Here is a 72,089-nt window from a genome sequence, read left to right on the forward strand (position 1 = left end):
AGTACTTAGCTAGCATGACTTAAGCTATGCACTTTATGCGATCATCTTGTCTTATGTATGCATCATTCATCATTTGGACGTACTTGAGAGAGTAGTCTAAAGATAAAATCTAGGCTTGAGGGAGTCGGATTAGATAGAATGAGCAAGAGTAGAAGCTTAGAAATAAGTTCTATCTGTTGTTTCCCATACACATCGCATGCGTCCTAGAAATAGGAAATGTGGCATTTTGCATTGAGAAATGTAGTACTAATATTTGTGAATAGCATGATCGCATAACTTGTACACAAGCTTGAGAAACGTTAGCTAAATCCCTTCTCAACCCCTTCATCGCATACTTGTTATAATTCTACGCTTGCATCACTCCGCGTTCAACTCCATCGCATAGGAAAGTCTAAATTAAAACACCATCTATTTCTTTTTCACCACCGCAATAGAATCATAGAGTCTGTCGCATATCTATTTAGTAGTCCCTGTGTTTGACCCTGGACTTACCAGAAACCTAAGAAGACTTATACTTGGGCTTTGTTAGGAAAACTTGTATGATCATCGCACACACACATCATCGCATACACACCATCGCATGATAAATCAACGCATCAGTGGATCTCGTGGCTAAAGAGTTTAGTCAGCTATTCATGTACCATTGGAACTTCGAGCCACAGGTCCATAAGGTCCCTAGGTAGCTTGGATAAAGTCGAGAATCAGTTTTTGGGTCAGTTTGAAATGTTCAAATTGACAAAAAGAAGTTCGATTATATATGATATAATTGAACTGGTTAATTATATATTATATAATTGACTAAATGTATGAGATACATTATTTTGGAGGAAATTAGATATAAATATGATTTACATCAAGTAAAGGAGAAATTACTGTACTAGATATATGGTATCAAACTATAGGTTAAGAATATAATATGATTATATTCATTTATTAATTAATTGGTTGGTTATGTGATAATTGACCGAAAATTTCTCTTGAATCGTGCGTTAGTAGGAAGATTAATTTCGGTTATTGTAACTGAAGTATAAAATGAAAATTTTTCAAAGAGTTCGTAAAAATCACTCAAGGTGTGGAAACGTAACAATCGCTTAGCTGAGAGCTTATACGATAGTGCCTTATCGCCTAAGCGATTGCACACCAGCATACTAAACGATCGCACACATTCTCTAAACGATCGCTCAGTTTCTCTAAACGATCGCTTAACGCGTCGAGTTTTCTAAATGATTGCTTACTAATTACTAGACGATCGTTTAGTAAAACCCACATGATCGTGTACCTTTCTCTAAGTGACAAGCACTTGCTATACGATAGCTCTCTCCCACTTACTTGTCGTTCTACACGATCGTACCTTTCTTCCTTCCTCTACCAATTCCATCAAAGTCCACTCTTTGGATTCTCACTTCGAGAATACCAAGGGCTCTAAGTGGTGGTGTCGTCCCCGGTTGCTGCTTGTTCGTGTGCTGTCATTCGTGTAGACGATCGTGATGCTGGTAGCCGACTGTTTGCTGGGCGATAAAGACTGTAGAGGGTTTGCTTCCATTGGATTGAGTTCGAAGTGAAGACAGTCTTCAATTGGTACGTTTACTCAATCTGTTGTTTTTATTTGTCAAAGCATGCCTATAATTAGTGTTGAAATGCATACTTGTTTGTTAGAATGTGTGTATGGTAATTCAGTCACAATAAAATAGGAAAGATCTGAACGTACTCATGGATGCTCTTGTGTAAGAGTTTCTTCAATTGGTATCAGAGCCAGGTTATGATATTCCAATTTCATTGATGCAACGAATTGCATATACATTCACGGTGGGTGGATATCTGCTCTCTGTTTAAATGTTAAATTGTTTGTGGATGTGTAGATTAATGGAGTTTTCTGGGATGTATCCTCGGTTTGATTTAATTCTTTTGCATTTTTGGTTAATTGTAAAGGCCCCTGCGTGTTGAGCATAATTAATTGTAATCAAGTTTGTAATTCAAAGTCAGTTTGAGTCTTGAGTCATTTGTGAAAAAGTTCGGAGCAATGGTTGTTGTTTTCGAGGAAGAACACGATCAAGGGTTGATCAGGTCGTGTAGGCAACGAAGTAAGCGATCACTGAGTATCGGATGCTCGGGTATCATTTAACGTGCGCGCACATTAGACGATCGTTTAGCTCAACAAGCTTCATTACTTAGTAACTGACTATACGATCGCAGAGTAACACACACGGTAAATCATTTACCTTTCACCATGTTAAGTGATCGCTTAGACGATCAGGCCTCACAGCCTCGTTGTCGTCTAAGCGATCGTTTAGCTTTTACGCTATTGTCTAGTGTGCACTAAGTGATCGTTTTCCTGTAGCGTTTACTAAACGATGGAGTTCTCCTAGCGGTTCAAGACCCGGTTCACCTGTGAACCGGTTTGCTCGATGGAAAATGTAATAGATAGAGTTATCTCATTCCGATTTTTTGTAAAGGTTCATCCCGATCCATTAATCCTTGGTTTTTTACATGAGATGTATGGTTATTTATATGTCATATGGTATGCACATATAGTAAATCCCACCTTAGGTTATGCATTGGTCATGCACAATCTCTTTATTGTAAATGTTATAATTTAGAGAAGCATGATTTAATTATGTAAGAGCATGATCATGCAACATATAATATAAGAGTTATATTTATGCATGCATAAAAAGCATTGACATGCATCATCTTTATATTATAATTGTTATAGTATAAGGGTGTATGGAAAGCATGTTTGCTTGGTTATTACGTGTATATAAAAGTTATGTATAGTAATGATCGGACATTGCATGAAGCATGACACATAGGTTACTTTATAAACGTTATAAACACCTAGTTGTGTGCAATGTAATTTTAGTTGTTTCTTTTTAAAGGTTAAAGAGAAATTAGAACTAAAAGCAGTAAGAAAGATATGCATGCTCACTTAGGTTTAATTCATGGTTTTAAAATGTTTAAAACTTGGATAACATAGACCTAAGATCACGGTTCTAATATGATTAGCAACCATTAGACTTTAATCTTTTAATCAGTTTAATAGGATTAAATTGACTAATAAAAGGTTAAAGTGTAGCAAATCTATCTATAAAGGACCTTTTTTGTCACACCCCCTCCCAGACTACCCTCTTAATCTGGAAGAGGATATGACAGTGGTAGTTACTAGCCTTACTGCCAGCACTCACCACCTTAGCCTTCTAACCTAAATACCAACCTGTTAAACATTAATAATGTACGCACACAACATGCCTCCTTAAGGTTCTACATAAGATTATATAAACACATGCAAACAGCCATGACGTAACGTCTACGGGAAAAATATTTACAGTTGGGCCCAAACATCACTAACAAAGCCCTAGTCCCTCTCAAAATATGTGTACATAAACAGACCATCAACCTAAGTTCTTTTTAACAAGCCGGGCCTTTCAGTGGCAAGCAGCAGCAAGATCAACCTTGAGGAATCTGACCGCTACCTGGAAAAGAAAAACATAGAAAATCTGTGAGCTAGTAGCCCAGTGAGTGACTATAGAATCACATTACACCATGCATTATATTACTATAAACAAGTAAATATACCGATGAGCATCTCAAGCAACTTCCTCTAAACATAAACATTGATAACCATTCTTAGACATTATTAAACATCATTATTCCTTAGTTGAGAACGAGCCTACATCGCTCTAGCTCCCAACGTCTGTTACCGTCCAAGAGACGCATACTTCGGCCTCCCTTTGGTGGTATATGGCTTAGGAGACCCATACTTCAGCCTCTCATTCAGAACTATCTACGTGCATGTGGAGTTTTCTAAGTACCGTCAATACCTTAGGTACTATTACCCAGATACCTTCTCCGTGTCCTTCAGTACCGGGTTATTTCCTAGCATGAAATTAAGTTTCATTGCATGCCATTTACACAAGGACTCATTCTATCATAGCCTTCCTCCATATCGCATGCTTCAACATTAGAAACTTAACTTTTGTAATGAATTACAACATACCTTGGCCTGTGTTAAAACATATACAAGCCGGAGAAGATATGCTATGCTATTCATTAACCATTTGTTGCTTGAGGTAGTATAAATTCATCATCAACATCACCGTAACTTACATGGTCTTATATGCATAAGTATTGAAAGCATTAAGTTTATTTAGTCACTCACAGCTCGTTGGGGCTCTTAACAGTTTATACGCCTCTCCTAGCTCTTCTTGGCCTGAAAGGACATAATTCCTGGTTAAATTCCTTAGAATTCTCAGCAAAATACCTCAGATAGTTCGTTTACTAATGAAACTTTCACCAAAAAAATCAGCATTATTAGCGAGATAACCATTATGAGCGAGTTCATCCTCATAAGCGAGATCAAGCATTTCATTAGCAAGACTTCAACCTAGCAAGACTTACCACCTCTAGCTAGATTTGCTTCCTTACCAACGAGATTCAGCCCAAAGTTCCAGCAAGATTTCTTTCTTGAGCGAGATTTAGCACAAAAATCAGCGAGATTATTATCCTGAGCGAGATCCTCATCCTCCTTATCTCGCTCTAGCTCTCTATGGTGAGCTGTTTGCTTGATCTTCCCAAGAAGCTGCCTGCTTACACACAAATTTTCTGTTTCAATTTCAAAAATTCATAACTCAAAATCCATAACTCTTTTCAAGAAATTCCTTCCACAAACTTGTTTAGAATTGAGTTAACTTTCTTACCTAATATCAGCCGAAAATTCTTTGTATTTTGGCCTGAAGATTTCAATCTTCACCTCAGGCCCTGATTAAACCGAGAATCTGCCCCTTCTACAAATTCTTCACTTTTTGTTCTTCTTCTCTTGAAATCTTTCTCCGGCAAGATAACCTCGAAAACTAGATCCTGCCAGCTTTTAAATGGCACCGATTTCACTTAATTTGCTCATGCCATTTGCCGAAACCAAGCTTCTGAAGTTCCACTTCCTTTTAATCTTCCTACCGCCTCCCAAGTTCAAAGATTAAACTTCCACATCACCCCGCACTTAGTGCTTCCAGCCAAAACCAATTAGTGAGCTCCCTCATTTAATGTGTTTTTCCTTCCCTTCCTCCATACCTTCTGTGAATAAACATGAATTTCCACTTATCAAATATTTAATATAATATTCCTTTGGCTAAACTTGCTTATCTAGGAAACTTAAAGTTTGGGGTTTATATTTTATCTAAGGCAGGTTCTGTCTAAGCTGGGGTATTTAAGTTGATGGAAACGTAACACCCCTACCTGGGAACTTACCTGAAAGGGTGAATTATATAGATTTGATGCATGCATGCAAGTTAAGGACAGTCCATTATAGTGTTTAAATGTGACTACTTGAACTTGTTCATAATTCATAGACAAAAGTTGTTTATGAGCGGTTTTAAAAAGATGACTTAGACTAAAATTAATAGTCGGATTATCTAGGTTAATGAACCCCTAGGTAGAACATTCAGTGGGAAGTACTTGAGGCTTATGATGCTTCACTTAAACCTTTCATGTTTTTCCTATATAGTCCACACTGTGAGATCTATCCTCGGCCTCGTGGCACCTTTGGCGTGTCCCCCTAAAGGATAATGTTTAGGTAGGTCAATATCAAGGTGGATGGAGAAAGTGTTCATAGTAAGTGGGAGCGGGAAGTGCGACAACATATTTGAATAAAGTTTCTACGCATCGCCTCGAGGCACCCTGGGAGTGTCCCCCTATAGGATGGAAGTTTTGTGCGTTTCTTTATTTAATCTCCTGTAAGAGGATCAGGTTACTTAGTCTCTTTTCCTAAAACTACTAAAATGTAGTTGTGGCTGATGGATGGTGGGAATGGGTCCATGAAGTCTATTTTTCATACATCAAATAACTCAATTTCTAAGATAACACTTAATGGCATCTCATTTCTTCCAGAAATATTTATGATGTGTTGGCAATTGTCGCGTCTCATTACATATTCCCTGGCATCTTTCAAAAGCATTGGCCAATAATACCCACTTTGAAGTACCTTGGTTGATGTACATTGACCCCCAAGATGCCCACCGAATAGTGACTCATGATATTGATATAAGATGTCTTGATATGAAGTCTCGGGTACACATTGTCTGAAAATATGGTTAATGCCATGCTGGTAAAGGTAAGGCTCTGGTATCCAAATAATAGAATTTGCATTCGTATACCAGCTTCTTCTTTTATTGCAATGTGTATTCTTCTGGGAATTGCTTCATACTAGATAAATGATAATATTAGCGTATTAAGGCAAAATTTCATCAATCTTCAATATCGCCTCATCAGGGGAACAGACGTTGGCCTCTGGTTGTAATCGATCGCGTTCAGTGTTCTCAAGTCGCGATAGATGATCTGCTACCTTGTTCTCTGATCCCTTTTGATCAAAAATTTCTGTATCGAATTTTTGCAACAGTAGCACTATCTAATCAACTGTGGCTTCACATCCTTTTTAGTCATTAGATACTTGATCACCGAGTGATCTGTATGGATAATAACTTTTGATCCCAACAAATAAGGTCTGAACTTCTCAACTGCAAACACTACTGCAAGTAACTCTTTCTCAGTTGTTGTATAGTTCATCTATGCACTATCAAGAGTTTTGTTTGCATATACGATCGGCTGAAGAATTATGTCTTTGCGCTATGTTAGGGCTATCCCCTTCGCATAGTCACTTGCTTTAGTATCTCAAATGCTCTCAAACAATCATGATCGAATTCAAAAGGCCTATTGATTTCCAACATGTTCAAACACTGCAACAAATATCGCATACAATAGCATTAAAAATTGTTATCATAGACTTTCCATAGCGTTTTCAAAATGCTGTCGTAATCCATGTTATTGAAAGTCCTTGACTTTTCATAGCATTTTTGTAATGCTATACAAAATGCTATAAAAAGTCAATTATTTATAGTGTAATTTTAATGTTATGGAAGCTTTTCATAGCATTAGTAAAAAACGCTACAGAAGGCCTTTTATAGCTTTTTATAACAGTAAAATAACGCGATAAAAGACTTTCAATAGCATTCTTAATAGTGGTAAAAAAAAAGCTATGAAAGACTTCTAATAGCGTTTTTAGACAAGTTGTCGTAACCAATGTTATTGAAAGTCCCGACTTTCCATAGCATTTTTTCAATGCTATAAAAAAAGCTATAAAAGTTTCATTTTCAATTGCATAATTTTAATGTTATGAAAATATTTTTATAGCATTACAAGAATGTTATGATTCACTTTTAATAGAATTTTTTAGTATTAAAGAAATACTATGATTGACTTTTAATAGTAATAAAAAAAATGCTATAGAAACATATATCACTTTTAACCTCGTCATGATAACCAATTTTAATGTGATTGTATATCGTTTATATAATATTTTAGATGAGTAATAAATTGTTATTAATGTAATTGTAAAATCAACTTCAATTATATAAACATTTAATGTAACCGAGTGGATTTACATGGAAATAAAATTTCAAAATTCTAAACATATACATTGCTAGTAATTTGCTACTTCAATTACAAGAGTACTCCAATAGACATAAATAAGCACATTTTCTTATGGGGTCATAATGGTTTTCAAATTACATTTTGGGAAATAAAGTAGCAAAGTGACCTGGGCTTTCTAGTTTCCTGAAGATACATATATATCCAAGTTTTCACTTTTTTACATGGATTGCATCCTCTAGTCTTCACATTTAACTTCAAATCAATCTCTTGTTGCAAATATATAAATATTTATGGCCATCAAATTCACCTCAAACTCATTTATCAAATGTTATTGTTAACACAAGAAACTAATAATCAAGGCAAATTGATACAATGATAAATTGATACAATGATAAGTAATTAAGGAAATCATATATTTTGTCTTTTTAATGGCCTAAATACCCTTTCAATTGTGGATATCCACCATCAACAAGATAATATTTACCTGCAAAATGAAAGGTAGAAGTTTAACGTAATATTAAAATTTTCTAAGCAAACCTAAGTTAAGAACAGAATTTAATATTCTTTTTCCCTCAAAGTCACTTTGTTGGAGCAACTCAAAATCTTTATTTTGGATGACCAAAGTGGAACTTGCTACCCACCAACACTTCAATTCCACAAGTTTCCCTTCAAGATTAAAAGCAAGAAACCACCAAAACACTTCCAAATCCATAAATCCTTTTTCAATCCTTACCTTTTAGCCAATTTAGAATGATGTCCCCTACAAAACTATATAATAAGTAATCATAGTAATATTGGGGAAACTAACTCAAACAGTGAAGACACAAAACTAACAACTGACCGTAATAATTGAATCAAGCTCGATCAACAAAATAGCTGATGAATTATTTCACGTGGCTGCTAGACTAAAAGACACCAATTGTAGAAAAGAAGGTCAAATATGAGTAGAAGCACACGTACATTGAGAAACAAAAAATCTTCTTTTGTTGTTTGTACTTTAATTTCTGGAGGTTAGTTTCTGAAACCATATATAGAGCATTCCATAAGTATATTTCAAGCCGCATACAAACCACATAAGTACATTCCTCATTCAAGCATTTCAACAAACACATAAAGTGGACCAATGGAACCACACATTAAGAACAAAACCCCATATCAAGATCAACCATTTCACTATAGACAAACACGCAACAACTTCACATAGACATTTTATCAAACAGATTCTAGGCAATAATTACAAATGGGTTCAGTAATTAAAGCATATAAAATTAACATAAACAGAGTAATCAATCACCCTATAATAAACATTGCACAAATTAGGAAAAAACAAAAGTATTTAAAGAACAAAAAAAAAATGTTCTCATTTACACATAAATCAAGATTCCAAACAAAATTCAATCCAATTCTTTCATAAATAACCAGATCATTTCAACAAATCACTAAATAGACCATAAAAAAAAACAAAAACTCCAAGACTAATCCAACAATATTATACAAATAAATACCTGCAAAGGTTAGAGGAGCAATCATGGAAAGAATAGAGGCGACTGAAGTTGCTAGAATGGTATTGAAAACCATAATTGACTTGCCCTGTTAGTCACAAATAGAAAATCAGATCTTCACATTCTAGTTAGAAAATAATTTACGTTCATAAATTTTCTCACAAGCGTTCTAAAGTTAATATCATAATAAAGAAAGAAGATGAAGAAGACATGGCTTTGTATTAAAAATAATGAAGACAATGAAGAGAGGTGGATAAAGCATCACTGTACGCATGATTTGACTCTAATAACACATTAGCTAATATAGCAAATTGATCACAGTCAAGTCTCATTGAACCAAAAAGGACGACCAAGAGGTAGGGTCAGAAGCTTTTCATCCAACGTCCTTCTTAGACATTTAAAAATTTCTAAGAGACTTATTTTCGAATCAATTATAAAGATATACCTATTAAATAGGTAAAAGTTTACTATATTACCGAGCATTAAAAACAATAACCTAGTTTGACAACTAATGACTTTATAAAATTTCAAAAGTTATGCAAAGAAGGGAGAGGAACTCGTTCACGAATCTGCAAATTGCCACAATGGCTCTTAATCAGTTCGATTCATAAATTAAGACAACTGCATACGCTTCATCAAAGTATCATAAACATGTATAAAGTAATAATAATAATGTAATGAATGGAAATGCCCATGATAATTATGCCCAACACTCTGTCTTTTTTTGTACCACCTTACATTCATAGCATCTTTATTTTGAGAATTTGACTTGCTTTAATGTCTTTTAAAAAAAATAATCAAGAGATATATACACTCGGGTTTACGTACTAATGGAGATCTTTATACTGGAGCTCTTTTTCTATTATTTCTTTCTGCCATATCTTTAATAGCGGGTTGGTTACACCTACAATCGAAATGGAAACCGAGCGTTTCGTGGTTTAAAAATGCCGAATCTCGTCTCATGTCAAGACTATTCGGAGTCAGTTCCTTGGCTTGGACAGAAAAAGCTTTTTTCTGGAGATGGACAGAAAAAAGTAAGTAAGCGGGGTTACTTCTTTCTTCCTTCATGCTGTCCCCATTAGTTGATATGCGGGATTGGAGGTTGTCTACCAGTCTTACTCAGTTGTATTCGTTTTGTCCTAATCAAAAGGATCGACTTCTCTGGGGTGTGACAACTCCTTCTCATGAATAAACTATCCGCTTAAAATAGTCGAGCGTGATAGGCTTGCAAAGCATAGGCTACGCAGCCTTGTTCACGGGAAAAGCATAAGATCCTTGATCGTCTCATTCTATAATGGTGTGGTAACAAGAGAAAAGAGATTGCTTTCAGCTTGCCTATTTCTATTTTACCTTGTTTTTTTTTTAATTGTTGGATTTTGGACCGATTGTTAGATTGAAAGTCTTAGGCAAAAAAGCATTCGGGCAACTTCCATAATGAGCGGTGAAAAATGAGCTTAGTTACACTTAGTTCATGTTGGTCCCGACCTAGCTAGGTTCAATCCGTCCCCTTCCAGACAGGCTCTTCACTCTCCCCAGACGTAAGTGGAACCGATCTACACAGCAAGACTACTAGTTTTCATATCCAGAGGAAGGGACATATCCAAAGCTTTTTATCCGTAAACAAATGAACTTGAAGAATATAAATGAAACAATAAATCACAAAACAGAGAACTCCAAAGAAAAAATTTAAACATAACTCAAAATCTATATAGTCCACTAAAAAAAAATTAACAAAAAAAAGGGTAGGCATAGAATAGAGTTGCAAAAAGAAGTTACCTCATGTTCCTATAGACGTATATTGCTCAACCTACAACCTTGATTATTATGCAACGCTTCTTTTGTATCTTTTCCTTCTATTTTTCCTTCTGCTTCTCATTCACCAATGAATCAAGAAAAAAATGAAAAATATATATATGGAAAGAGGGAAGAATGGCTAGGTACTTAATTAAATGACATTAATGTTTTAAAATGTTTCATAAAAAACTTTTCTTCTTTTCTTTAGAAATATACAAAGTGAGAGAATAAATGAAAGAAAAGGAGAGGAAAGAAACAACTAACTTGCTCTGTTTTGAATTTTAGAATTTGCTGTCAGAGAGAAAAATAGGGCTTCTTCTAGACACCACAATTGGATGTCTCCTCCAAACACTATAAGAGAAGTCCTTTCTTCATACTCCCATCTTTTTTTAACCAAAAAATTTCCTATCCCACAAGCTTGTCTCATCAATATCATGACCATCTTCCTCAACAGCACTCCTAAATCCAATTAGGGTCATCTGTAGCTAAAAACTCAAGCAAAACAGAGATACAAAAACCTCCTCCTCATTTAAATTCATTGTGTCCATCGCGAAGTTAGGGCTTGCAAATTCCCTATTGGAACCTATTGCACATCATAACCTACTCTGTCCTAAGACCTCCCAAATTTCTACATATATAATAATTTGCAAAAAGATATTAAGAAACACAATCATGAGTTGCGATCAATAAAATGAAATTTCAAAGGGTTGCGGGAGGGGGAAAACCAGAACAAGAAAGAAACCAAAAAATCTAAAACCCAAAAGAAGGTATGTTAGTTTAGATTGGTGAAAAAATTATCCAAATATTTAGCCATCAAACCATACTCAAATTGGAAGAGCAAACGAAAGTCGAGTAGAAATGGAAAGAGAAAAAAATTACGACACCCAACCAGCAAAACGACATAATAAAAGCAACCCTTGTTTGGTTACCGGTAAAAAAAACAAAAGAAAAGAAGAAAGAAAGAACAAAAATGAATAATTCTCAGAAATTGAAAGATCATCCCAGCACAAAAATACTCAAATGTCAATAAATTTTCCCTAACCTATTATATTTCCATTTCTCCAAAAGACAATAATGAATTTGAATATCATTAATCTTCACCAGAAAATGATAGATGAGCAACAAAAAACAATGAAATGGTCACACTAACTAGCTAGTTTGTAGAAAAAAAAAAAGTTATAGGTATATTAAGGCAATAGTGTACGACTAACCTTCAATCCAATCTTGGGGGAATCAAAGAGAAAGAGAATGTAATACTATTGATTGAGAAATTAAAAGAAAGAGAATGTTGCCTCACTCAAAGTCATTGGCATTACAACCTACCAATCAAAGATATTAAAGAAATTTCTCCTAAACAATCATCTCCTAAAAACTATATTTTCAAGTGTTCCATGATCAAACAAAAGAACGTTGCAAATTTAAAAACTAGAAGTAAGCAAAGTGATCTCAGATAGACAGAATAAAGAAACCAATAGTGCAAAACTTACATACATTTAATAGCGCAAAATTAACTATCACATTTAGACACTTCTTTCAAATATAACTCCTTATATTAACACGAACCAAAAGGGAAGGGTCAAAGTATAGCAAAGGTCAAACCTTATTTGCCTTCAATCTCTCCCCAAAGGTCAAAAGTCTGAACAAAGGACAATTAGGAAAATGAATGACGCAAATTAAAAAGGAAGAGTTCTAGAAAAAGAAAAGAGAAAATAATGACCATCTTCCGGACTTTTAATATTAATATTGTTGTTTTCAAAACTTATTAGAGAAATATTGTTGTTTTGAAACTTATGAGAAATATTGGTATTTTGGGAGTTCGAGGCTAGAGGTCGAACATTGAGAACTTGACTAATGTGGAGATCGAACGTTGAGAACTCGACGAACAAAGAAAAACTTGGAAATAATACATAGGCCGAAACTTCAACCCTCGACAAGGGAAATCTCGTGAATCTCGCTTAGGTTGTCGAAGGTTGAAGTTTCGACACACATCCACCCTCAAGATTGCAGGTTTATTACTTTTCTTTTTCCCTCATAAAGGAAATAAAGTAATGAGATGGTATACTTCTAACAACCTATGCATTTTTTATCATTTCGAATTAGATGGAGGCTTTGGGATTGACGTGAGGGGGTGGGGATGGCTATATTTCTAGGAGCGAACTCTAGGCGAATATGAAGCGCATGGATACAAGTTATACCTTGGAATGAAAGACAATTCCGAATTAGCTTTGTCTACGAACAAAATTTTGTATATTAGGTTGTCGAAGGTTGCACACATGTCAAAACTTCAAAGCGATTAAGGAGATAACGGTTGAAGCAGATTAAGGAGAGAGCAAGATTCAAAGCGAGATAGTAGGAGAGAGCGAGATGTTGAACGAGATTTTAAGAGAGAGCGAGATTCAAAGTGAGATTTTAGGAGAGAGCGAGATTCAAAGCGAGAATGTTGGAGAGCGAGATTTAGTTTATATTGACTAATCTGACTAACATTGAACTTGGTAAAATGAAATGGTTGAATAATTGAAAAATGAGATTATTCAGGAATATACATTGAATACTAAGATTACACATTGAGTTTCTGGTAGTAGATCCGTAATCAAAAAAGTGTTTGTGATGTTCCAGAAAAAATGAAAGCTAGTAATCATTAATGGGAAAATAACAACAATAACAGAGAGAGCGAGATATTGAGAGAGAGCGAGATCTTAGGAGAGAGCGAGAGTGAGAAAGCAATATCTTAGGAGAGAGCGAGAGTCTTCACTTTATTTGAACTTTCCATAGAAATATATATAAAAAAAGAGAAAAAAAAAGCTAATAATCATTAGACTATAATTGAATATATTAGATTATCATACTATAATTGAATAATCATTAGACAGTAAATTGAATATATTAGATTATTATACTATAATTGAATAATCATTAGACAACAAATTGAATATATTAGATTATTATACTATAATTGAATAATCATTAGACAACTATAATTGAATAATCATTAGACAACAAATTGAATATATTAGATTATTATACTATAATTGAATAATCATTAGACAATTGAATATATTAGATTATTATACTATAATTGAATAATCATTAGACAATAAATAATATATTAGATTATTATAATGTAAAACTTTATTGACTACAAAAAAAAATTGAATATACAGTAGATTATTATAAAAAAAATGAATATACAATAAATTATAATAAAAAAATTGAATATACAATAAAATGAATATATAATAAAAAAAATTATTTATTATTCAATCCCTAACTATCTGGAGCCCGTCTTAGTAACGAAGGACACTTCCTTCGATTATGTCCTAACTGGTTACAAAATCCACATCGTTGTCGAGTGGCTGGTTCTGTCCAATCCATCTTGTTGTGATAACGTGAACTTTTTGGTCTACCAGGTCTTTTCAACAACGATGGATCAGGATGTAAGACGATCATATTAGGGTGTGTGATCCAGTAATCTTTATATGGTACAGGTTGAAATTGAGGAGAGTAACATTCAACATACGTTGACAATTTGTAGTAGTCCTCAATAAAATCTTTGTAGTTCATGTTAAAATGTGAGCAAATGGCCATAAAATACGAGCATGGAATGCCGAATGCTTGCCACTTGTTACATGAACAGTACCACTCGGTATGATGGCTTGTTCGAGATCACTAAGTATGAAACACCTGAGAGAAATTGTAACACACGAAGAGGTGTGTTTAATTTTAGATCGACATGCTGGTATAATTGCAGTAGTGAACAACCCAGCAAATGGTTGGACGAGACCGAAATATCACCATCGTTTCTACTTACGACATATCGTCAGCAACTTTAATAAAATTTATAAATTTAATTCATTGAAAAATTATGTTTATCGTGTCGGGTGTCAGTTTCAAATTCAAAAGTTCAACAAAGCAATTGAAGATATCAAAGGAATAAATTGGAGCTGTCTAAGTTTTTTTTACAATATTAATTTAGAGCAATGGACTCAATCACATGATGGAGAATTCAGATATGGGTGGATGACGAAAAATCTATTAGAGTGCATAAAGGGAGTCCTCAAAGGAGCTCGAATGTTGCCTATAAATGCTCTTGCTCAGATAACATTCTTCAAATGCGTGAACTATTTCGAGAAAAGAAGAGCAGAAATAAGGGATGCATTGAAGCGTCAAGATAAATACACCTGGTAAATATTATTTTTTATATATATAATTTATTAATAGTTTATTTCAAACATATTTTATAATATTAAGTGGAGTAAAAATCCAGGTACGCACATGACAAAATAAATGAATGGGCTGCACGATCTAGTAAACATGAAGTACAATCATACGATCGGTATGAAGATGTGTTTCATGTGAAGATCGGTCGTCATAGTCTCAATGCCAAAGGAGGAAACGTTCAAATATTGAGGCTAAACAGGTCTGAGCGGTACTGTTCATGTAACAAGTGGCAAGCATTCGGCATTCCATACACGCATTTTATGGCCGTTTGCTCACATTTTAACATGAACTACGAAGATTTTATTGAGGACTATTACAAATTGTCAACGTATGTTGAATGTTACTCTCCTCAATTTCAACCTGTACCATATAAAGATTACTGGATCACACACCCTAATATGATCGTCTTACATCCTGATCCATCGTTGTTGAAAAGACCTGGTAGACCAAAAAGTTCACGTTATCACAACAAGATGGATTGGATAGAACCAGTCACTCGACAACGATGTGGATTTTGTAACCAGTTAGGACATAATCGAAGAAAGTGTCCTTCATTACTAAGACGGGCTCCAAATAGTTAGGGATTGAATAATAAATAATTTTTTTATTATATATCCATTTTATTGTATATTCAATTTTTTTATTATAATTTATTGTATATTCAATTTTTTTATAATAATCTATTTGTATATATATATATATATATTTTTTTTGTAATCAATAAAGTTTTACATTATTCTTTACCCTCACACTTGTAGTCAACAAGTATAGATACATGTTTGATCTGCTTCAATCTAAACAGGTACATTACACTGAACCTAATTGATTATTTTATTCACATTTTTATTGTATTTGTCTTTAATATTCTCTAATATAATATTTTGTGTTTCAGGTTATTTGGGAGCCGTACAAAATTATTGTGCATACTTTGCCTAATTTTTGTACGAATGGTCAAAACATATGGCGGACGATGAGTCATCTCATATGTTTTCACATTGGTGAGTGACATCTTCCTGACAGAGTGATGAGACAATTTGGTTTTCAGCAGGATGTCCCATCACCTTGTAATAAACCCGTACGGCATGATATTGGCCTAAGGATTGGAGATTGGTCCGAAAAAGTTGCTTATTTGTTAGTGCGATGACACTATCGTGCAAGGTTTATTGCAGTGGGGTTTCTCTTGAACAGTTTGACACAAATGTCACTCCAGAATATATTCATTAGTATAATAATATCACAAGGTGCTACGTCACTCGTCTGGAAGCAACTGTGGATCATCTGGTAAATGAATGAATATTATCTAATTTTTTAATTTAAATTTATTTTAAATATTGTCTAATTGTTTTATAATTCACAGAGATCGAACAACAGTAGACTCCGTGAGGTTGCGAATGATCCGAACCAAGTTCTGCTATATGTAGTGATAACCAAAGCTATATGGAGAAAATTCATTATATGTACGATATACCTATTGTTCCTCCACCAGCTCCTAGACGTAAAAGACTTGTTCGAGAAGAGGATGAGTTTGATGAGGTTGCACATAATGTGGAAGAGTTGCCCCCTATGATGCAGACGCAGAGTCAAACTGATTATGTTAGTCCGATGATGATGATGTCAACATTTGGTTCAGGACATTATGACTCAGAGGCTGGTCCTTCGTCTTTATATGTGCATGGACATGGTCGGGGTCGTGGAGAGCATAATGAATATTTATATTATGAAGCGCTTGCAGAGGTACCAGAGCAACATCAAGAAGAACCCAAGCAACCTCAAGTTCGAAGTCGACGACAACAACCATCTCAAAATCGACGACGTTTGCCTTGTGGGACATATTTATTTTTATGATTATTTTTATATAAATGAGATATTTAACTTACATTTTTTTTATTTTTATGAGTTATTATTTTTTTTAATTTATTCTTTTTAGAGTTTAAATAAAATAATAAAATATTTTTAGAAATTGTTTTTATAAAATGGAAAACTAAAAAAAAAAAAAGAAAGAATTAGAAAGAAGAAGGTGGAATGTGTAATAATTAAAAAGAAAAAAAGAAAAAAGAAAATTTGTACAGTATTCTCGCTCTCTATCAAAATCTCGCGCGCACTCAAAATCTCGCTCTCTCTCATAATCTCGCTCTCGAATTTGATTGGGAAGTTCAGTGGCAAAAAGAAGAAGATTCATTAGCTCGTTATTTAGTCAGACTTGCTGATGACAGAATCCGTAAAAATTATTCAACAAAGCTTTGGAAGGAATTCCAAGGGGACCTTATGAAAATTTAGAAATACGATCTTTTGATAGAGGAAGGTCTCCGGAATGATAATTAAATAGACTCAGTAATAATGTTAGGAAGGGCAAGGTCGAGGGTTCAAAGTTTGACGTACAAATGAAAGGAAGGTCGATGGTTCAAAATTCGACCTATCTAGGTCGAATTTTCAACCCTTGACTTATTTAAAAAAAATAATATTTTTACAAATAGTTTGAAAACAACAATATTTTCCTAAATAGTTTCTAAAAGGATAATATCCTTTTAATTTTCCCACCATCTTCCTCCATCCTTTTTTAACCAAAAAAAAAAAAAAAACACTCTCTTACTACAAGCTTGTCTTATCCATATTATGAACATCTTCCTCTACAATACTTCTAAATCCAATCAGGTCATCTTAACTGAAAATTCAAGTAAAATAGAAATACAAAAGCCCAATCCCCTCGTTTAAATCACTATCCATCATGAAGTTAGGGCTTGCAGATTTTCCATTGCAAACATTGCAAATCATAATTTCCTATTGCAACCATTGTACATCATAATTATCTATGACAACCAGATATATGCTTCAATACATTATGGAAACACCAAAAGAAAAACTACTTTAAGTCTCAATAAATTTTTAGGTCTAGTGAAGGTTGGTTTCGAACTATGCATTGGTAGTATAAAATCCTAAAAAATAGAGAAGAAAACAAACAACTGAAAAAAGATGGGACATTAAAGACAAATTGATAAAGAAGAGTAATGGACGCACTAGATTGCTCTTCCAAAAAAAAAAAAAGATTAATGTGGATTAAGTATGGTAATAGATAAATGACGGGGAGATAAAAATTGTTCTATTAGAAAACATGAACAAATCTTAATACAAGCAAGAAAATTACCAGGAAAGTGGTTCGCCATGGAATCACAACACTACACACACAAAAATCTTAATACAAGCAAGAAAATTACAAGAAAAGTGGTTCGCCATAGAATCACAACACCACACACACGCATACACATGCACACACGCTTGCGCGCACGCACACACACATACGCACGCACGCAGCAACACCCCCACACCCACACCCACTCACACACACGCGCCCGCACGCACACGCACGCATGCACCGATCAACCATAATTGATAACTTTATTACGAAAATTAATGTAAAAAAGTCCTCTTCTTTGATACCTGCACATTCATCAGATTGCATAGGTTAAATCAACAACTTCATACCCTAAATGGAAAAAATTTGTGAAAGATGTAAATGGCAAGAAAATGTTTTTCTTATCAAGAATGATTAAATAGGTGGGCTATGAAAACATAGTAATCTTGAAAATTCTTACAAATTTCTACAGAAAAATTAGGGCACCAATTAACTGTTAAAAAACAAAAATAAATGGATATATGAAAAATGCAAGAGAAAAGAGGAATTAAGTGGTGAATAAAATTAGAAAGAAAGTAAGACTAGATTTGATGTATAGTGTACCAAAATGTGGCATCAGATTACACTTGGGATCTCTCCAATCTTGCATGGAAAGACCTCCCTGATCCAGTAATTCATGGTTGAAGCTGAAGGACAATAAAGTTCCTTCTTAAGCTTCCTTTCCCATTCAACAATGGTGACTGGTACACTAAAGTTTTGAAGGAACTCGAATTATAGAGGACCTTTGAGCGGAAGTGGATCGTTCCAAACTTCATTGTAAAAGAATATAAACATGTACAATCATACAGAAACGATTATGCATTAAAGATAAATTACAGCATGCTTCTTAACAAAAATACAAAGGATCAAGAAGACAATACCTTTGAAGGATTTTTTCTTCACGTATTTCCCTCAAACAAACTCGAACACAACGAACAATTACTGGAACTCCCTCAAACACCAACAACGAGTAAAGCTTGATCCTCGATCCTCGAACAGAGCTAGACACCACCATAAGATTACCTTGGTATTCTCGGTGTGAGAATCCAGGAGTTGTGAACTCTGGTTGATTTTGGATAGAGGGAATGATGAATGGAGGAGGAGGAAACGATCGAGTAGACGATTGAGTAAGCGATCACACAATCGTGTAGTAGATGAAGTCTATCGTATAGACTCGACGCTCGATCGTTTAGGCTCTGTATTATCGTGTAGTAAAACTCCTTTTACTCGATAGTCAATCTGATAATGGTTAATCGTCCACTGAGATTTTGAAATCAAATTTCTTTTTATCTCAAATTGTCATAAAACTGTGTATAACCACCCACTAAGGTCGGTTATTTAGAAAAAGAATATCATATAATTAATAAATTATAAATAAATACAATAACTAACTTATCATATTATATTTATAACCTATAGTTTTAATATTGCATCATATGCAACATATAAACCATAGTTCTTTTCCTATTTTATGGCATTTAATATAAATCATATTTATATTAATTCCTCCAACCAAATAATAATGTATCAAATACATCATATTAATTATATCATATATAATTTAATTAATTTAATTATATCATATATAATCAAATTCCCTCTTGTTAATTTGAACATTTCAAACTAACCCAAAAACTGATTCTCAACATGAATCCATTGAGCTACCAAGGGGGCCTTATGGACTTGTAGCTTGAAGCTCCAACGGTACGTGAATAACTGACTAAACTCTTTAATCACGATATCCACCATTCGTTAACTGTCGGGCACTCCACTAAAGACCGATAGTTGCACTCTTTGCACTACATATATATTTCTGTGTCCATTGAATATAACCAACCAACAGTATGATGACACTTCACAAATCGCTCGTAAGTACAGCTGGACCAAATTATCGTTTTTCCCCTGTAGTTATATCTAACTCCTTAAGTATCATTGATTCCTCTAATGAATAATAGATCATAGTTCCCTTATGACTAAATCCTTCTTGGGCCAAGAGAAAGTGTGGCACCACATTGTTCAAGCCCCGGAATCAGCTCTTAAGGGAAAATTTTATCTACTTATCCCTGCTTTGGGGAGTGAGTGAATTCCATCTTGTATTGTGTAGCTAAGTTCTCAGCTCCCCAATCAGACGAATCCTTAAAGTGGTAAGCTTGTTGAGTCGGCGATCTGGCCACTCTCCCATGCAAATCAAAGGATCGCCCTCATAGGCAGAAGTTCACAACTCACTCAGGATTAAGGTCATGTTATGGTCATCCTAGTGAAATGAAAGTCTCAATTATGAACGACGTTATATAACGAGACTAAACATTTCGTGGTCTGGTCTTATACAAACTCCTTTGTATAGAATATCCTTACTCGCATGTCTAATACATGAATGATCAGGATCAGATCATTTGTAGCATTTTACAACATTTGTAACACCTACAAAGTGGGCCACACTCGTAGTGTCACCAGGATAAGGTATCCCTCATTATCCATATACTACAGACCATTTAGGTTATCACTTAAAGCACGATCTATTTGTATGTCTCCACGTACATGCTTAAGTTACAATGATAACCATGGATCTTAGTTTATTGGTTTGTGGTTAATGTAACTCAAATTTCTCATATTTCATAGACTGAAGTAAATAAAATATCTTATATTATACATCACAAAATGTTTGTTCATACAAGTGTTTACAAACTATAAAATCCCAGGAGATTTAAGGCATCAACCCAACAAGTTTAATGTTCTTCCACTTTCACCGCTACTCCTTCTCTTCTTCCCATCCACTTCTCCGTTTCAAGATTTTACCATGTTTCTAACCATGCCCACCCTTTTCCTTCCTTCAGATCCATTCTGCTGATCGTCGTCGCCATGGCTGCTTAGAGAAAGGTAATGTAACTCTTCTCCTATTATAACAAATCAACAAGTTCTTTTTCAATCATGTTGTTTGGGAGCTAGGGCTGAATGGATATTGATGGATTCAGGTGAAAAAAAATACGATAACGCTTGGGAGAAGAAGTGGAAAGAGACTGAAACTGGGAGTTGGAGAAGGATAATGGAAGGGGAGGGATTTAGAGTTAAGAGAGAAAATAGGAGTCTGATAAAAATTTAAAAGAGAGATGGGGGGGGAATTGGAATTCTTAAGTTTTGAAAGTGTAATGAAAAATTAAAAATTTTGAGCACCTAACTTAAAAAGAGACCTGTGCATGTTTTTTGTTTTTTAGAATTTTATCGAGGGTTTTTAAAAATTCTATAAAAAAATGCAATGAAAAAAGATATTTGTTGTAGAGAAAGGATGTGCAATCTTTTAGAAGTCTTTGACAACTAGCGATAGAACCCGACATGTCCAAGAAAGCTTTGTAGTGTTTTGAAATTTGTAGGCAGTGGCAGTTTTTCCATGGCTTCTACTCTTGCTTTATCAACCTCTAACCTCAACTTGGACACCTTGTGCCCAAGCACAATCCTTTCTGTTACCATATGACATTTTCCCAATTCAGAACATATTGGTGTCTTCACATCTTCTCAATATTTTTTCAAGATTGGTCAAGCATACATCATAGATTTTTCCATAAACTGAGAAACCATCCACAAAATTTCTACCGATTCTTCCAGATAGTCAGAGAAGATGACCATCATGTACCTCTGAAAAGTACTAGGGTCATTACATAGCCTAAAGGGCAAACGTTAGAAGACGAATGTTCCATATGTATGGGTAAAGGTTGTTTTCTCTTGATCCTCAAGCGCAATCATGATTTGATTGTACCCTGCATAACCGTTCAGAAAGAAGAAGAAGTCATTCCCTACCGATCTATCTAGTATCTGATCAATAAAAGGTAAGGGAAAGTGGTCTTTCTTTGTCACTGCGTTAAGCTTTATGTAGTCTATACAGATCCTCCATCTCGTGATCATGCGTGTAGGGATAAGTTTAGTGTTTTGATTAGGGACTACAATGATACCGCTTTTTTCGTACGAGGCTTACCCATTTAATGTCTGCAATGGGAAAGATACCCCTGGATCCAACCATTTAATGATTTCTTTCTTACAACTTCTTCCACCGCAGGATTGAGCTTGCGTTGATGTTCAATAGAGCTGTCCTTTCCATCTTCAAGTCGAATTTTATGCATGTAATAGGAGGGGCTGATTCCCCTGATATCTGCTAGGATCCATTCTATCACCTTAATATACTTCTTGAAAATCTTTAAAATAGCATCTTCATTTTCTTCAGAGAGTGTTGCTGAGATGATGACAGGTAGAGTGTCATGTTCACCGAGCAACACATACTTTAAAAAGCAAGGAGTGCTTTTAATTCCAATACAGGAGATTGCTCGAGTGAAGGATTGATCTTGCTTTCTCGATTTTTTAAGCTCAGAGGCTCAAAATTCCTTTGAATTTCCTTTATCGCATAAATGATTCAAGCTGCTGAGCGTTCATCTCGTCTTTCTCTTCTTCCATCACCTTATTAATTTCAAATCCAAACTTGTAAAGCCAATCTTCTTCCAACTCAATTGCATGATACGTGTTGGCTTCATCAGGATACTTCATCGCTTTAAGAATGTTAAACTTCATCTTTTGGCCATTTACTTGCATGTTGTGAAGTAAAGCAAGTTTGTATGTTATTTTTTAAAGGGATTACCCATCTTTCTAGACATACATATATGTTTGTAAATATTTATGTATGTTGGGCCAACATGAGATGTATAAAGTTTCATGATTGCCTAAAGGCTTAAGAAATGAGATGGATGCATGTTATAAATATATTATTATTTATTAGGTCAAACAGAAAGCAGGTGGACAGTAGATGTCATAAAAGGGCTGAAATTTGCTATCTTCATATTCTTTTCTAGGTTAAGAAGGTAATCTGAGAGGGGATGTGACACTTCGAGACTGAGGTCGACCTCGAAGAGCCAAGCCACATTGCCTTATGACAGTTCACCCTAAACTCAACAAGGTATTCATTCTTGTTTTAACTTAAAATTCATGAGGTCGAGTCCCCGGATCGACCTATGGCCCTGAGGCCAAAATGAAACCATTCTTCTACAAAACACAAAATTGGCCAAGATACTTGGTAAAGGTTTTGAGGGAACTGGAATAGAGAGCATAGAAGGCTTGATTTTAGGCTTTCAAGGTTTCAAGCCACGTAGCCCTAGGACAGTTCAATCTCTTACCCTATAAAATATTCATTTTTAACTAAAAAAAGTAAGATAGAGATATCGAATATATATATAAGAAATTCCTAAAATCAAGCCCTAAGGGACTTGATAAGATTATTCTGCGAGTAATCCAGGGATTAAGAGCTCTGGAGTCTTTGAACTCTTGAAAGCCTAAAATTAAGCCTTAGGGGTCTTGATAAGGTCATTACCAGGATAACCAGAGATTAAGAACCCCGAAGCCCCGAAACCCAAGAAATCCAAAACTCAAACCCCAAGAGGCTTAATATGGTCATTCCTAGGATAATATAGGGATTAAAAATCTTGGAGCTTTTAAACCCATGAAAACTAAAAATCAAACCTCAATGGGCTTGATATAGTCATTCTAGGATAACCTGAAGATTAAGAAACCTAGAGCCTTTAAACCAAGGAACGCCAAAAAATCAAGCCTCAAGGGGCTTGATATGGTCATTCCAAGGATAATCTAGGGATTAAAAACCCGGAAACCTACTTAGAAAGAAAAGCCAAAAGTCAGGCTGAAGAGCTTGACGGATTTTTTTCTGCTAAATCACAAAAAGAAAGTTGATCTTTGGAATTAAAACCGAATAGCCCAAAACTCTGAGGTACACATCATGCATGGCTGAGGCTATCAGGTAAATCATACTCCCAAGCAAGGAAGGGACTAGTGAAAAACAAATCTAATGATTTGATTTTTCAAAGTCCCAACTAGGAGTGGGGCTACTGTTATGGGTAATTTTTTGACCAAAAATCTTGAGTTTGGGAAGACATGAAGGATGTAACAAACGAGCCAATGGGCCGAGGGATGAAGGAAAGAAGAGGCGTTAGGCCAAACGGCCCGACCAGCCCTTCCTCGAATGAGGTCGAGGTGAGTTGAGCCAGGCCCAACCTAACCCCCGCCTGAGGAAGAGGTCCAAGTCCTCTTAACCGACCCAAATTGACTTTCCTAAATCACTTTACTTTTCCTAATCTCCTCTACTTTTCCTAATCTCCTTTACTTTTCCTAATCCTTTTTAGGTTTGGGATCCAAATCCACCACACTATAAGACACACCCAAAGGTAAGTTCTCCTCTCCCTCATCTCTAGCTTGCTCTAACCCTTTACTGAATATTAACTTAAGCATTAAAGATTCTGTGGCAAACACTACACCAGTGTTTTCTTTTCTTACATCCACTAAGGCAATTTTAATTTTTTTTTCAAGGTTAAATCGTATTAATATAACTTTTTGAAAGTTCATGGATATTATGGACATGAGATACAAAGTTTAGAGTATAAAATAATTGTTTTCGACCTAATAAATTTTTCCCTTTTTTCTTTGAAAGTTTTGAAAGTTCATAAATATTATTGAAAGAAATACAAAGCTCATAGCCATTTTCTATAATATATCCTACATTTATCTTTAGAAAATGCTTGATAGATAGATACATGTACCATATTTGAGAGTTAAAAAGAATAAATACAATAATTCCATAAAAAAAAAATTCATACATCAGAGAGATCAATTCTTCATGATCAAAATGGAAAGCGCGAGAAGGAAACCGATCCAATGGCAGTAGCTAATTTGCCCTATTCTCAATGTAGACGCCGACGAAGTTCTCGGTGGCCGTGCAAGATGGCGCTTCTTCGTCGTATCAATCATAATTCCAAATCGACATCCATCTCTGCCATTACCCTGATTAGACGGAGACGGATCGACAGTAGAAATTGTAGCTAGGTTCGAAAATTTGCAGGCATTTGAACTCTGATTCATTGTTTGAAAATAGGCATTGAAAGCATACGAAACGTTGCTTCTAGCGTCAAGGTTGCCACAGGACGAACCGTAGCTAAGGCTGGTGCAATCAGCGTGGTCGCAAGCATAAGCGACGCTGTTCGGGAGATTCGGATCGGAGAGACTCGCTTGCGGTGACATTACGCACCATTGTTTGGATAAGTATTGAACTCCTTTGGCTGGAACCAAGGGCTTTCTATTTCCCATGTTTAAAGAGCATTTGATTGTTCCGTCGTAATTAAAAATTCCCCAATGTCGCTCAAAACTCCCTGGTTGAATGCTCTTCGCATCCTCGTCGATGATGGCGAAGATGTATGTGTCTGTTGGCACTGGCCGCTTTGGTGTGCCTTGACGGCGATTGATGCGCTCGATTAGACCTAGTGTTAAGACAAAGTACACCACAAAATATTGGTTAATTGCAATCAATACCAGTTTGGTATAAATATAGCCAAATCTATCCGTGATATACTCTATCAACAACAAATAGAGATGGAGAAATTCCTCACAAAGTTCCTGAATCGATTAGGGTAAAGAATTTCTGATTTGACCGGGTACGAGGGTCAAACTAGATATTTAAATTGGATTCCCAATCGGAAACGAAGTGGGAAAACCTTATACATATATATGTGTATTTCTAAGCTATTGTTAGCGTTAACAGATTTTGTTTTTAAAATTTAGTTTCATGATGTGTTAACTTTAATTTTTTTTTATTAAATTTACAATTAAAAAAATTAAAAATACTTTTTAATTAGTCATTTAAATAAATAAAACAAAAATAAATACTAACTTGTTACATATAAGGTTTATAATTTCAATATAAATAACAAATTTTGATTGATTTTAAATAAAAAAAATCATTATCAAATAATAATAAACACAAGAAAAATTTCCTACGGGATTTCTCGACCCTAACTCCCAAAAATGGGGTAATGAGTGGGAACAAGATGAAAAATCTCCATGAAAACGAGGATAGGGAATGCATCCCTAATCTCACCTGCCCCATTGTCATCACTAGCAATATAGTCTATCTATCAAGTTGAATACAAATTTTGCTATATTTGCAAATTTTTTTGTATTTGTACTAGGTATGATTATTATATTTGTAATTGTCCCTAAAATATTGCATTTATCCTTAATTATCCATAACTTAACTAGTTAAGCCTCAAGTTTCAATCTACCAACTCCCACATGTTGTTGAAGCCTCTGATGAAATTAGATTTGCAACTGTTTTAGTTTATGAAGTTTCATATATTTGTTTCAAAAGTTTGTTTCTTAATTTTTAAAAATAACTATTTTGGTCATATGAATTATGTTTAAAATAATACTCATACTAATATGTTAGTCAAAGAATGAAAGCACCATTCATTTGTCAAAAATAAATTTAAAATAAAGACCAAAATAATTATTTTTTTTGAAAGGTTGACTAAAATAGATATTTACAAATTTTGTGGACCAAAATGAAATAAATCTTAGATATTTTGAAAATATATAGACCAAAATATAACAAATATGAAAGTTTAGGCACTAAAATAAAATTTAAAGACACATGCCTTGATTGAATCTAGAATATTACATGTACTCTTTATTAAAAAAAATTAAAAAAATCAATATAAACATAACCGAACTAGAATAATGCATATACTTTCGATAAAAAAGTTAAATTCTAAAGGTTTGAATTTCCACCATACATATAGTTGAACTAGAAAAAAGTTAAAAAAATTCAAAACATTCAAAACTACGAAGTACCCATTAATAGATTAAATCCTTAGCTATCAACTAAAATTTTGAATCGAGTGGTGATTCAACGTACCTTGATTGAATCTTTGAGCGTTAGCATTATTGGCATTAGGATCTCCATCGGTCGGCCATCCAACTTCCCCAATGATGAGAGGCATGGAGGAGAAACCATTCTTCTCGAGAGCAGAGACGAGAGTGTCGAAATTGGCATCAAGAACATTGGTGTAGGAGATCGAACCATCAATGACGGGTGCGGCATTGCCGCTAAAGAAGGCATACTCCTTGGGGAAATGTGGATCGGCATTGAGACTAAGGAAAGGGTAGATGTTGATGGTGAGAGGAGAGGCATTGTTGCTGAGGAACTTGATGATGTTGACCATCAAATCACGGATGTCCGGCCGGAAGTTGCCACCGGAAGGGAGGCCGTTGCCGGTTTCATAAACGTCGGCGTTTAGTGGGATTGTGACCTTCACTTGCCGCCCCAAACCGGCCTTTATTAGGGCGGCTTGAATGTTTTGCAGTGCTGGGAAGGTGGTTTGAAGGAATGAACCGTTGTAGGCGTTTAGGAAAGGTTCATTCCCCACGGCTACATACCTACAATAATACAATATGTTCTTTCATTGGTGTACGTTTCTTAAAAAAAAAAAGAAGTAAAATATTGGAAATAAGCTTTTAATTTCATTTATCCGCGTTTCCTATATTATTAGGTTTTTCTTTGTTATGTTTTCAAATATAGAAAAATGAATAAATTTATTTTTAAATATAGTAAAATGTAACTGTTTATCATTTATATACTAAAAGTATTAAGTTTTTTAAATTTATTGTTTATTATTGATTATCAATGACATTTTGCTATACTTGAAAATATTTTTAACAATTTTACTATGTAAAATAATTATTAAAAATACTTTGGTAAATTATGAGTTGTAATTATTTTTATGCCACGTGGAAAATTTTTAATTTTTTTTTTTTAAATCCCTTTGTAATTTAGAGGATGCATGGAGTCTGCTTTATTTGGTATTCTGTCATTTTCTGTTTTTAAAAATTATACTTATTTTCATACCACCTGTCTTATCATAGTTTTTATTTTTCTTAATTACATTTCAATTCTGAACCAAATTTGAAAAAGAAAAACTACGATAGATAACAAAACAAACAAATCAATAGTTAGAAGTAGTAATTAACTTATTTTTTTTTAAAAAAAGACCCCATTTGATAAGCATTTGGTTTTTAGTTTTTAGTTTTTGAAAATTAAGTATATTTTCTCTCAAATTCTTACCACAATTTTTATTTATTTTAAGTAAAATAGTTGAATTCTAAGTTAATTTCAAAAACAAAGATTATTTAAAAAAAAAAAAAAAAAAAAATCACAACTTCACTTGGCTTTTGAAAATATTGGTAGGTAAGAGAGCAAGAAATGTTAAGGTGGATCTGATGTTTATAGACTTAATTTTTAAAAATTAAAAATAAAAAACCAAATGGTTATAAAAAAAATTTAAATGATCATCAAACATGGCCTTTTGAAAAAAAAATTATAATAAAAATAATAAATAAAAAAATAATGATTATCAAATTAATTAATCATGCGATTTTGAGGATGTGAAATGAAAAATAGAATAGACTATGTGAAAGTTTTGAGATTATTATAGAATTTAAACAAATAACTTGTGCAAAATTAATACTGAAATATAACTTTTTTTGTTCACTAAAAATATAATATTTGAAAAATTAAAATGTAGATTAAAATATAAAATTCTATAAGTTAAATAACAATAAATAAAATAATTTAAATCGATGTCGAATAATTTCGATTTAATAGACTCAACCGAAATTAACCTTTTAAATATTACTTACTTTTTATTCTAAAAAAATGTTACTTACTTTCAGAAAAAGAAAAAAGAAACCTTTTAAACGTTACTAGAAAACTTTTGTGTATTGCACGTGTGATGATATCTTAATAAGCTTATACATAATGTTCAATTAAATATGCGAATGTATATAAATTGCTTTTTAGAAATGTAAAAAATATATATTTACATTAAATATAATAATGGATGATAATTAAATATATATTCATGGCATAGAGTTAGACTTATGGAAATAGCCAAAAGGAGTATTATATATATGTTGATGCAATTATATAATTTTCAACACACATTTAAATTTCCCTAAAATTTTAGATCTCGATATTTCTATCAATTTACACGTTTATAATTCTTAGTTTCCTAATATTAATATTAAACCATTCAGTTTAGGATTATCTTTTTTAGTCCAACAATTATGGAGTATAGAAATCGAATCATCAATAATAAATGACACATTCTCTCTAAATTGACCAAAAGAAAAGTAGCAGTCAAGTATTCAAGATCCAATTCAAGAATAATTTATCTTTTGCTTTTGAATTATATACTTGTATCTTTTTTTTTCACATTTTTTAATTATATAGTTTTTTATTTTTGTTAAAGAACCATTTTAAAAGTTGTTTTCAAATATAGTAAATGAATCAAAATATTTACAAATATAGTAAATTTCACTATCCATTGGTATTTATTAATATCTATTACAGATAGATTGAATAATTTTTCTTGTAATTTTTAGCCTATAAAAAGGGGGTTTTCTTTTCATAAAATTTAAAAATATAAAACTAAAAATGAAATCGTTAACGAGGTAATACCTGATGTCGGTGCCAAAATTAGAAACGAAGTAAGAAACATTTTTGGAGACCCAATTCTCAGCAACTCGTACACTACTAGCAAGCGGTGCCAAGAATTCATTAGGTATTCCGAGCATAACTTGAAGACCAGAATTCCCAAGAGCTTGAAGAGCCCCTGGGTCAGCTTCAAATAGCTTGACCTTACTGAACCCATTGTCCTTCATCAACTTAACCACAATATCCGGTGGGAGGGGATGGCTCGACCGCGTCCCCCAGTTACAAGCAAACCCTAACCCACCTTTTACAAATAACCCTTCTTCATAACCCAAACAGCAAACCACCAAAGCCAATAATAATGATCCCCATTTTCGGTGTCCCATATTTTTGTGTGGATCTCCATATGCGCCAGCATTGATTTAAATGTAATGGGCCAATGTTCTAAAAGAATTGGGGTAGGGGAGACAAGCCCTTTTGGTCAAGGAAAGGCAAGGAATTGAATTAAGATTCGAAAAAGGTATTGGGTTCCATTATTATTCCATGAAAATATCTACACGTATTGCCAATCCATGATTCTCTTCTTCTACTCTCTCAATAATGTCTTATATTATATAGTATAATAATGCACGTGTTACAAGAAACGAATATTTTGGAGTCTTTATACTCCTCCTTTATTATAAGCTCCTCTATATTTGGTTGTCCAATGCAAAAATCTAGATGTTACGTTGAGAGGATTTTAAAAGAATAATGTATATGTTTTAAACTTATGGTGAAATGAGGGTGAGTAGAGACAAATATATTTGAATGATAGTCATATATGTATTGTGATCAGTTCGATGAATTAATACTCTACATTTAAAATGGACTTGGAGTTGATGGAGGGAATGAAAAAAAAAAAAAAACCCTTCACTCTCTAATTAATTGAAGGGTAATTACAATGAGTAAGCCTTAAAGGCTAATTATTAGGTATATATCATCATTTTTAAAGAATTGTAAATATAGCAATTTTCTTAAGAGACAAGTACAAATATAGTAATCAGCCTCAAATATTAACAATATAATATAATGCAAAATAATTTGCAGATATATAGCAAAATTTATATCCAACTCTCAAAATCTATCGGTAATTGAAGGAATGGAATTCCTTTACTGAAGTGTGTGAACGTCGTGCAATTAGTTTCCAATTTGAAAAAACATAAAATACAGAGAAGTTTCACACATTCAAAATGCAAATTACAGTATAAACATTATAAGTCAAGCTTATAAGTATGTTGTTCTACTAAGAGGAAACGAAGAAAAAAGACTTACTTTAAAGAAAACCTCTTCTTGTATTTCTTCTCCAAAGGTCATGAACACAACACTACCCAAACATAGCAACATTTCCAACGAACAGAATACCATCACTTTGAGTCTCTGCTATTCTCAGGATAAGAGATTGAAAATATGGTCCCTTTTCATTTTGGGAAGGAAAAGGTAAATGTTATGTGAGGGGAGTTCCTTGAGAGTCTTTTCTCAAAGAAAAATGAGTTTTCTATGTTAATCACATTGCTCTGCAAAAACTTCCTCTTTTTGTTAAACGAGAGAGATGGAATGAGAATTATTATAATTAATTTAGATTATATACTAAACTACTTTAATATATAACTAAATCAATAAGGTTAATTAACATTTAATTAACCAACCCAATATCATATGCTTAATATGATTTGAATCATATTCAAAATACACCCTCTCTTTTAACCTATAGTTTTAATATGAATCTCATTCACATTAATTTAAAATTATAGTATTTGTATAATCTTATTCATAAATAATATTTAAATTTTATTCAAATATTTATCTATAACATATTTTATAATTTTAATTATAAATCATATTTATAATGAACCATATATTATAATGTATCACTATACACTATACTTTATATTAGTCATATTCATATAACCAATATCTTTTAATTTCCAAAATAATTTGAACAATTCAAATTATTCCAAAAATAATTATCCCTTGTGTTTATCCTTAGTGAGCTTGCAAGAGGATCTTATGAACCTACAAATTAGAAGTTCCAATCATACGAGATTAATTAATTGAATTATTTAATTAAACGAATCAATATTCATTAACTGTCGGTCACTCCAATAAAGACTGATAACTGCACTATTCACATTGTAGATATATTTCTTATGTCCAGAAATATAACCAATGAACATTGAGTTGACCCTTCACGAATTGTTCGTAACTACAACTAAGTCAAATTATCGTTTAACCCCTGTAGTTATATCTAACTTCTTAAGTAACATTGATTTCTCTAATGAACAATTAGTTATAGTCCAACTATAAACTAGATCCCTCTCTGGCTAGTGAGAGGGTGAGGCGCCTCATTATTCAAGACTCGGAATCAGTCATCGAGGGAGTAATTCATCTACTATCCCTCAAGACGGGAATGAGTGAATTCCATCTTTCAATAATTTAATATTTGTATTTTAAAATGGTTAACTATTTAATCTCTATTGTAAAGATATTATTAGGATTTAAGGAAGTTTCTTACCTAGATAGATCTATAAATTTGTTAGAAACTAAATGTGATTGTAACCCATAAAAATTTTGTTTCAAGGTAAAAGTGGACCATTTATTTTGATCAATTTTTTTGTGAGAGGAATTAAATTATTACCATTTAAAAGATACAAAGATTAAATTATTACATGTTAAAGTTTATAATTAAATTAGTAAATTGTTACTAATTGACAAATACATAAACTAAATTATAACAATTCGAAAGGGCATAACCAATTTGTTACAAATTAAAGTTTAAAGACGAAATATGGATCAAAAGTGTTTTTTCACTATTTTTTTTTTTTGTTGTTTCGACATTCAGGGGGATCAAACCCTTGATCTAGACTCTAGAGATTGATTGTACAATTTCATTCCAGTTGAGTTATGCTCGTATGCAAGAAATTTGATTTTTTCCTTAAACATAAATTTATATTGATAGCAACTTTATAACCTAAAACAAACATGAGATCTTAGTCTAGGGGTGAAAGATTTACATTAACTACAATAATTCAAAATGTTATAGCTAACCGAGTATAGCTCAACTAACATGAAACTTGTTCTATCAACCTTGATATTAGAGGTTCGATCTCCTTTCGATGTTGTAAAAAAAAAAAAAAGTAACAATTTAATCATTGTACTTTAAAATTGGTAATAATTTAATCTTCATTGTAGAAATTCCTGTTAAGATTTAATGAGATTTTTTGCATAAATAAAATGATAAATTAATTAAAGACTCAACATTTTTATAAAATACAAAGTTACATAATAAAATAATAAAAGTTAACATTTAATTTTTATGATTTTTTTTTTTTTACATTAAAGACTAACTTATACATACAAAAATTTAAAGACTAAATGTAGTTTAAATCATTATAAATCAAAGTTGATATAGACTCAATTGTCATTAATTTAGGCAAAAAAAAGTGTTTTTTTTTAAGGATAGTTATAATTGGAATAATAATCAAATGTATAACATCATTTTAAAAAAATTGCAAATATGTCCAATTTCAATTTATGTTATATCTGTATCTAAGAAGTGAAAGCTGAAATTTCAATTTCAACTATGTCCAAACGCGGCTTATATTTTTCGCTCCAAAAACAATAATCGCAAGAAAAATATATTCAATCAAAATCAACAAGCAAAAGTCATTGCGTCCTGCAACCGTTTTTGCTGTTTAATCTCTCTCTCGTTCTGCTTCCTTCCATTTTCCACCCTCTCTGATTTGATCTTCCAACCTAAAACGCCATTGATCCAACCCCTCTTCGATCTCAGATCTCAATCCATCCTCTTCCCACAAGACCCCCACATTTCATTGCATTCTCCTTTTCCCTAAAAAATCCCTCAGATCTTCGCCGCATTTCCATCTTCCAATGGCTACGATGGAGAGCTTGATCGGTTTAGTCAACCGAATCCAGCGAGCCTGCACTGTCTTGGGAGATCATGGCGGTGAGGGAATGTCCCTCTGGGAAGCTCTTCCTTCCGTCGCCGTCGTCGGAGGACAGGTTTGTAATCTCTTTAACTCATCTTCTTTTCCATGTATAATCTGGTAACTGTTTCTTTTCGTTTCTGATCCATTTCTATTCCTGTGGAAATTAGAGTTCCGGTAAATCTTCAGTGCTGGAAAGCGTGGTCGGTAGAGACTTTCTTCCTCGTGGATCCGGTAAATCTCCTAGATTTGTTCTACTTATTTTGTCTCTGCGTATAAATGATTTGCTATGCCTTTTCACGTTCTCCCTCATTTTGCTAATCTGATAATGCTGGACTTTTCATTTTACTCACTGGTCTACTCTATACTCGAGGATCTTCATTTTACTTCCGATAAGACGAAGTTAGATTTTGGGTTCTTACATTTCCTAATTGATTGAGTTATGCTTGTGAGCTCCAATCATTAAAGTAATTAGGCGATAGTTACTCTTTGAATACTGAAAAGTATTTGGTTTTCTTTTCGGTCTATCACTTCAAAACCGAAAGTTGCCTTTGTTAGTATGAATGTCAGTTTCAGAATCGTGCTTGGCTACTGGTGATTGACGAAAAATGGTTTCTTTCATCTCCAATCTATCTTTCTTATTGATAGGCATTGTAACGCGACGACCATTGGTGTTGCAACTTCATAAGACAGATGAAGGACGATCTGAATATGCAGAGTTTCTCCATGCCCCAAAGAAGAAGTTTGCTGATTTTGGTATATTGTATTTCCTCTTCTTCCTCTGATAAGGACTGTTTTATAGATTGGTTAATGTATAAGAAAGCTTTAAAGTTTCACAATTTTCACTCACTATCCCCTTTTTCAAATCTCGAGCATTCCCTATAATTTTGGAGACAAGGTTTGGTCAATGTATTCTGTTTTATTTGTTGACGTGTATTTTGTGAATTTATTAATGTCTATTCTGGAGCTAAATTTCCATTTGATGTTGTAAAAGATTCTCATGAAAATAAGAGTGTTTCTGGGCATATTTTCGTTATGTCTAAATTGAATGTACTTGTTCTCATATCAAAATCTCCGAAGTTTCTTGCTTACTACAAGCTTGGAAAATTCCTAGGTTTCTTATTCCTGTACATTATCGACATTGAGTATATTTTGTAGAAGCTAATTGCATAACCATGGAAGAAGAGGAAGTCTGACTAAAATCTGATCCTGCATTAAAATTCTCTGGCTTGTTTGTAGATTTTTTTTTTGTGGCCTGCTTGGGTAAAGTTTTATCATATAATTCTAGCAATACTTTGACACATTTTCTTGCTAATTAGTACTGTAGGACTTTCTTTCTTTCCTTCCTCCATAAGATTCAAATATGTATTCATGTTACAATCACGAACATCTTACCAAATAAAAGTGTCCACTTTTCTCATGTGCAGCTTCTGTGCGTAAAGAAATATCAGATGAGACTGATCGGATTACTGGGAAGTCAAAGCAAATCTCAAATATACCAATTCATTTGAGCATATATTCTCCAAATGGTAAATAAGATGAAACGTGATAATTAAACCATGGAATCACCAGGTTGAATATTATCATTCGCCAGCATTTTGCCCATATAAGGATCCTGATTGGAAGCATATAGTGAATGTTCTACAGTATGACTCATACTGTTCAGGGTTTAGGTGAAGAGATAAATGTTTGTTCTATAATATAAAGGATCACTCTGACTTCAAAACTCACTTTGTAGAATTGAAGCATAAGTTTTAATTGGTACAAACTGAATTATGAGATTTGTCGTAGATGCTCTAATCTTTCAACAACTTTGAATGTTAACACCTAGATATCTAAATTAACACATAACAGAGGATCAATAGCTTTGTAAACCCCAAGGGATGCTTGTATCTATAGGTGATTGGTTCTGTTCAACTGTGCAATGAAGCATATGACTCCTTATTTTATTCAATTCCCTCCAGGCTCCAATCATATATGACAGTAAAGGTCGACAGAATTATGTGCTGACCATTGTTAACGTCTTTGGGAAATTTGAAAATAAATTAATTCTTTCAGTGATACTTCTAAAATTTTTGAAGAATTTTTTAGACTTCGTTAAGTTTATAACTTTTAACCGGTGAATCCTTTCCAAAGCCTTTTGTAATTACTCACCCTTTTTTACTTATACAAAAATCATACAAAATTCATCTGTATCCATCCTCTTAAATGAGTGAATTCAGACCTGAAAGCCTTCTATTACCTATTTGGTTTCTTACTTGCACAAATCCATGCATGCATATCTAAATACTCAAATCCTTTTCCCCATTGTACACTCGATTTCGGGTTCAAGTTTTAGATTTTAGCTCTTGGCCTTTTCAGGCTCCAAATGACAAGTTTTTCAGAAAATTCTAGATTTGACACTCAGTCCCCCATATCCTTGTATTACCATTGTTTTCCTGTGTGGCATCTTGTTCTCTTTCCTTGGCGATATTTGATTTTTTGGTAAAGCAGGACTCCTTTCCTTTCTTATTTCTCTCTCTCTCTCTCTTTTTAATATTTTCCTGAAAAAAAATAATGTTCAATTATTTCTTTTGATTATCAAACACCTGTTAACCTTGTTTCTTCAGAATTTTGGTTTCTTATGCTGTTTGTTGTCTTCTTTCAATTGTTGCGTATGATGATGCTTCTTACCTGATCCTTTCTTGCAGTTGTAAACTTAACGCTCATAGATCTTCCTGGGTTGACAAAGGTTGCTGTAGGTAATTTGTTTGAAATAGTTAGTTTTTTATATTGGACGTTTTAAATTTTTTTTTTTTGTTACATTTTTAAAAAACTAATGTGCTTTTGTTTCCTGCCTTTTGCAGAAGGACAACCCGAGTCTATTGTTGAAGATATTGAAAACATGGTCCGCTCTTATGTTGAGAAAGTAAGGATCTCGAATCAACCTTGACGAAAACTTTAAATCAATGTCTTCAATGATATGTTATTTTTCTTTTGGCTTTGAAATTGGAATATGTTACTACACTAATACCATGAATCTAAAACACCCGTAGGCACTTATATATGCAGTTATGGCCGCTTGAGCTATCCTTGATTCTTTATTTCTATTCTTTAGCATTTTGAATAGTTTCTGCTCTTTTATTTCTCTGGCATTTTAAGGATAAAGGGAATAAAGGGAAATCATGGGTTTTGCTTTTGTTGTATGCCAAATGGAGGCATTCCAGTTTTTTGCCTTTTATGTTCTTGCTATTTGGTGATCACTCTTGGTTCATTGGCATGCATTTGTCAAAGATTAATAAGAGCATTTGTATTTTGTCTTCTACGGAATCTTAAACTATGGAGTGTACTTGCATTTCTTTTTGTCTTCTTCTAAACCGTTGCATTAATTATTGTCTTGGATTTTGTAGCCTAACTGCATTATACTTGCAATTTCTCCTGCTAATCAAGATATTGCAACTTCAGACGCTATAAAGCTTGCAAGGGAAGTTGATCCCTCAGGTACATGTAAAAGAGGGTATGGAGTTTTAGGTCATGTGGATCTTGGATAAATTGGCTAAGATTTTTGCCTCTTGTCTTATTGCGTTTTTCAGGTGAAAGAACGTTTGGAGTGCTTACAAAACTCGACTTGATGGACAAGGGAACTAATGCTCTGGATGTATGATTCAGTTACCTTATAGTATTAACCAACTTTGTATATCGGATTTTATTAAATGAAATATAAATAGAGTAAACATTTTTTAGTAATATGTGATATTCAAATCCGCTTTTGACATTTTGTATGATGCCAATCTTCTTGAATTGCTTTTAACAACTTTAAACATTTTTAATGAACTTGATTGTTATAAAATTTTCACCCCTCCTAATTGTGGATTTGTTACCATGCTTTACCCAGGTAATTAAAAAGTACAAAAACTGAAAAGTCTCTAAATGAATGTTATAGGTTCTTGAAGGAAGAGCATACAGGTTGCAGCATCCATGGGTAGGGATTGTAAATCGTTCACAAGCTGATATTAATAAGAATGTAGACATGATTATTGCGCGCAAAAAGGAGCGTGAATATTTTGAAACAAGCCCTGAGTATGGACATCTAGCCCATAAGATGGGCTCAGAATATCTTGCTAAACTTTTGTCCCAGGTCCTTATTCCAATTAATTCTTTTTTTTGTTATTTTAATTTTGTATATCCATCTTCTTCTTGTTAGCCCTCTTGATATTTAGTTGTCACAACTAGGACTATTCTAGCAGTTTGGCATGGCTGATTTGTGTTTTCATATGTTATGTTCTTGGTTTTCAGCACTTGGAGAGGGTTATCAGGCAACGGATTCCGAGTATCATTGCCTTGATAAATAAGACAATTGACGAACTGAATGCGGAGTTGGACAGAATTGGCAGACCTATAGCAGTAGACTCGGGGGTAATGCATTAGCCCCTGTGGATACCATATTCCAAGTTAGCAAATAAAATTATCTCTACCCTGCATCCATCACAAATCTGCATTCATGTTTTCTATGCAGGCACAATTGTACACTATTTTAGAAATGTGTCGTGCCTTTGACCGTGTGTTCAAGGAACATCTGGATGGAGGGTAATGTTCTGACTTCCGTTTAGCATTTCTAATCTGGATTGGAGCATCAGCACAAACCTCTTAATACTATCATGTTATGAACTTATGAAATTTAATACTTTATGTTTTAGTTTGAACCGAAAATTTTTAATTTTTGTGTAAGGAACCAATTTTTCATCGATGAAAATGAAAGATTAACAAGAGCATATAATAAACAAGCTCTTGGTGTCCTGAGTCATAATACAGTGAACATTTCTCGAGGATATTTAAAGCACTATGCTGGTGAAGTTTCTTCCCCGTGAATTTATGGCTAGAGAAAGTAGAATTTTACACAAATCCTCTTCAGAAATGAGAAGTCAGATTTGTCATGAGGAAAGAAAAGGAAAATTACGGGAATTGTAATCCTACGCTATGACCAACACGAGAAGTTTTAGAAGTTATTGAAATATAATTCATGCTGAATTGTATCATGATATCTTTCTCCAGCTGGAAAGTTAACTTCCTTTTTCCAATTGATAATGATATTCACATGGTCTACAACGAATATATGCTACAGGCGGCCTGGTGGAGATAGAATATATGGAGTTTTTGACCATCAACTACCTGCTGCCCTGAAGAAATTACCTTTTGATCGTCATCTTTCTTTAAAAAATGTCCAAAAAGTTGTGAGTGAAGCTGATGGTTACCAGCCTCACTTAATTGCTCCAGAACAAGGATACAGGAGGCTTATTGATGGTTCAATCAGCTATTTCAAGGGTCCGGCTGAAGCTTCTGTTGATGCTGTAATATTCTAATTCAATCTCTATCTGATAATTGTCTGAAATCTAAAATCTAAATTATGGAATTTATGTGTGCTTAATTGCTTATATTATTAAATTAAACCTAAATTTCTAGTATATGTTGTTTTTAATATGAGAAAAAGTATCAACGCCACTTCTCTCTGAGGATGAAGTGATCTGGTAATACGGTTTGATAAATATATATATTACAGTTTCTATTCGCTAGCCTGCTCCTGTGTTATAAAAATTTAGAAATAGTTGAAGTTTAGATTCAATTTGGGCTTTGGCTATGAGATCGAATTGGATTATTTGTTTATTTATGCATTCTTACAAAGATTTAAGATATCGTGTCGATTGGCCTATCTAATAAACTGTTATTTGATCAGTCCCTTTGTAACTTTGATATCAATTATAATTTTCTGAGGAGTTTAGGGAGTCAACTTGATCTCAATCTATAATCATATTGGGATTTGGTTTTGCTTCTCTCTTTCACGTGTATGAAACTCAGCTTCTAGCTATGCGTAATTTATTCGAAAGAATGTTATACATATTATGAACATTTTGATCTCTCACTCAGCCAATGGATATTATTTAAATTTGGAGCAGTTCAGTGATGTTTGAAGCTTTGAGTGGATTATTGAATTGTCACCAATAACTCTTTTTGGGGCGAAAGTTCATTGGACATGTTCATTCGAGATTGTATTCTTATGTGACATTTTAACTTGACAGCTCAATAACTAAAGATCAACCCAATACAACGAAGTATGTCTGATGTCTAAAAGAGAAATAATAGAAGTTGTATGTTGCAGAGATTTTTTTTGGGATTATCTTGCAATCCAACGGTGGTTGATTTTGGAAATATCTATGCATTCTTGAGATAAACTATGAAGATGCGTTCTATGTTCTATGAATTTATAGAATTTGCTCAGTCTGTAAAGATGATGTTTTTCCAATTGTCCATGGTGGTTTCAAGATCAAAGCAACTAATTGTCTTGTACTTTTGTGCAGGTGCATTTTGTATTGAAAGAACTTGTTCGTAAATCTATAGCTGAAACAGAGGTAAACCTTCTTAATCAAACATGTGTTCTTGAATAGTGTTTGGGGAATTATTCTCGAGAGATTTATTCTTAGTGAATAGTTGAATTTCTATTTGCCGCTAATTTGGCATGACTATATGAAAAGTAATAAAAATTTCCTTACTATATTGGAGTAAGGTATTACTGAGTTGCTCCTTGAGGATAAAGATGATTTTGTTTGTATGATTGGCAAAATTGGAGTAAGGTATTACTGAGTTGCTAGGAAGTGCTCTTGAATCCTCCCTTCCACGAGAAAGGGAGGATTCTTTGGATGTCTTGATTTTTTCCTATTCTAAAGGACTCTAACTGGCATAAATAGTGGATGAGTAATTAGAAAAATATTTAGTCACAAATACTTTAAGAGGAAGATGCAAAATTATAAACTCCCGAAGAAAAAGATTGCTTAAATTTATTTTCTCCAACAAGTGTCCCTAAGTGAGAACATGGAAGCCATTATTCACATCCTAAAAAATGTAGCTAGTTAGACTATGAAGAAATTCTTTCAACATCTAGAGGCTGGAAACTGATAGTTGGGGATAGTTTGAAGTTCCTCCATAAAACCAAAATAAAAGGACGGAACAAAAGAATTCTGAGTTTTCAACACTTCTTTTGTTGGAAGGATTACTAGAGTAATGCTTTTCTCTTTCTAACAATATTTTGTGATCGTTAGAAATTGAAAAGTCATTATTAAGTGTTCATTTTTATTTGGACATATAGTTAAGCTATATCAAATAAATATTCTAATCGTCAAAGTGAGTATAGCTCAACTGGTATATAATATGTTTGGATGATTAAAGATGAGACATCTAACATTGGGTAAGAGCTCTTATTGATTAATGCTTAGTCAAATAGTTTTTCCCATGACATTTCTATATCTATATGGCATTATAAATTCACATGTAAGACTATTTTTGAAACTTCACATTCATTAATACAGTACTTTGTTACTGATTGAAGTGCAAACATGTTCTAATTTATAAGATTTCCTTGGATTAACACAAATTTCAGGAACTGAAAAGATTTCCAACACTTCAATCGGACATTGCAACAGCTGCAACAGAGGCATTAGAGAGATTTCGTGAAGAAAGTCGAAAAACAGTTCTACGGTTGGTTGATATGGAGTCTAGCTACCTCACCGTAGATTTTTTCCGAAAGCTGCATATGGAACCAGACAAAAATCCTAATCCTACCCCAACGGGACCAAATGCGGACCGCTATACAGATAACCATTTCAGAAGGATTGGTACAGTCATATCTTGCTTATATATGCATATACATTATTTGGCAGCAACTCATATTTTTTTGCTATACTTACACGCACATACTTGAATACATGTATTTCTTTATTAGTTAATTTCAAATTCATTCTGTCTACACAAGAGCTCATGATTGTTTGAGTATACTAAAATAGCACCAAACCATGTGATTGCTGAGTTTGTTGATTGTTTTAGGTTCAAATGTGAGTTCTTATATTGGGATGGTTTGTGACACATTGAAAAATTCAATTCCAAAAGCTGTCGTCTACTGTCAAGTTCGAGAGGCCAAGAGATCATTACTAAACCATTTTTATGTTCAAGTTGGAAAAAGGGAGGTATGTTTTCTTAATGAACCCAACAATAAATTTGAAGCAAATTCTGTGCACTTAGTTTTCCTTGCCTAATTTACCCTCAAAAGAAAATAATCATCCTTTCTCGTCCCTTAGTTTGAAACTCTGAATATATTGAAGCTATAACATTCAACTGTTAAAAATAATTAAAGTAAACTTATTATTGCATTGAAAAATCTACTATATTTTGCCATTGCATCATTGCAGAAGGAACGTCTTGGTGCTATGTTGGATGAGGATCCAGCACTGATGGAGAGAAGAACAACCATAGCTAAAAGACTCGAGCTTTACAAGTCAGCTCGAGACGAAATCGACTCAGTTGCATGGAAATGAGGATCACGGATTCGAGCTACTCACATTTTGTTTATCACACGAAACTTTGTCAAGATGGACCTCAATCTCATTATGGACAAACTAATTCCCTATTCTTTTTTGCAATACCTTTCAGCTTGGAAAATAGGTTAGAACAAGCAAGTTGTTAAAGCACCATTTTAGTTGCTAGCCTACGATCGACAATGCACAATTGTCGTTTTTTTTCTCCCATTCATTTCTTCAAAAGGTTTCTCCATTCATTTCTTATGTCATTGTGTACAATAACTATAAGTAGCTCTTAAATTTTATTTCATAAATTTTTATAGATCCGAGAAGAAGACATCATTGTCATTGATTGATCTCAGTTTCACCTGAAATAGTAAATAGAGTTGGCTTAAGTGGATGGTGTTATGGACATGGATTTCCTCAAAGTTATGAGTTATACGGATTGTTCTATTCAAAGTTTTATCTTTAAATATCATTCTTTCAGACCTAGTTTGCCAGCTTTATTCATAACTCGTCTGAATAGTAAGGACAGATGAAGTTAATAATCAAAGGAAAAAAATACCAAACAAATAAGTTAATGAACATGTGCCAAATATACCTATGAACAGTTAACTTTGTACCTTTTTTAAAGGGGAAAAAAGCTAATATTTTGTTCTGAAATAAATTATTATATATAATAAGGTTGAATTATAGAAAATAGACTTCAATTTGTATCATTTTAAAATAAATACCTCTGAATTTTCACAAGTTTTAATAATACCTTAAACTTAAAAAAAAAAAAAAAATCAAAATTTTTGTAATAGTTAACTTTAGAAGGAAACAGGGAGTATTTTGTTTAAACAATATACATGAATTTTCAGAAATTTTATTAATACCCTTAAAAAATATATATATCCTTAAAACTTACTTATTTTTCTACTTCTAGTTTTATTGCCAAAATTTAGAAAGGAAAAAAAATTGAGCAGAATACAAATTTTTTTAGTCCAACTATAGAAATGAGATCCAACCTTTGACCCCAATCAACCTAATTAGTCTCTCAAAAAAGAAAGTGGTAAAACTAAATTTAAATTATATTTGCTACCCAAAATATATCGATGTAATAAAAAGATTTGCAACAACAAATAAAATAACACATTATGTATTAGTTAATAATTACAAGCTTACAACCCAAAAAAGGAAAAAAAAATTTAAAGTGTTGCTCCCATCGGACTTCTTATGGCAGGATATGGATCCAATAATAAATATTCCTTTTTAGGTGGTCTACGAGCTGCCGAATGAATTATTCATTAACTTTGATGTGGAACCTATTAATAGATAAGAACACATTCCATCGGAAAAAAGAAAAAGAAAAATAGAGGCTAATTTCAAATAGTTAAAGGCAGAGGGAGAAATTAGTTACAATAATTAAATGAACAATAGTGGGAATATTGGAGTGAAAATTCTGATCGGATTTTCGCCGGAGTTCATTGGCTCTGTTTCTTACCGTTAGAAACAGAGTATTTATGGAAACAAACTCGAATAACATCATTCCGCTTCAGATTTTCTAAATATTTTCCTAAACTAAATTTCAATCCAACGGTAACAAAGTGAAGTCGGAAAAGGAATTAGAGAGACCATCTGAAGATTGAAATCAAATTAGGAAATTAAATCCTAATAAATGAAAACCCATCCATCTTCAATTTCTTCTACACTCTGAAACTAATCTCTGTATTATGAAACTCTGAAAATAATCTCTGTATTACGAAATAATGGGAATGGAGCTTGGTCTTCCTGATTTGAACAAACTTTACATACCTCGGAGAAGAAGGGGCTCTTCTGGTGCCGGAAAGAAAGAACAACACTTAGCTGAAAGCTCCAAACCCCCAATCTCCATGTTGGAGGCTGCGGTTGTTCTTATGGCCATTGCAAACTCTGTTTCCGATGTCGAAAGCTTCTGCAATTGTGAACTCAAAAAATATGAAAACACCCACAAAAGGAAGAACCCTCCTACGACGGCTGCTACTAAGAAACCACCGAGGAAGAAGAGGGCAAGGCAGAGCAAATTCCCGTCGATTCCTGAGATGCCGGCGGCGATGAGAGACCGAATCGTGGAGATGGGTGGCTACGAAATTAATCTGGTGATTCAGAAACAACTTCAAGATACGGATTTAAACAAGAATCTTGGACGTTTGTCCCTCCCACAAAAGAAACTGTTGTTCGATTTCGCAACAGAGGAGGAGAGGAGGTTGCTGAGCCAACAAGAAAATAAGAACAAGAAAGGGTTGAATGTAGTGATAATGGATCATGTTCTTGAAGAAAGAAACATTTGTTTGAAGAAGTGGAAGATCGGGAGTGGAGATGTTTACTGTTTGATGACACAGTGGAATGCATTTGTGAAAGAAAGAGGATTAAAAAGTGGAGACCATATTCAACTATGGAGCTTCAGAAAAGATGATGAAAACGAGGGTGGTTTTCGTCTCTGTTTTGCAATGGTGAAGCTAATTCATGGTTGTGATTAAGAATTGAAGCTCTTAGCAACTCGCTGATTTTGTAGTGTTTTGATTATGTAAGGAATATTATTTCACTAAGACTTTTTTTCTTCTTTGACTTTTGAGTTTTCCTACAAAATCCTTTCGTCTTGATCCTCTTCTTTTCAAAATTTTCAGTTTCACACAGCAATCTTAAAATTAGCAATTTTCTTAATGAATTAAAAATTATTTTTGGGGGAGGTCGTTGGTGCCGGCGACCGTTCATGCAATTCAACTGAAAAAAACCGAAAAGAAACAAAACATGGAGAAGATCAAGTAATAGAGAAAAGAAATACAAAGAAATAAAAAGAAAGGAAAAAGATATTAATAAGAAAGAAGAAAAAAACATAAACAGCGGCCAACGGCGGTGATAGACGGTGGCCGGTGGAGGAGGGGAAGAAGGAGGGGGAAAACTATGAGAATGAGGAAGTGAATTGAAGAGATAGAAATCAGAAAAGCTAATTATTATTTTAATATTTAAGATAAAGGTTTTTTTTTTTTTTTTTTTTTTTTCAAAACCATGTGAGCCCACGGTTATGATACAAATTACGTACAAAAAATTTACTTGGAGATTTTTGTTTTCTTCGATTAACCATCAACTATCTACATTTGTTGTCTCATTAATTCATTTTCCTTATAAATATAAATATAGGACACGAGAGTCTCATTGAAAAGTAAATTAATAAAAGTAATTATTTAAATATAAAAAAAAAACCGGAAAGGAGGCTCACCGAGTGGGCGTGCCGGAGTGGTTATCGGGCATGACTAGAAATCATGTGGGCTCTGCCCGCGCAGGTTCGAATCCTGCCGCTCACGCTTTTTTCCTTTTTCTTTTTGTCTTTTTAAATATCACCTTTTATTTTATTAATTCTTTTTAGGATATAATGTAGTATTAAAATTTCATGGACAAGTAAACATTTCCATGTTTCAATGCTGATGTATTTATTTATTTTTAAATATATATATATTTTTAAAATCTTTTCATGAGAATTTATAAATATTTATATTAATATTTCCGTAGAATTAAAGTTTTCAATATTTTTGTCGATATTTTTAGTTTTTTATGGTTTCATGTTAAAATTTTATTCCCTCACTCATTTTTTTCGAAAATAAAAAATAAAATTAAAACTTATTTGAATGAAAATTAAGCTTTACAAAAACAAAAACAAAAAAACTATTAAAGGATAAAATTGACTATTTGAAACATGTCAATTTTATATCAAACTAGTTTGATACTATGTGCATTGTAAAGTTTAAAATATAACTTTTTTTAAAAAAATATTTCCATGGTAATTTATCCATATGTAAAATCGACAATTTCTAAGATTAGGGCCTTCAATATTTTGTCAATATCAATTTATGCATTTGATTTTTTTTTTCTTCGCTTTCATGTTAAAATTTGATTATCTCACTCATTTTTTTTTTAAAAAAAGTAAATAAAACTTATTAAATTAAGCTTTGCACAAAAAAAAAAAAAAAAAAATTAATGGACAAAATTGACTATTTGGAACATGTCAATTTTATACCAAACTAGTTTGATACTATGTGCATTGTCAGCCTTTTGTAAAGTATAAGATATAACTTTTTCTTTTTTCTCTTTGTTTTTATAATCTTTCCATAAAAATTTATCAATATATAAATCGACATTTTTGTAAGATTAGGGCCTTCAATATTTTTGTCATTACCGACATTATTCATTTGAGTTTTTTCAGCTTTCATGTTAAAATTTACTATCTCACTCATTTTTTTCAAAAAAAAAAAAAACTTATTTGGATGAAAATTAAGCTTTGCACAAAAAAAAAAAAAAAAAAGAAAGAAAAAAGAAAAAGAAAGATTAATGCACAAAATTGGCTATTTGTAACATGCCAATTTTATACCAAACTAGTTTGATACTATTTGTATTGTCTGTCTTTTGTAAAGATTAAAATATAATTTTTTTAGGAAAATTTATCGATATGTAAACTAAAATTTTCGTAAGATTAAGGCTCTCGATATTTTTGTCAATATCAACATTATGCATTTGAATCTTTTTCTACTTACATATTAAATTTGATTCCCTCACTCTCACCCAATTTTTTTAAAAAAAAAAAAAAAAAAAAAGAAGAAGAAGAAAAACTTATTTGAATAAAAATTAAGCTTTACAAAAAAAAGAAAAAAAAAAAGAGTACCGGTAAAATTGACTATTAGATTTTAGATGGCACTATAAAAAATGGCAAATTTCAAAAAGAATTTAGCTCTACCATAAAATTTTTTACCAAACTAATTTAGTACTATGCGCAATATCTGAGTTTGATAAAGTTTAAAATAACACTTAATTACAAAATTTTAAAAATATAATTTATATATAAGTGTTTAAAGTAAATTAATGGAAGTAGATAAAATTTTAATTTGTGAGTATATAAATAATTCATTATCACGGTAAATTAACTATTAATAGCTAAAATATATTATATTATTAAAATAATATAAATAAAATATTGACCAACCTAAAACTTCAAATTATTAATTTTTATTTTTATTCCCTACTTAATTCTAAAATTTTATTTTATTCATTTGATTAGTTTCTTAATCTTAAGCTTCAATTTCAACCAACTATATATATATGTATATATACATTTTTATTTGGATAATCTAATTATCATTTAATTTCAAACTTTAATTTATATTAAAAAATATATATATTTTTAAAACCTTCGTAATTGTTACTTAGTAATTTAAAAATATATGAATAATGAACAAAATATAAATTCAGTGGCTTTACTCCTCTAACAAAATTGTGATTTATAAAAAAAATAAAAAAATAACAATATTTACATGAAAAATTTAAAAGATAATTTGATAAAAATAAAACCAAATTATTATTTGATATCTAATTTTTTTTTTCTATAAATGACTAAATTTAAACCTTTCATTTTCTATCAAGTATCTCCTCTCTCTTTTTTTAAAAAATTTGTTAACATGCTCTTCCCAATTTTTTTTTCTTTTTTTTTTTACAAAATTATGTTGTAGCATTCACACACAAATATATTTTTTAATTTCGTTAATAGTTGCATTGTTCCCATGTTTTCTTCCTTTAAGCTTCTAACTTTTTTTTTTCAACTTTGGAAGTAGATATTCCCTTCATTTTTCCTCAAAGATCTCCTCTTTTTTAATGTTCTTTTTTTTTTCTTCGGTATTTTTACCTTTTTTTCTAGGTTTACATGAAAATCATTTTTTTTCTATTAAGGTATGTCAACTCTTTTAGTTCTTTTGATTTTTTTTTTCTCTTATTCCTCTACGTTCTTTTAAATATATTTTAAAATTTTATATTATATATTTTCCAAGAAAAAAATATTTTTAGTTCCTAAAGTTTGAACTTTAAACTGAGTGGAGGTTTCAAAATGAACAATTTATTCCATGAAATTTAGTTAATAATTCTAAATGGTCTTTGATAGGTAGTTTGACTAATAGAGAATAATGTGAAAGTTAACTACTGAATCTATATCGATGATTGAGCAAATATATTAATTTAATAATAATTTAATTAGTGAGGTGACTCATTCTTTCCATTTATCTTCTCCATCTCCATCTTCATTTTTTATTCGTCCATATTTTCTAAGCATGAAAATCCCCCAAGAAGAAACCAAAATGTGTATTCTGATCGAAGAAAAATCAATCTACTGATGTATCCAGCTCTAATCCGCCATCCCTCTTCTCGATCCTAACTTTTACTTCCATTGATAAAGTTCTTGAGAGTCATTCTTCATTAACTCTACTTTGGATTTATTAAGAGTTTAAAAGTAAATTCAACTTGCCTCAATCTTATTGAATAATGGGCAGTGTATAAATACCTAAAGGATACCAGGGAAAGAGAGAAACAAAACAAGGTTAAAATTGGTTAAAAATGATTGGAAATTTATACTAGATATAAAAAAATGTGGTAACTAAATTATATCTCAAATTCCTACTTTATATGTTCGACGCCCGAGTACCAAGCTTGTCGATCCAAACTATCGAATCACCACCCACTGGTTGTACACATCCAACTCCAGGCAACTCTCGGCTATCTGCACCCTCTACAGTAAAGCAAGGGCATACAACTGAGAATGTAATGTCGTGCTTGCATCGATACTTGGTGTGAATTGTAGGATACCACAAATCATCTCGTCTTTAGAAATATAAATGAATTTTTAATAAACAGATCATTGGTAATTTGTAATGAATGAATTTCACAATAATAGTCTATAAAAAATGCTTTAAAATAATTATTAATATGTGCATGTATTTTTGTTGTTTTCAAGATATCCATTTAAATAAGAAAATTATTACAATCTTTGATGTAACGGGTGACATGACAAAATTAACTTGTTAGTCCTTAATTTGACGAGGAAAGATTTTCTGCAGTTGCACGTAATAACGGTTAATATCCACGTCAACAATAAATAACCAAAAGATTTTTTTTTTTGAAAAGGAACCAAAAGTTATTTCCTTCAACATTTTGACAAAATGTATTATTTTTGTTTTTCTTTTCTTAATTGAAAATTCCAGAATGTTCTTACCTTTACATGTCTATATTATATTATTTGTTATTTTATATTTAGCGAACCATCTTTTTTCAAGCTCTATTTAGCTAATCATCATGGCGCTGAAATTCAATACAAATTTATTTAATGAACATATAGTATTTAACTCTTTGTGATTTTTGAGAATAGTCATTTGCTTGTTTTTTGGTAGGGAATCATAATGATAACTTTAAAGAGAGAAAGAAATCCAACAACAAGTAGCCATTGCGAGTGACTCTCGATTGTGCACGAATTGTTCGACGCGATTCATTGTTTGTTCATTACCATCATCTGTTTCTTTAAAGGCATTCCAGGCACAAGATTCCTTTCATATGCCATTAACCTTTATCTCCGATGTATGTATATGCAATTTCTTCTTCTTCATCGTTTTTCTATCATGTTGTCTTCTTTTGATCTTTTGTTTTTATTTTTTATTTTATTTTTTTTATTATCATATGTTTGTTTGTATGTGCTTCTCTCTTGTCGACAAGCCTCCTATAGTAGACTTGCAATATTGTTTGGACTTTCAAGTGCACAAGATTTAGACACCCATCTACGATGACCTTTCTTTAGAACCAATTCCCAACATTACTACTTCTCCTTCCCTTCAACTCTATTTGATGGGTCCAAAACTATATATAAATACAACTCAGGTAAATCATAACAATTCATCTACTTCAACTTTTGAGTCTATTTAGTGGTGACTTATTCAAACCTTTAATTTGAAGTATGTAAAGCTATTAATAGGTTATAGTGGATAACTAACCAGTAACAAGAATGAGATTATATCTTGAAGGCATCAAATCAAACAGGTAACAAATTAAATGAATTCTTTAACAAGTTTCGTTTAATGTGAACTACTGCTGAACTAAAGTTGAAGTTTTGGGTTTGTAGGTTGACCATTCACATCCAACACCTTTTAACTACTCACATTCTTATTGAAAACAACATCATTCAACAAACCTATTGGCACTCTTCATAGCACATCTGACAATCGTTATGTCGAATCACTAAATTGCTACAAATTCACACGAGTGTACAATTCCAATCAAGTACAACCCCACTTGGGCCACCACTTTTGGCAACAATGACATCTTGACAACGTTCATAGTCACTAGATGTCACACCTCGCTCCAGATTACCTTCCTAACCTGGATGGAATGGTGACTGCAGCAGTTACCAACCCTTTTGCTGGCACTTACTGTCTATCTTACCTGTTAAATATTGCTCAAATCCTGAATACATACAAATTAACTCAAAACTTACCATATTTACACTACAAGGTTTCGCAGCACTGTTCATACATGGACATTACAATCTAGTAAGCTCCATCAAGAATACTAGTCACTAGACAGACACATGTGTACTAACATAGGTCTTTAATTACACTTCCTTCAACCTGTTTCTTTGAGTGGCAGAGCAGCAGTAGAATAGTCTTTTGGGAACTGACTGCTACCTGAAAGAAAACATTTGAAAACGTGAGCTAGAAGCCCAGTGAGTGACTTGATAAAACTTAAATCTCATGCTTAAACTGAAAGCTTGAAAACATAATACTGGGACTTAAAATATACCAAGCAAACGTGTACATAAAACCTTTAAAACCATTGTATCTGCAACCTGAATCTTAGACGAAAATGAACATTCACTGCTCTAATTCTTAACGTCAAGCCATGGTCAGATGAGACCTTTATTTTGACCTGTTCACATTAAACTATGGCCAGAAGAGATCCCTACGTCGATCTCTTTAAATATACCGATGGCATCTCAAGCAACATCCTTAAAACATAGACGTTGTTAACAATCCTTAAACATCAATAATCATCATTATTCCCTAGTTGAGAACGAGTATACATTGCTCTAGCTCCCAACGTCTATTATCGACCAAGAGACCCATACCTCGGCCTCTCATTCAGACCTACCTACATACACATGGAGTTTACTATGTACCATCAACACCTTAGGTACATTTGTTCAGATACTTTCCCTACCTTCAGTATCCCTATTCATTATGTTTAGAAATACCAACGCATGTACTTTGGCAACCTTACGTATTTAAAACATAGTATGTCAAGCTTCATTTAACCTTAGCTTTAACCCTAATGCACGTTTCATACTTTGTGAAATAAGTTGGCTTAAAACATATTGAATTAGCATGTAAAACCACTAGCATGCGTTAGACATGGAAAACATACTTGGAAATCTCATACATTAGTAAACATCATGCGTTGATAAACATTCATAAGCATTAGAAATTTCAAACTATCCTTCTAGTCTAGAAGAATATGCGACTGCCTTTATCCTTAGTTGAGAGTGAAATACTAGTTCTAACCCTCAACGTCAACCTTAGTCGGGGAGAACCCCTTTTGCTCAGTCCCTCGACGTTGTATTACCTATGTGCACGTGGTTATAACTGAGTACCGTTGTACCTTATGTACTTGATTAGGATACCTTCTCATTGTCCTTCAGTATCCTCAGGTACTTGACTAGGATACCTTCTCATTGTCCTTCAGTATCCTTAGGTACTTGACGAGGATACCTTCTCATTGTCCTTCAGTATCCTTAGGTACTTCTGCTCAGATACCTTCTCAAACATCCTTCAGTATCGAGCTGCTAAGATACCTTCTCAAATTTCCTTCTGTATCAAGTTGTCTGGTACCTTCTCGAATGTCCTTCGGTACCAAGTTGATCAGATACCTTCTCACATGTCCTTCGGCATCTGGTTGGATGGATACCTTCTCAAATGTCCTTCGGTATCGCGTTTTAAGTAAAACTAGTCATAAATATTTAGTTGAACACTAAGGCTTAGTGCTCAAATTATCATATTAGTTCATCCATCATACTAGTTCATCATAAAAATGGAGTTACTTAAACATGCTGAAAGTATTTGGACAAAATAACATATTTACATCATATCAATTCCATAGAAAACATGCTTTACTTAGCATGAGAAACAGTTTCACAAACACGTTGCTTGGCACTTCATTTAAACACTTAGCATGAGAAATAACTTCAAAGATATCATAGTTTATAACACTTAGCATGAGAAATAAATTCAAGGAAATCATGGTTTCTAAATCGTTAAAACATCAATTCATCACATAGCCACTCACAGCTCGTTGGCCTCTTAACGGGTTATACGTCTTTCTTAGCTCTTCTTGGCCTAAAAGAACATAATTCCCGGTTAGACTACTTAGAATTCTTAGCAAAATACCTCAAATAGTTCATTTACTAATAGAACTTTTATCAACAAAATTAGCATTACTAACGAGATAATCATCATGAGCGAGATCACCCACATGAGCAAGATTTACCATTCCCAGCGAGATTTGGTACTTTCCAGCGAGATTCAGTGTAAACCAGTGAGATTTCCATCCCTAGCGAGATCTACCTCTTGCTCTCTCTCGCTCTCGCTCCCTCTCATTCACTCTCGCTCTTGAGCTGCCTGCTTAATCTTCCTAAGCAGCTGTCTATCTTATGCCCAGATCCTCTATTACAATTTCAAAAATTCATAACTCAAAATCAAGCCCTCTTTTGAAGAAACTTCCTTCTACAAACATGTTTAAAATTGAGTTTTACCTTCAAATTTCAGCTCAAAATTCCTTGTCATTTAATCTAGAGATTCAAAACTTCATCATTGGCCCCAATTTAAGCAGCTGCCTGCTTGTTCAACAATTTCTAGTTCCAATTTCAAAATTATATAACTCGATTTCCAGGCCTTATCTTAAAAAGTTTCATATTCAGAATTCAGAATTGCATGCAAACTTAGGTTCAAATCACTTTTTAAAATAGTTTTAAAATATGATTCACATAAACCTAAGATCACAAAATTTCTAATACAAAGTTGTTTATAACCGAGTTAACAATATTATCTCAAATTTTTAGCTCAAAATGCTTCGTAATTCGTCCTGGAGCTTCAATTTTTCACTGATGGCCTAGATTCACCTAAGAAACGAACCCTTCATCTTCATTTTGTCTCTCCAGCCTTATTCCGGCGAGTTTTTCTTCCAGCAGCCCAACCACAGAAAATAGACTCATAGAGCTTTTGAATGCCACTGAAATTACATAAATAGCCTAAGTAGTCTGTCCAAACCGACCCAATGAATTCGACCTTCTTGCTTATATTACCGCCCAAAATCCAGCATGACCCTCCTTGTGCCATCTGGCCCACTATTGGTGAAGAAGGGCTAAGATTTACCAAATTTACTTTTGCCAACTTCACTCACAATATTACTTCAGCACTACATCTCATTAAATAACATGGTCTCATTCATATGATTATTATGCATTTCATCATCAAGCATGACCTTCCTTGGCCTAGCCGAGTTTTGTCCTACTTTTACACTTAGCTACCCAAGAGCCTATTTCTTCTTGCTTCCATCTTCTATCCTTCCTAAGACAAGGCTTCATTTAGCTCATTAGAAGACATCACATTACTTACTCTTACTTGAAGTAATTAGGGTTCGGATTTTACACTAAATCCCCAACTCCTTGTTTTTTAAGGGATTGAATCTCGTAGCAGAAGCGTTTAATCGCTTTTTGCCCAATTTTGTTATAGACAAATTTTACATAACAGATAATAGTTATATAATTAAGCATGCTTTTTACAAGATTGTTAAGGGAGAAGAGTAACAAATCTTTGAAGGAACTCTTCTTCAAATCTTTTCTCGACCTTGAATATAAATGGCACGATCAGATGAACCACGTTCTTGAAACTCCAAGTAAGATATGACTACCGGTCTTCTCTACTATTCTTTTTGGAACAAGGATGATGGTGGGATCTAATTGGAAGTTTAGAGAAGGAAAAACCTTTTTGTTAGTGACTTTTTTTTTTCCTGTAAATATGAAAGCAAGAGAATGAGAAAGACAGGTGAATTTTTTTTTAAAAAAACTTTTTTTGTAGTTGTAACTCCCCCCACCTCATTAATCTACTCCCTTGTAATGCAGGGGAATTAATAATTAATTGAAATTAATTAACTGACTTAATTAAAATAAAATAAAAGAATTATTAGTTAAATATAAATTTAATTAATATATTTATTAAATATCATATATTTAATTTCATGTATACTTGAATGATATTTTAATATAGATATCTCTCATAACCTATAGTATTAATATCAATCATGAAAGAATCATTGAAGGTCCTTGAGCGGAAGCATGAGATCGAACCAAATACCCAAAATTTACATAACATAAATTTTACAGTATGCATTTAAAAGAAAAAACTGTAGCATGCTTTAAAGAATAAATTGCAGAATAGTAAAAGAATTTAAGAAATCTTACCCTTGAAGAACTCTTCTTCACGAGATTCTTTATCCAAAGCTTGTCATTAACAATCTCGAACTCTCTAACTGTCAACGAGGACACCACCACGAAAGATTCCTCTGTATTCTCTAGATGAGAATCCATATGTTTTTTGAGCTCTGGCTATTTTGGAAGAGAGAGATTATGAGAGTATTGAGAGGAAGAGATGATATTCAGTAATTCTCACAGAACTTTTCTGTGTATCTCTCTTGTGAAAACCACACAGGAAGAAGAATAACTACCTTCCTTCTTACTTCCCCACTACCACGTTTTTTAGAGAAAAGATGGGAATAGAGTTACAACTCCCTCCCAAAATGATTTTCAAAATAAATAAAATAAAATAAATTTATTTTCATAAATCAATTTACTATATATTTACATGGTAACTACCTTATTATATAATATATATATTAAACTATAAGTTATATCAAATATAACACATAACTTATAGATCCTATATTGTATCAAATACGATATACCTATAATTTATATTATTTCAACAATGAAATTTAATATAAGTTTCATTTATATTAAATTTAATTATATGAATCAAATTCATATAATTAATATTTGAATCATATTCAAGTTTTTTTTCCCTTTCAAATAAACTTTATATTGTAATGTATAAAATATATTATAGTGATTATATCATATATAATTGGATTAAATTAATTATATTACATATAATTATATATAATTAATTCCCTCAATTAATTTGAACAATTCAAATTAATCCAAAAATTGATTCTCATTAATTCCCGTTGAGCTACAAAGGGGACCTCATGGACCTGTAGCTTGAAGCTCCAACAGTACATGAATAATTAATTAAACTCCTTTAATTAAATTATTCACCATCTGTTAACTGTCGAACACTCCACTAAAGATCGACAACTGCACTCTTTGTATTACATATATATTTCTATGTCCATTGGTTAACCAGTCAACAGTACGATGACCTTTCATCATTTGCTTGTAAGTACAGCTGGAATAAAATTACCGTTTTGCCCCTGTAGTTACATCTAACTCCTTAAGTACCACTGATCCCTCTAATGAACAATAAATCATAGTCCAACTATGATCAAACCCCTTTCGAGCTAGGAGAGGGTGTGACACCACATTGTTCAAGCCCCGGAATCAGCCTTTAAGGGAGCAGTTTATCTATTTGTCCCGACATTGAGGAAGGAGCGAATTCCTTCTTGTGTAGCTGTGTTCCCAGCTCCCCGATCAAATGAATCCCCAAAATGGTAGCTTCGTTAAGTCAACGATTTGACTACTCTCACCCGTATAAATCAAAGGACTGCCTTCATAGGCAGGAGTTCGTAACTCACTCAGGATTCAGGTCATGTTAGTTATGGTCATCCTAGTGAAATGAAAGTATCTATTATGAACGACGTTATATAATGAGACTAAACATTTCGTGGTCCAGTCTTATACAAACTTCTTTGTATAGAATATCCTTGTTCACATGTCTCCATATGAATGATCAGAATCAGATCATTTGTAGTACTTTACAAAAATTGTAACATCTACAAAGCGGGTCATACTCGTAGTCTCACCAGGATAAGGTATCCAACCTTATCCATCTATTAAAGACCATTTAGGTTATCACTTAAACATGATCCACCTGTATGTCTCCACATACATGTTTAAGCTACAAAGATAACATTGGATGTTAGTTTATTGGTTTGTGGTTAATGCAACTAATTTCGAAATAAAACAACACATATTTTATTACATAAATAAAATGTTTGTACATTACAATTACAAATTATATAACCCTACGAGATTTAGGGCATCAACCCCAACAATCTTCCACTTGACCTAAAACTAGTAAGGTGTATAATGTAAAAGTCATAATATAATACATAGTATATAAATCAATAAACTAAGGCACAAACCGCCCAATACAAATCTTCCACTTGTCTTAGTCTAAACGTGGTCTGTCCCATAGACTCATACTCTGTAGGTGACCCTTAAACACCTTAGCCATGAGGGCCTTTGTAAATGGATCAGCAATATTGTGCTTCGAAGCTATTTATATGACGATCATGTCTCTTCAATGCATAATCTCTCGGATGAGATGATACTTATGCTCTATATGCTTCCCGCGCTTGTGACTCCGAGGCTTTCAGGATTAACCACAACACCACTATTATCACAATAAAGTGTGATGGGTTTTGACATGTCTGGAACAATTTTTAGATCAGTTAGAAACTTCCCGTGCTAAACAGTTTTCTTAGCAGCTTCACAAGCCATTACATACTCAGACTCCATGGTGGAGTCAGTAATGCACCCTTGCTTGGTGCTCCTTCAAACTACTGCTTTTCTGTTAAGAGTGAACACTGATCCTGATGTAGATTTCCTAGAATCCTTATCAGTATGAAAATCAGAGTCCATGTATCCTGTAAGGATCAAATCCTTAGAACCATACACGAGCATATAGTCCCTCATTCTCTGTAGATACTTGAGTAACGGTCTAGTGATCATATCCTGGATTAGATTAATATCTGATTAATATCTACTGGCTATCCCCATAGCATAGCAGATGTCAGGTTGAGTATGTAACATTGCATACATCAGGCTGCCAATAGCCGATGAATAGGGAATCCGTCTCATTTCCTCAACTTCTTGAGGTGTCTTAGGACACTATTCCTTAGACAATATTACTCCATGCCTGAAAGGTAGAAAATCTCTCTGGAAGTTTTGCATCGAATACTTGACAAGCATCTTGTCAATATGCGATGCTTGAGACAGAACTAACATTTTGTTCTTTCGATCTCTAAAGATTTGAATTCCTAGAACAAACTAAGCATCTCCCAAATCTTTCATTTGGAATTGGGTCGCTAGCCAGTTCTTAACTTCAGTCATTAGACCTACATCATTCACAATGAGTAGGTTATCATCTACATAACACTAAGAAGGGTACTGAACTGTTGATGATCTTCTTGTATACACAAGGCTCATTAAAATTTTGATCAAAACCATAAGATTTGATCGCAGTATCAAACCTTATATTCTAATATCGAGAAGCTTGCTTTAGTCCATAAATGGACCAATTAAGCCTGCAAACTTTTTACTCTTGACCTTAGGTTATGAATCTCTTAGGCTGCTCTATATAAATATTCTCCTCAAGATTGTCATTCAGAAAGGCAGTCTTCACGTCCATCTGCCAAATCTCATAGTCATAATATGAGGCAATGTACAGGAGGATCCAGATAGACTTTAACATGGAAACAGGTGAGAAAGTATCCTCATAGTCGACTCTCTCAACCTGGGTATAATCCTTTGCCATTAGTCTAGCCTTGAAGGTTCGCACCTTGCCATTAGCACCCTGTTTTCTCTTATAGAAGTTGGGTTGTATGTCCTAAAACTCGCAGTTTGTAAGGCAAAACATTTTCTATTTTTCAATAAAGATGTTATTTGACATTTACTCAATAAAGTTGTTGTTAAATATGTAGATTGCACTTGTAAGGACTAAATTCAATAAACTAAGGTCCATGGCTATTATATGAGTACCTGAACTTTATGTGGAGACATAAATATGAATCAAGTTCAAGTAAATAGCCAAAAAGGTTTATAGTATACGAATAAGGTTGGGTGCCTTATTCTGGAACACTATCAAATGCATCCCACTCTGTAGTTGTTACAATTTGTTGTAAGGTGCTACAAATGAAGTGATCATGATTCGTTCATGTATTGACATAAGGAGTGAGGGCGTCCTATGCAATAAGTTTGTATAAGATCGGACCAAGAAATAAATCACTCTTACTTTATAACGTTGTTTACTGTTTAAGATTGACTATTTCAAATAGATGACCTAGGTAACTCGATCTTAATCTTGAGCTAACTATGAACTTTTTGAATTTACGATCTTGATTCACTGCAAATCATGTGAACACCACCAAAATGGTTTCACCAGTAATCTCCTTGGGCTTGTGAGGTAGAAAGAGGTAGGATCCCTAGAGAAAATTTTCTACAAAGAAAAATCTCAAAAGACCACGACAAGAGAGGAAAAAAAATTTCTTTGAGAGAACTACCTGGAGAGAGAGGAAGTTTTTAAAAAGATCTCTCTCGATCCCATATAACTTCCCAGAGTTTGTTATAATTAATTAATATATATATATATATAAAATAAATTAAATAAAATTTAATTAAATAATAATAATTAAATCAAAATTTAATTTACTAAAACAAATCAAATAACTACTAATTAATCAAAATAATTAATAATAATTAAATATCTCATATTTAATTTAATGTCTATTAAAATCATATTCTAACACATCCCTCTCTGATAACCTATAGTTTTAATTCAATTAATTAAATTAAATTAAATAATGGATTAATTCTTCCATTAATTAATCATTATATTAAATATCACATATTCAATATTTAGTTTAACCTTATAATTGAATCACATTTAATTATTTTTCTCTCATATTATCTATAGTTTTAATGTGCATTAGATGCACATTTTAACCTATAGTTTTAGTATGAATTCTATTTATATTAAATTTAATATTTGAACTCCTTCAAATATTTAATTCTACCATAAATTAATTTTGACTCAAATTCAAAATAAAATTATGTTATGAAGTCTAATTAAAATATAAACTTTATATTATAATGTATCACCATATATTATATTCGTTTCTTTAGTAAATTTGAACATTTCAAATTACTTTAATTACCTCAATACCCTTTATGAGCTACCACTGGGACCTAATAGACCTACAGATCAGAAGCTCCAACGATATGAGATTAATTGGCTAAACTCATTAACCAAATTAATCAATATTCGTTAACTATGGGTACACTCCATTGTAGACCCACAGTTGCACTCTTATCACTGTAGATATATTTTTGTGTCCACGGATATTGATCAATAACATCAAGTGAGTCCTTTATGAGTGTTCATAATACCACCTAGATCAAATTACCGTTTTACCCCTGGGTTACCTCTACATCCTTAAGTCTAGTGCTCCTCTAATTGAACCCCCTGTTTGTAGTCCAACTATCAAACAGAAATCTCTCTTGGGTCAGTGAGAGAGTAGGGCCCTTTGCTCAAGAACTGGAGATACCACTTAAGGGAACACTTATCTACTTACCCTAAAGTCGGGAAGGAGTGAATTCCATCTTGTGTAATTATGTTTCCAGCTCCTCACTCGGTCTTTTTCCCAAAATAGTAGACTTATTGAGTTGGAAAACTATCCACTCTCACCCATACAAATCAAAGGACAGTCTTGAAGGACTGTAAAATTCGAATGCGGAAGCGGGATTGTCCAAATTTCAATTTTTACATAATAAAATTTACAAAACAACAAAATTATGCATAATCAGAAAAAATTACAACATGCTTAAAAGAGAATTGAAGAGATAGGAAAAACTTACCCCTTGAAGAACAACTTCTTCACAAAAGCCTCCTCTCCGATCACGATCAATCACGAATCAAAAGGCCGTCGATGAGGACACCACCACAAAAGCAACCTCTGTATTCTCAATAGGGGAAGAGAATTTTCAGGAGTGTCTGGGCTCTAAGTTTTGGGAGAGGGAGAAAGTTTTTGGAGAGAGAAAATTTTCTTCTATGTATTCCTTTTACAAAATCATAGAGAGAACTTCTGTTAAAACTTTCAGAAGAAGACAGGGGAAGAAGATGAATAATATATAACTTCCCTTACCACAATTCATTGAGAGATAATTAAGGGGAGAGAGTTTTAACTTCCTCCCTTTAATTTTGAAATTTAAATTTAGATTAAAAAAATTAATTTAAATAATAATTAACTTATTATATGTATATATAACTATATGTTATATCAATTATAACATATAACCTATAGTTTTTATTTCTTTTAATAATACATGACATTTAATATAAATCACATTTATACTAAATTTAATTGTATGAATCTCATCCATATAATTAGTATTTGAATCATATTCAAATATTTAATTCTTATCAAAATAAACTTTATATTATAATGTATCAAATACCTTCGTTCATATAGACCCCTTTGTATAGAATACCCTCGCTCACGTGTCTCTACATGAATGATTATGAGGATCAAATTATTTGTAGCATTTTACAACGATTATAACATCTACAAAGCGGGTCGTATTCGTAGTGTCACCAGGATAAGGTATCCAGCCTTATCCATCTACTACAGACCATTTAGGTTATCACTTAAATATGATCCACCTACATGTCTCTACATATATGTTTAAACTACATAAGATAATATTGGATATTAGTTTATTGATTTTGTGGGTTAATGTTACTAAATATGAAATAAAATATCTCGTATTTTATTAAATAAATAAATCATTTGTATATTATAATTACAAATTACAGAACCCACGAGATTTAGGGCATCCCAACAAATCCCTCGTGAACAAAAGTCCATAATCCACTTAGGAATGAGATTAGTTGCCTAGGTCATCCTAATAAAATAGAAACCTAAATAGTTAACGGTGTTACTTCTATCGGTTACTATTTCATGGTCCAATCTTATGCAAACTCATTGCATAGGATACCCCCATTCGCATGTCCCCTACACGAACGTGTTGGATCATTGCATTTGTATCAAATACAAAGTAGGTCATACCCATAGGGTCACCAGGATAAGGTAACCAACCTTATCCTTATACTATAGACCCTTTAGGCTGCATCTTGAACACTGACCCCTATATGTCTCTACATACAGTTCAAGTCTTATACAACAACCTAGGATGTTAATTTATTATATGAGGGTTGTTCAGGCAAGATAAAACAATAACAATTTATTGAAATAAACATCAATAACACTTTATTAATGATTGGTCAAATATTATATTTACTATCTACGAGTTTTAGGGCATAAAACCTAACAATTGTATCATTGCAGAAGGAACATCTTGGTGCTATGTTGGATTGGTATCTATCACTGATAGAGAGAAGAACAACCATAGCTAAAAGACTCGAGCTTTACAAGTCAGCTCGAGACAAAATCGACTCAGTTGCATGGAAATGAGGGTCATATTTCACTAAGATTCCAGTTGCTTGCACTTTGTTTATCACACACCTCAATCTCATTATGGACAAACTAATTCTCTATTTTTTTTTGCAATACCTTTCAACTTGGAAAATATCTAAGAACAAGCCTATGATCGACAATGCAAAATTGTTGTTTTTTTTCTTCCATTCACTTCTTTGAAAGGTTTTCCCATTCATTTTTTATGTCATTGTGTACAATAACTATAAGTAACTCTTGAATTTTACTTGATAAATTCTTGTAGATATGAGAAGAAGACATCATTGTCATTGATTGATCTCAGTTTCACTTGAAATAGCAAATAAAGTTAACTTAAGTGGTTGATATTATGGACATGGATTTTCTCAAAGTTATGAGTTATATGGATTGCTCTCCTCAAAGTTTATCTTTAAATATCATTCTTCCAAACCAAATTTACCAGCTTTATTCATAACTTGTGTGAATAGTCAAGGACATATGAAGTTAATAATCAAAGGAATAAAACACCAAACAATTAAGTTAATGAATATATGCCAAATATACCTATGAATAGTTAACTTTGTACCTTTTTAAAATGAAGGAAAAAAAAAAAGAAATAAGTTATTATATATAAATAAGGCTAAATTATAGGAAATAGACTTGAACTTGTACTTTCTTTTAAAAACACCTCTGAATTTTCACAAATTTTAGTAATACCTTAAACTTAAAAAAAAAAAAATTCAAAATTTTTTTAATAATTAACTTAAGATGGAAATCGTTAGTATATTTTTTAATTTTCAAAATTTTTATTAATACCCTTTAAATTAATATATATATATATATATATCATTAATACTTGCTTATTTTTCTATTTTTAATTTTATTGCCAAAATTTAGAAAGAAAAAAATTGATCATATTACCAATTTTTTTTAATACAAATGTAGAAATAAGGTTGAATCTTCAACCTCTTAAAAAAAAAGGTCATGCTAATTAACTTAAAAAAAGAAAGAGGTAAAACTAAATTTAAATTATATATCGATGTACCCAAAAAAATTAACAACTAAAGTAACACATTATGTATTGTTTAGAAATTACAAGTCTACAACCCAAGAAAGGAAAAAAAAAGAAAAATTGAGGCTAGTTTCAGATTGTGAGCGGCAGAAGGGAGAAGTTAATTAATTATAATAATAAGTTAATTAATAGAAGTAATTATTAACTTTTTGTTTTGATTAATGACATTATTCACTTAATCTGCATCAAGTGGGCGTGCCGGAGTGGTTATCGGGCATGACTAGAAATCATGTGGGCTCTGCCCGCGTAGGTTCGAATCCTGCCGCTCACGTTTTTATTTTTATCTTATTTTTCATATCTTTTAAGGAATTATATATATTATATATATTTGTCTCCTCTATACATTTTGTTTTTGTTTTTTTTTTTTTCTGCTTTCATGTTAAAACTTGATTCTCTCACTCTTTTAAAATAAATAAATAAAAACTAATTTATTTGAATGAAATTTGAGCTTGCACAAAAATAAAATTGATTAATGGACAAAATTGACTATTGAATGCCACCATAAAAAAATATGAATTTCAATAGAAATTTAGTTCAATGGTCGATATTCTTTGTATCATGTCAATTTTATACCAAATGTGTATTATAAAATCCATGAGATACTGTTGAGAATGATTTATTTTTTATTTTTTTTAAAAAAGAAAGCTACCATAAAGTAATAATTACAATATTTATCTAAGTTTAAAAGTATAACTAAATGATATTAAAAGCTTATTGTTAAAATTAATGCAAGTTAACTTAATTCAAAGTTGCAGTAGATCTTTTATCAAAAAATTTATAAAATTCAAATAACACATTTGTTATTTATATATCTAATCCTAAAAAGTGAAACGACAATTAACAACTTTTAATCCTAGGACACTTCATCATTTTTTTTTTCCTTTTTGAAAAACAAATGTAGACTTCATCCAACCATTATATATTAATTATTTTGTATTTAACATATTATTTATAATCTTTCACAATATTGGTAGATCAAAATATATATTTTTGTTGGCAAGTATATGACAAATTCAAACTCATAAGCCAAATTTCAGCTTCTAAACTTTTTATATATACTATCTAAAAGGTAGATAATTTGATTAGTAAAGATTAAAAAAATTATTTAAAATTAAATTACGATTTGAAAATCTAAATTCAGTACCTCCAATCTTCTAATTAAATTGTGATTTATAAACAAATGACGTTAAAAGTTACAAATATGATTTGATTAAATATAAATCAAATTTCTCTATACAAATGACAAAAAATTTAAACCTCACTTTCTCCTCTCTCTCTTTTTTCTTCCCAATTTATTTGCTTTCATTTTCTTATAGAAATTTTGTAGCAACATTCACACATATATTTTTAATTTCATTAACAGCAACTTCTTTAAGTTTTTAACATTTTTTCTAGCTTTATTTTCTGGTATCTCTTCTTTCTTAATGTTATTATTTTTTTCTTTATTCATTTTTAGGTTTAGATGGACATCGTTTTTTTTATAAAATATATCCTCTTTTTTATTCTTTTGGATTATTTTTCTACTTTCTCTATTTTTTTTAAAAAATATATTTTTCTATTTTTTATTTTCTACAACTCTAGAAGAAGGCATCTCCTTAAAATTTTCATCTATTTAAGTCATTTTTTTTTTTTTTCCTTTAATAAAAAATTTCATTAACAAAACAAACCATTATTTTGTTGCTCTGCTTTCTTGAACTTCTGTTTTCCTTGGAACTTTTTTTGTTCTTTAAATATTTTTCACTCTATAAATCAAACTTGAATGGCCTTTGATTATTGGGATTTAGAACTATTTAAGAGCAAAGTATATTCATAATTAGATGGATAGTTAATTAATTCATGAAGCGATTATTTAGTTCAATTTGAATGAAGGATTATTAGTTATATTCAATAATTTAAATCATTTTAATTAGTTTAAAAATAAATCCTCCCCACTTCACTAATAATTGAATTTCATTGATAGTTTTAGTAGATATTGCATTAAACAAGAACCTATATTTTGTATGCTAACATATTTTAAAAATTAAAAATTATGCATGATTTTATCAATATAGAAAATTGTCAATTATAAGAGTATTAATATCCATAAATTCTAAATTTAACCGTACATCAAAGTAATCAAACTATACATCAAACTAATCAATTAATAATATGCATATATTTTACATGTATTTTTATTCAAAAAATCTCTTTTTATATCTTCTAAATTTTGAATTTCTTTTGCGCAAAAAAAAAAAAAATCCTTTTATCTTTTCATTTTTATTTTAGCCTTTTATTTTCGAAACTAGATATAACTATTTTAAAATTTTATCTTATATTTTGGTCTACCTTACGTAGCAAGCAAACGAATTTTCACACTCCTAAATTTTAGTATTTAACTTTGAATGCTTATTTATGTTTTAATTTTTTTTGTACTATACTTTTCATGTCGGACAAGTGATTCTATGCCACAATACTAATATTCTTTATTAATTTTTAAAAATTTTCAAATGCTATAAACTCTTTATAATGATTTTATATTTGTTTAATCTTGATTTTACATTTATTATATTATATTTACTAGATTTTATTTCAATTAAAAACACAAACAATTATCACACATTTATATTTCCGGGTTTTTTTTCTTCAAAAAAGTAAAACAAAAAAAGTTATAAAATATTTCTATTTTTTTAAAAAAAGAAACAAAAATAATCAATCAAGAAACAACAAATTTTTTAAAAATATTATCAAATAATAATGATAATTATTATAAACATGAATTCGTGGGGTTTAAGATACTAGAGAGAGATACTCGGGAAGAACAAAAAATATAAAAGCAAATTTGTGGAGTTTGAGATAAGAATATTTACGAATATTGAGATTAAAATCTAATTTCGGCAGAAATTAAATGCAAGTAACTGAAAATATTATATAGAAGATTTTTATAAGATTTTGATCGGAGTTGGACTCCATTTCTTAGAAACGGAGCATCTATGAAACAAAAAAAGAAAGATTTCCTAATATTTTCCTAAACCAAATCTCATTCAAATAAAGATTTTCCTAATTGTAACAAAATGAGTGATTTAAATTCGAATTAGGAATCAAATTCCTTCAAGGTTTTAGTTTCCGGAGGTAATCAGGAGATTGAAGTCCGGCTAGATAAATACCCACCTCTGTTCAATTTCTTCTACTCTGTTTAGATTTCAAGCTTTCTCTGTTAAGGGGGCAGAGGTTGAAGGCTTCAGAATGGGTTTTCATATTCCTGATTTGAACCAAATTTACATACCGAAGAGAAGAAGATCTTCCGGTGCCGGAAATAAAGAACAACCCGAGATTGAAACCGATTTTCCAATGTCTATGTCAGAGGCTGCGGACGTTCTGGTAGAGATGTCATGCTCTGTTTTTGAGGCTGAACCAGAAAAAATTAACAAAACCTACAAAAGAAAAAAGCATCCGACGCCGATGCCGACGCCGACAACTATGACTGAGAAACAGATGAACAAGAAGGCAAAAAAGAGCAAGTCTCCGTCGATTCCTGAGATACCGGCGGCAATGAGAGATCGGATCGTGAAAATGGGTGGCTATGGAATTAATCTGGTGATTCAGAAACAACTCCAAGACACGGATCTAAACAAAAATCAAGGGCGTTTGTCCCTCCCAGCAGAGAAATTACTATTCGATTTTGCAACCGAGGAGGAGAAGAAATTGCTGAGCCAACGAGAAAATAAAAAGAAGAAAGGGATGAATGTATTGATAATGGATAATGTTTCTGAAGAAAGAAGTATTTGCTTGAAGAAATGGAAGATTGGAAGTGGGGATGTGTACTGTTTGATGACACAGTGGAATGCGTTTGCGGAAGAAAAGGGATTGAAAAGTGGACAACATATTCAAATTTGGTGCTTCAGAAGAGATGATGAGTTTGAAGCTTCTCGTCTTTGCTTTGTTATGGTTAAGTTAGATTAGCAACATGCTAATTTTATACCTATTTTTCGATGTAACAAAGACTTGAATAGTAGTATATATAAGTACAACAGATGTTGTGATCTTGACCCGAATATCACATAGATTCAAATTTCTCCATTTTAAAATTTTTTATTTGAGATTTCAATATATATTTAACAAGTAAAACAAATATTATATAATGTGTTTTCAGCAACTTACAAGTGACATGTGTGTTTTTAAGAATAATGTTTAGAACGTATGAATTTTTCACATATCACACTAATTCATATAGAAAAAGAGAGATTTTAGAGTAAGAGATAAAGAGAACTTGTAGAACTGGAAGCACTGTAAACCAAAAACAAAGCAATGACATTAAAAAAGATATTGACGAAAGCTGTGGTGTAAAATATGAAGTAAAAATATGCAATTTATAAAGTATAGAAAGGAGACTATATTTTAGTCAAGGTAATAACCAGCTTTTAAAACAAGTTTATGCCATCCTTGCTTCTCACTAATCTTTTATTTATTGTAAAATGCCTAAACATTTATTTGAGGAGCATTTGTTAGTTTTTATAAGACAAATTTACCCCTCCCTCAAGATTTTGATTTTTAAATAAAATTCTACCAATTACCTCAATCCCTACCATTAAGGACACATACTAAATAAACTATAATCAAATAGAAAAAAATCACTACGTAAAACAACAAAAACAAATATAAAATACAAAGTTTCTAACTTTCACAATGTATCCACAATATCATAGTCATGTACATGTAAACAAACCTATTAATATCATAAGTGTTGGTGTTTCGATGTATATATAAGAACTCTAACTAATATAGAATGTACCATATATGTGGAGAAATACCGAATAATTTAAAATAAGGATAAGTTGAATGAAAGTTTGATGCAACTACCTTATATAATTTTATAAAACACAAAATCCTTAACTATTAATTATTGAAAAGAAACTTATTTTACATATAAATCTCTCTTGTGCAGTGTAAATCTCAAGAGAAAAATGTTGTAAATATAATTATCTACGTGGTATATAAGCAATCGAAAAACACAAAGTAAATAAATAGCTCCGAATTTTTCAATGAAATGGGCGGCAAAAGTGGAAATAAGTGCACAAGGTTATTGAGTGAGCTCCTATAACTAGGTACATCACTAAATATTTCATATAATGTAACTGTAAATATATACCATAACCTCCTACCCCATGGAATGTTAAATACATATATAATTAAGTACATCTAATGATCCATATAATGTATATGTGAGTATATACCCTAACCTTCACCCTCCGAAATGTTAGACATTTACATTGAGAAAAAATTTGTAGAGAGTTGGAACCCTAAACTTCAAAATAACCAAAACTAACCTTTGCATAATTGCCTACAACCATTAATAGTTACCTGCAACCATTAAATGAAGTTTTTTCAAAATCTTCCATTATTGTCAAATACAAATACACTGATAAAAGCATTAGAAGTCTTCTTTTCCATCTTTGTGTTCCTCCATGTCTCCGTCAAACATTTCCTTCGATGATCTTTTTTTTACTTCTCATTCTCGGTCTACATCCTACCTAAAGCCTATCCTTTTATCTACATCTTCGACCGGAATCATAAAATTGAAGTATATGTCCATTTTTGTGATAATTTGATTGAGGAGTGTGGCTTATCAATGACTTTTATACACGGGATGACTTGGCTGTAATTACCATTATATACGAGGGGTATAACCGACAAAAAAAAACTTCTCCCTCCTACCCAAAAACCAATAAGCATATTTGCAATATACTCAACAAACTAAGCATTTTTCTACAATGGGTACTTAAGGTGGGCATTTGTTATAATTTCCCAATCTTTATTAGGGGTGTTTGTGAAGGAACTCGCTTTACAGAGATCCTTGAGCGGAAGGGGATCGTCCAAATTTCATTTTTATTGAAAAACTAAATTTACAGTAGACATACAAGATATGCATTGCAAAACAAATTACAATATGCTTTTTATAAAGAAAAAGGGTTCAAGAGATACTATTTTTGAAGAACTTTTGTCCTTGTAAATCCCTCAAACAATCACGAACCTCGAACTCAGCAAAAACTTGAAGACCTTCTTCAAGAACTTCTCGAACCAAAAGGAGACACTACCACAGGGAGCCTTTGGTATTCTCAGGGTGAGAACCCAGGAGTGGTGATTCTGACTATTTTGGTTAGGAGGGTTTGTTTGAGTTTGGAGGAGGAAGAAGATTGAAAACACAGAACGTTTCTATTTTTCAATCGTACAGTAAAAAAAAATGCCAGTCATTTTTTCAGGAAGAAGAAGAAAACTAATTTTTCTTTTTATTCCTTTTGCCACAAAACCCAATAATCACCCACTAAGGTGATTGGTGAGAAATAAGAATTTATTATTCAAAATAATAAATAATATAAATAGATATGATATCTAACTTATCATATCATATTTATATTAAACTATATGCCATATCAAATATAACACATAACCTATAGTTAATATTGTATCATATACAATATAAACTATAATTTCTTTTCTCAATTTTATGGTATTTAATGTAAATGATATTTATATTAAATTTAAAAAATACGAATCATATTCATAGAAAAAATATTTGAATCTCATTCAAATATTTATTTCCTCCAATTACATTATAATGTATCAAATACATTATAACAATTATATCATATATAATTTAATTAATTGAATTATATCATATATAATTAAATTCTCTCTTATTAATTTGAACAACTCAAATTAACCCAAAAACTGATTCTTAACTAAATCCTTTTGAGCTACCAAGGGGACCTTATGGACCTGTAGCTTGAAGCTCCAACGGTACGTGAATAATTAAACTCTTTAATTACATTATCTACCATTTGTTAACTGTTGGACACTCTACTAAAGACTGACAGCTGCACACTTCGCACTATAGATATATTTCTGTGTCCATTAGATATAAATCAATCAACAGTACGATGACCCTTCACAAATTACTCGTAAGTACACCTGGGCCAAATTACCGTTTTGCTCCTATAGTTACATCTAACTTCTTAAGTACCACTGATGCCTCTAATGAACAATAGATCATAATCCTACTATGACTAAACCCCTCGGGCCAAGAGAAGGTGTGACGCCACATTGTTCAAGACTCAGAATCTGTTCTTAAGAGAGTAATTTATCTACTTACCCCTGTTTTAGGGAAGGAGTGAATTTCATCTTGTGTAGCTGAGTTTTCCACTCCCTAATAAGACGAATCCCTAAAATGATGGGCTTGTTGAGTCGGCGATCTGACCACTCTCACTCATACAAATCAATGGACCGCTCTCAGGAATTCACAACTCACTCAGGATTAAGGTCATGTTACCTATGGTCATCCTAGTAAAATGAAAATATCTATTATGAATGGTGTTATATAATAAGACTAAATATTTCATGGTTTGGTCTTATACAAACTCCTTTGTATAGAATATCCCCGCTCGCATGTCTAATACATGAATGATCAGGATCAGATCATTTGTAACACTCTACAACAATTGTGACACCTACAAAGCGGGTCATGATCATAATGTCACCAGGATAAGATATCCAACCTTATCCATATACTACAAACCATTTAGGTTATTAGTTAAACATGATCCACTTGTATGTCTCCACATACATGTTTAAGTTACAACGATAACCTTGGATTTTAGTTTATTGGTTTGTGGTTAATGCAACTAAAATATCACATATTTTATAAACAAAGTGAATAAAAATATCATATAGTATTAATCACATAAACATTTGTTCATACAATGTTTATAAACTATAGGACCCTAAGAGATTTAGGGCATCAACCCCAACAGCTTGTGGGTTGGATTTGGTTGGGTTGAATGAATTTTTAGACCCAACCCAATTGTTCACGTTGTAAATTTTTTCAACTCAAATAATCCTTATTAAAAAATGAATATAATCCAACCCAACTATGGAACATTTGAGTTGGGTTGGTTCGGGTTACTCAGTCCATTTATTTGAATTTTTGTTTTAAAAATAAGTAAAATGTTAATACGTAAATTTTGTATTTGATTATTTTCATATATTGAATTAAAATTACCAATTCAATTTCAATTTATATAATGAAAATTTTCTTTCAATGTGATAGAAAACTATTTTTAGGAGTTTTTGGAAAATAAATTATCAAAAAAATAAGAAAACAATATATTTTTAGTCCCCAAGTATTTTGGAATAGGTGCATTTGGTCCCTGAAGTTTCACTTAGCCATTTTAGTTCTTAAGTTTTCAATAATAGGTTTAAAAGGTCCTCTTCGTTAACAGAACTGTTTAAATTAACATATTTATCCAAGTAGATTATTTAAATGTTGATGTGACTTGCAGATTAAGTTGATGAGACGAACTTCACGAGAAAAAAATACAGAAATGACGTGAAGTTGAGTTTATTTCTTGTGAAGTTCATCTCGTGAAATAACTTCATGAGATGAATTTAAATCCAAATCATCAACTTAGTCAGCAATTCTGTTCATAAATAGAGCTTTTTAAACCTATTATTGAAAACTTAGGGACTAAAATGACTAATTTAAAACTTCAGAGATCAAACACATTTATTTCAGAAAACTCGAGGACTAAAAAGGTATTTTTTCTGAAAAAAATAATGAAATTAAATAAAGCTATAATAAATATATGTGTATATAGTTGTATCCAAGGCTCAAAATATCGATGTCAATAGAAATATCAAAATCTCGATTTTATGGAAATATCAATATATCGATGAAAACTTGAGAAAATTTTATGAAAAATTGTTATAATTAGTCAATAAAACTTTAATTGTGGCTTAATTAGGTTATAATTGACTATTTTTAATCATCATTTGTATAAAATAAGATAACATTTAGATGTATATTATAAACGTCGATGCGAAACATAAATTTGAAAAAAATAATAATAATTATAATATAATATAAAGTTTAGAAATATTTTGAGGTGAAATGATGTGAAAATTGAATTTTTTTATGGTAAAAGAAAAAAAAAACTCATATCAATTCAATTTTGAGGTAAAATTATACAAATGTGTGTGAAATGAAAAGACCATAAAACTGAAAAACGTGATGAAAATTGAAGGAAAATTTATGAAAACAGTAGAAATCAATGGAAACTGTTTTAATTAATCAATGAAACTTTAATTGTAGTGTAGTTTAATTAGACCATAATTGACAGTTTTTGTCAACATATCTAAAAACTAAGGCAACATTTATATATAAATTGTAAAAGTCAATAAAAATATTGATGCAAGGAGATTTTATTTTTTCTTAAAAGATGGAACTTAAAATTGATTGAATTTATTGAAATAATTTTATGTTGTTTTCATTGTATGCCAATTATTTACCTATACTTTAGTAATTTTCATTGTTGATTTAATTTCCCTTTCTTCTACATTTTCTCTAAAAAAAAATGTCCCTTCCTTCTACCATTACATGCTAGGTGGGTAAGGGAATTTTGTATAAACAAGGATCATCACAATCATCCTACTAACTCACTCAATCTCTCCAAGTCGTCTTCTTCCCAAAAGTGAACCTAAGAAGCCCAACGAAAAATCGAGGAGCTTCGACGAGATCTTTGGTGTGATTTTCTCTCTCAATTTCTTGAGGTGTAAGCAAGGATATGGACACTTCTGATTTCACATGACTTACAATTGAAACAAGGAAAAAAAAAAAAAAAAAGAAACGAATGTCGTTGAAACTTCAAAATTTTGAGGTTTCGAGGTGAGGGGGGACGGCGAAATCCTTCTAATCGACGTATTGAGCCAATCGACATCTTGATATATTGATCGAAATTTCGAAACGTCGACCGATATTTGAAACTATGGTTGTATCATAAGTGAAAAGAAATATGCATTTTAAAGTTTCTCTCCCAATTTTTAGATGAATCCATAAACCAACTCAACTCCTAAAATTTTCATTTATTTGAATCCAAACCCAATCGAAATGAGTTGATAATCCAACCCACGAGTTAGGTTAGATTAATCTATTTTTT

The 72,089-nt window shown here is 32.2% G+C and overlaps 4 protein-coding genes, 1 long non-coding RNA gene and 2 other non-coding genes across 8 annotated transcripts; 5 read left to right on the forward strand and 2 right to left on the reverse strand.

Moving 5' to 3' along the window:
• Nucleotides 1–7,692: 7,692 nt before the first annotated feature.
• Nucleotides 7,693–11,120, reverse strand: LOC120092820 (uncharacterized). 2 transcript variants are annotated; one of them, XR_016525153.1, is made up of 5 exons: nt 10,980–11,120; nt 10,698–10,786; nt 8,925–9,009; nt 8,380–8,437; nt 7,693–7,903 (listed from the first exon to the last, which is right to left on the reverse strand). It is a non-coding gene; the product is annotated as an uncharacterized LOC120092820 (long non-coding RNA). The 2 variants fall into 2 exon arrangements; XR_016525154.1 differs by having other exon boundaries at nt 10,698–10,789.
• A 13,418-nt stretch (nt 11,121–24,538) lies between these two features.
• Nucleotides 24,539–29,818, reverse strand: LOC120092813 (glucan endo-1,3-beta-glucosidase 5-like). The gene is made up of 3 exons (XM_039051018.2): nt 29,435–29,818; nt 26,834–27,354; nt 24,539–25,400 (listed from the first exon to the last, which is right to left on the reverse strand). The coding sequence occupies exons 1-3, from the start codon at nt 29,791–29,793 to the stop codon at nt 24,754–24,756; spliced, it is 1,527 nt and encodes a 508-aa protein (XP_038906946.1). The 5' UTR covers nt 29,794–29,818; the 3' UTR covers nt 24,539–24,753.
• Nucleotides 29,819–33,008: 3,190 nt separating this feature from the next.
• LOC120068180 (phragmoplastin DRP1C) lies at nt 33,009–42,106 on the forward strand. Its single transcript, XM_039019885.2, has 16 exons — nt 33,009–33,466; nt 33,561–33,624; nt 34,039–34,146; nt 34,818–34,919; nt 36,081–36,131; nt 36,237–36,298; nt 36,780–36,870; nt 36,963–37,027; nt 37,313–37,507; nt 37,666–37,785; nt 37,886–37,956; nt 38,492–38,717; nt 39,723–39,773; nt 40,799–41,033; nt 41,242–41,381; nt 41,604–42,106. Exons 1-16 carry the CDS (start codon nt 33,335–33,337, stop codon nt 41,727–41,729), a joined length of 1,839 nt encoding a protein of 612 aa, XP_038875813.1. The 5' UTR covers nt 33,009–33,334; the 3' UTR covers nt 41,730–42,106.
• A 674-nt stretch (nt 42,107–42,780) lies between these two features.
• LOC120067476 (B3 domain-containing protein At1g05920-like) lies at nt 42,781–44,672 on the forward strand. The gene has a single exon (XM_090308567.1). It carries the CDS (start codon nt 43,463–43,465, stop codon nt 44,210–44,212), a length of 750 nt encoding a protein of 249 aa, XP_090164693.1. The 5' UTR covers nt 42,781–43,462; the 3' UTR covers nt 44,213–44,672.
• A 283-nt stretch (nt 44,673–44,955) lies between these two features.
• TRNAS-AGA (transfer RNA serine (anticodon AGA)) lies at nt 44,956–45,037 on the forward strand. The gene has a single exon. It is a non-coding gene; the product is annotated as a tRNA-Ser (tRNA).
• A 17,276-nt stretch (nt 45,038–62,313) lies between these two features.
• TRNAS-AGA (transfer RNA serine (anticodon AGA)) lies at nt 62,314–62,395 on the forward strand. The gene has a single exon. It is a non-coding gene; the product is annotated as a tRNA-Ser (tRNA).
• Nucleotides 62,396–65,244: 2,849 nt separating this feature from the next.
• Nucleotides 65,245–66,063, forward strand: LOC120067477 (B3 domain-containing protein At2g31420-like). The gene has a single exon (XM_039019032.2). It carries the CDS (start codon nt 65,347–65,349, stop codon nt 66,061–66,063), a length of 717 nt encoding a protein of 238 aa, XP_038874960.1. The 5' UTR covers nt 65,245–65,346.
• The last annotated feature ends 6,026 nt before the right edge of the window (nt 66,064–72,089 follow it).

The sequence above is a fragment of the Benincasa hispida genome, chromosome 12 (assembly GCF_027475165.1).
Source record: "Benincasa hispida cultivar pf3 chromosome 12, pf3_genome.v1.1, whole genome shotgun sequence".
NCBI lineage: Eukaryota > Viridiplantae > Streptophyta > Magnoliopsida > Cucurbitales > Cucurbitaceae > Benincasa > Benincasa hispida.

Excerpts from the sequence above, each read along its gene's own strand:
- LOC120092813 (XM_039051018.2), bottom strand. The coding sequence starts at position 29,793 with ATGGGACACCGAAAATGGGGATCATTATTATTGGCTTTGGTGGTTTGC. Across the intron at positions 27,355-29,434 it reads AATTTTGGCACCGACATCAG|GTATGTAGCCGTGGGGAATG; the intron begins GTATTACCTCGT and ends GTATTATTGTAG. Across the intron at positions 25,401-26,833 it reads CGCTCAAAGATTCAATCAAG|GTCTAATCGAGCGCATCAAT; the intron begins GTACGTTGAATC and ends TCTTAACACTAG.
- LOC120068180 (XM_039019885.2), top strand. The coding sequence starts at position 33,335 with ATGGCTACGATGGAGAGCTTGATCGGTTTAGTCAACCGAATCCAGCGA. Across the intron at positions 36,132-36,236 it reads GTTGACAAAGGTTGCTGTAG|AAGGACAACCCGAGTCTATT; the intron begins GTAATTTGTTTG and ends TGCCTTTTGCAG. Across the intron at positions 37,786-37,885 it reads CTATAGCAGTAGACTCGGGG|GCACAATTGTACACTATTTT; the intron begins GTAATGCATTAG and ends TTTTCTATGCAG.
- LOC120067476 (XM_090308567.1), top strand. The coding sequence starts at position 43,463 with ATGGGAATGGAGCTTGGTCTTCCTGATTTGAACAAACTTTACATACCT.
- LOC120067477 (XM_039019032.2), top strand. The coding sequence starts at position 65,347 with ATGGGTTTTCATATTCCTGATTTGAACCAAATTTACATACCGAAGAGA.